The following is a 72,089-nucleotide window of genomic DNA, read 5'->3' as shown; positions in this document are numbered from 1 at the left end:
GTGATATCAAGAAAATTTACTTTTTAAAACAAAGTAAACATAACAATTCATGAACTTAAGACTTAGTCAACTCAAATCATCTCTAAAACAACCTTAACCACATGCATAAACCCTTCAACATACTCAAACATACATAAAAACATCATCTCAATTCACAATTTATCACAAATCTACTAACTCAACACTTGACACGCCCAAATTACCTCACACTATCATAAACTACTTCTCACATAGCAATTAACCATCTCCCAAACAAAAACCCCAATTTACCAACACTAATTTCGGATTTTATCTCAATTCAAACCCTAGCATCAATGATATGAACTAATCATATTTACAAATCACATAAAGATAGCATATTAGGCATTATTAACACTAAGCATGTGAAAATTAAGTAATGGAACGTATTAGGGTAAACCCCACACTTAAACTTCATGTAATCATTAAATTAAACATCACTATCAAAAATTAAGATGAATTAAAGTGAAAGGGAACAAGAAATGGACCTTAGTTGTCATGTTTCAAGAGTAATTACAAGGAAAATCACAAGAATTGGAAGATGATAAACCCTAGATTTTGGATCTTGAAAATGTGTTGGTGTAAAAGAGATGTAATTGTGGTGTAAAATAGTGGGTATGACCCTAAAAGGGTTTTAAATTCGTCTGTACCCGGTTTTAATTCGAGTTATAACAATCGGGTCAAGTACAAATAGCAACTGATTGGTCTGGTCCGCCGGAATGCGTGGTGCACATATAATTGAGCGGCGCGCATTAGTATACAAAACAGGTCCAGCGAAAGTGTAAAAATCTGCAGCAATTTTTCTTAGTAACTGTGTGGCACGGTTTATAAAACAAAACAGATCCAGCACTTTGGTTAAACCTACAACATTTTTTCTTGTATCCGCGCGGCGCGCGCCTATCTGCGCGGTGCGATTTCGCCCAGGTACTATTTGTAGCTTATTTTCACACAAAACACATTACAAAACCTCAAATTCACATCCCAATTATCTAAAGCATCAATCTTGATCACGTTGCACCTTTTCAAGCATAAATATATAAACAAATACAAGGAAAATACAATACTCTATAAAAACAATGCTAACTCCACATTTAGGCAATGTTGGAGTTAAAGACGAGTTTAACCTCATCTTCCACCTTCTTTAAACCATCAACATAGTGTCTGACCCATTGGCCATTCACCTTAAACTCCTCTCCTTTCGAGTTTACCAAATATATCGCACCATGAGGATAGACTTTTCTCACAACAAATGGTCCTGACCATTTCGATTTCAACTTCCCGGGAAACAACTTAAACCTCAAACTGAAAAGAATGACACAATATCCTTCCTTAAATTCTTTCGGATCTTTTAAATGACTATCGTGCCACTTCTTCGTTCTCTCCTTACACAACAACGAGTTGTCATAGGCTTCTAGCCTTAAGTCGTCCAAATTCAATTGGCTCAACCGGAGGCTACTCGCCTCTTTAAGATCAAGATTGCATGTTTTAAGAGCCCAAAATGCCTTGTGTTCTATCTCCACGGGGAGATGACACACTTTTCCATAGAGTAAACGAAATGGATTGGTTCCGGTTGGTGTCTTATACGTCGTTCTAAATGCCCATAAGGCATCATCAAGCTTAGACCACTACTTTAGATTAGATCCAACCGTCTTTTCAAGAATCCTTTTCAATGCCCTGTTGGTGTTTTCGACTTGCCCATTTGTTTGAGGATGGAAGGATGTAGAAACTTTATGGGTCACCCCATATCGTTTGAACACCTTTTCAAGTTGGGCATTGCAAAAGTGAGTTTCCCGATCACTAATTAAACCTTTTGGGGTACCAAACCGGGAAAAGTGCTGTTTTAGAAATGAAACTACAACTCGCGCATCATTAGTAGGTAAAGCTTGTGCTTCAATCCATTTTGATACATAATCGATTGCAACGAGAATGTAGAGCTTATTATTGGATTTTGGAAACGGGCTCATGAAGTCAATCCCCCATATATCAAAAACCTCACAAACTTGAATTACATTTTGAGGCATCTCATCTCTTTGGGTTATTTGACCTACCCGTTGGCATGAATCGCACGATTGACATATTCGGTGGGTATCCTTAAAGATAGTAGGCCAATAAAAACCAGCCTCAAAGACTTTTCGCCCCGTGACTTGGGGACGATAATGCCCACCCGTATGTCCATGATGACATTGGATAAGAATCTGCATGCATTCTTCTCCGGAAACACACCGACAGATCATCTCATCGGGACACCGTCTAAAAAGATAAGGGTCCTCCTAGAAATAGTATTTAAGGTCACTAAATAATTTCTTGCGCTTATGATGTGACCAACTTTTTTCTAGGAACCCTCCAACCAAATAATTCATGAAATCAACAAACCAAGGGTCCTCAAACTCTTCCACTTTCATGAGATGTTCATCTGGGAAATCATCATGAATGGTAGTCTCATCGAGAACCTCAAGGGATGGGTTCTCAAGACGTGAAAGGTGATCGGCCGCTAAATTCTCGGCATCCTTTGTGTCCCGGATCTCAATGTCGAATTCTTGCAAAAGCAAGACCTAACGTATCAACCTCAGTTTAGCTACGGGTTTATTGAGTAAATGTTAAGTGCCGAGTGGTCTTTATACACAACCGTCTTTGCTAGTATGAGATAAGCATGAAACTTGTCAAAAGAAAAGACAATTGCTAAGAGCTCCTTTTTGGTAGTGGTATAGTTGAGTTGCGCTCCTTGCAATGTTTTACTAGCATAATATATGGGCTGGAAATGTTTCCCAATACGTTGCCCCAATACGGATCTGATTGCAAAGTCACTTGCATTACACATAAGTTCGAATGGCATAGACCAATCTGGACCTATAAGGATAGGTGAATTAGTGAGCTTTGCTTTGAGAAGATTAAACGCTTTGTAACACTCCTTCGATTAAAAAAACGGAGCGTCCTTTTCGAGAAGTTTATTCAAGGGCGTGGCAATTTTGGAGAAATCCTTAATAAATCGCCGGTAGAACCCGGCGTGCCTAAGAAAACTTCGAACACCTTTAACATCAATAGGGGCTTTAAGCATGACAATAACATCAACTTTCGCCTTATCTACTTCAATTCCAACCTTAGAAATCTTGTGCCCGAGACCCATGCCTTCACGAACCATAAAGTGGCATTTTTTCCAGTTGAGCACAAGTTTGGCTTTTTCACAGTGAATCAACATACGCTCTAGAATTTGAAGACATGACTCGAAGGTGTCTCCGTAGACTAAAAATTCATCCATAAACACCTCCATGCAGTCTTCGATCATATCATGGAATATCGCCACTATACACCTTTGGAAGGTGGCAGGGGCATTGTATAAGCCAAAGGGCATACGTCGATAAGAAAATGTGTCATACGGGCACGTGAACGTGATTTTCTCTTGGTCTTCGGGTGCAATAGGGATTTAGAAATATCCCGGAAAATCATCAAGAAAACAATAGAAGCTCTTTCCCCCAACCTCTCCAACATTTGATAGATGAAGGGTAGGGGAAAATGGTCCTTACAGGTGGCATCATTTAATTTTCGATAATCAATGCACACCCGCCACCCCATGACAGCCTGGTAGAAATTAATTCATTCTTTTCGTTTGTGATAACGGTCATGACACCCTTTTTAGGCATGCATTGAACCAGACTCATCCAAGGACTGTCGGAGATAGGGTAAATAAGACTTGTATCAAGGAGTTTAACAATCTCCTACTTAACCACTTCCTGCATGTGTGGGTTTAGTCACCTTTGTCGTTGCACACACGGTTTAAAGTTATCTTCCATGAGAATTTTGTGTTTACAATAAGAGGGAATTATACCCTTGATGTCCTGAATTTTCCATGCGATAGCCAGTTTATGGGCTTGCAACATGGAAATGAGTTTAGATTTTTGACTTAAAGAAAGATCAACAACAATGATCACCGAGAGTTTAGATTCCTCCTAGAGAAAAGCATACTCAATATGTTTCGGGAGTAGTTTCAACTCTAACTCAGGAGGTTCTTCAATAGAAGTTTTACTCATGTATTCATTTGCTTTTTCCAACTCCTTATGCTCTTCCTCTGTTGGCTCATAACCCTCAGTCATCAAGGTGGTCATCAAATCCACGTCATCCAACATATCCTCTTCACCATTTGCTATCTTACATTCCCCTGTTTCCTGCAATTCTGGAAACTCCTGCAAAAACTCAACATGGGTGTCCACGGTTTGCAAATAATAACAAGTATCATCTAAGGACACGGGGTACTTTAAAGCCTTGTCAATAGCAAAGGTCGCCTTTTGGTCACCTATTCTAAGGGTCAATTGTTGGCCATAAACATCAATAAGACATCTAGCAGTATTTAAAAATGGCGGACCCAAAATAAGTGGAATCCTTTCATCCACTTCCATGTCTAAAACCACAAAATCAGCAGGAAAAACCAATGTCTCGGTCTTAACTAGCATGTTCTCTATAATTTCATGAGGGAATTTGATAGAGCTGTCAACTAGTTGTATGGCCATGCGCGTGGGTCTAAGTTCCCCTAGGGCTAGTTTATGATAAATAGAGTAGGGCATTAATTTAATACTAGCCCCCAAATCCGCCAATGCCCGCATACAATCAAGGTCCCCCAATAAACAAGGAATAGTAAAACAACCCAGATCCTCCAACTTCTCGGGAAGCTGGTTTGTCACCACCGCTGTACATGTTGCATTCAAAGTCACAGATGAAACGCTTTCCATCTTTTTTCGGTTGGTGAGCAAGCATACTTGGGCATCCCCATAATAACATCAATAACATCAATAAAAGGCAAGTTGACATTCACTTTCTTGATCAACTCCATAAACTTTGACTTTTCTACTTCTAACTTATCAAACCTCTGTTTTTTTTTTTTTTTGATAGGGGAGTGGTGGTTGATAATCTTTGACAACTGGCTTAGCAGTAACAGTTTCCGGTACCTTAACAACTTTTTCAATCACCTATTTTGGCTCCTTAACCCTTTTTGGTTCACTAACAATAACCGACTCACTCTCTTCAACTAATGGAACCTGTAAGTAACTGTGGGGGTGAATAGTTACTTAATGATTTCTTAAAACTTTTTCGTAAACTTTAATAATCAAAACGTAAGTTTTAAGTGTGGAAGCGTTTGTGTTTGTTAATGCAAGTGTGTAAAGAATGTAAGTGCACAAACACAAGGATTTATAGTGGTTCGGGAGGATGTTAACTAATCTACCTTAATCCACTCCTCGATACACCTTATCGAGAGTTTTCTTTACTAAGTTTCTCCAAACCCGGTGGAGATCCGTTTACATCAATTGATCTGTAATAAGCCGCAACTTATGAATTCTTACATCCGTTTAAAGAATTCACAATCAATAAATGTTCTTACCACAAGAACAATAACTACCTTCTAGATCCGTTTAAGAAGATAGAGCGCAAGTGAACTTACAATTAAGTTTACACAATGATTCTTCTAACTCAAATTCTCGTAGTTCTTCAATAGGTCACACCAACCTTACTTAGATCAAACTTGTCTTTACCTTGGACAAGTATTAATTCCTAATGGAATTAATCAACTTCCTATATCCCTTTAAGGAAGTTGCATCACTAAATAATATGGTGTTTCCTATCACAAAAACTATTTAACTTCCTTGACTCCTGATATTGCTCATCCACGCTATGTTTCTAACACAATATCTACCTTATTTTACTCGATTTTCATTTCTAAAGTGCCCGAAAAGCTATTATCTTGGGTTTTATCGCGTTCTGAGTGCTATTGCAGTTCTAAGTGTAAATTTGGTGTAAAATTGACCAAAGTGTGCAAATGTATCAAGAAAACTGCAAAAGTACTCAACCTGACAACAAGAACGACAATCCATAATCAAAGAGCATCGTTCCATCATCAAGAACGACGTTCCAAAGCCAAGAAGGACGTTCTACCTGGGAAATTTACAAAGGAAATGGAAATAGAACTAGATGCCATTTAGAGCACGATTCAAGAACAACGTTCCTAATTAAGAACGATGTTCCACATAGAGCCCAAGAACGACATCCCAACATCCAGAACGGCGTTCCACGTCTAGAGTCAAGGAACGACGTTCCTTAGAGAGGAACGACGTTCCTCTATAAATTCTGGACAGATTTTTGGAAGTATAAATAGAATGAGAAAAGGGGTTTTTCATATCAACATTCAATAGAATAGTGGGTAGTTCATGGTGGCTGATCAATTTAGGGTTTGATAGTTATTTTATTGAGTTTTTCATCAAGTTTTCATCCATTCTTCCATTCTACATCAAGGATTTGAAGATTGAATCAAGATCTAGGGTTTGTTCTTCATCATCTTCATCATCTTCATCTAGTCACTTTTGTAATTTCTTAAGTTTGGTACAAACTACTCTTGTTTATTGCTTAATTATGTTTAGATTTACTATTATAGCTTGTATTGATCTTGTTCTAGCCATGATTGGCTAGATTTTATTATGTGCACTTGTTTATTAAGCTTGATAGCTAAGGATTGTTCATATCTATGTTATTGATTATGTTTGGATGAATTTATAAGTTGATAATTGTGGTTTATCATTAGAATTAGTCACAAGATCCTTTGTTATGCTTGTTTTGGACTTGACTTTGATTATATGAGTTGTGTAGCCTTCAAATGGATTTGATTAGTGAAGCAACTTGTACTATAACACTCAGGTGATCTAGATAATCAAATTGGGGTGTTCAAGGGATTGGGTTCTTAGTTTAGATTGGTTTTCAATTGGCCCTTAGTCAACATAGTGAAGTTGGTGTTCTTAAGGGATTTAGATCACCAAAGAGTTTTAGGGGACTTTAACATAGGCTAAGTACTAATGACAATTGCATGATTTAACTAGATTCAATTAATGCAAGCTTATGGGAATTTGTAAGTGTTGATTGATCATAATAACATCTAATAGGAATACTAGTCCAAAGTTTGAAACAATTAGATCTTAAGTGAACAATAGAACAATCCGAATGCTTCAAGTGGATTAAATAAGTGTACATGCCTTTAATATTGATATTTACTTAATCACTCTTAGTTCTAGTTTTAATTTGCAATAGTTTTCTTAATATCTAAAATTCAAAACCCCCCAATCAAACACAACCCTTAGGATAATTATGAGTTTTCATCGATTCAACTAGCAATCACCGCTCTCTTGGGATGAACTTTAAAAGAAACACTTGCTAATTACAACTACCGAGTCATAGTTTCTCGTGAGTTTATTTCATAGTCGAGTCAAAGTTTAATTCATTCATAAATTTAAAAGAGAGTAAGAAGCATGTTTGTGAAACGAGCATCAACCCCCTAAGGAAGTATCTCACAAAGTAAACTTAAAGATACAAATGATAAGCATGAAGTTTACAATGTAATTCTACTTAGTGTAAGTAGAATCTCTCTTTCTCTCTTATAATCTCTCCATTGATATGTGCTTGAGGCTTGGGAGATTAGTTGATATTACTTTGAAAGAATGTTAGAAATAGGCTAGTCTTCAAGTTCGGCAAAGTGGTGTATTTATAGTCCAATAAAAACTTCACAGATAAAACTGCAGTCGATCCACGGTCGACCGTGGAGTCAACCGCGGAGCCTTCCGTCAGCTTTTCAATATATCCATTGGAGCTCCTTTTTCTTTGAATTTTGGGATTCTTTACCATATATAGAGCCTTCAAAAGACGCTTAATACACCTGGAAGTCCTTGACCTTCATCTTATACTTTGGATGCATTCATTGAAGTGGATATGAGCTTGTAAAAGAGGAAAGTCACATAGTCTTCTTTTGTGTCATTGATTTCTCAAAAAAGGTAAGTGCATATTTTTGTCCCTTTATAAACCACTAGCATCTAAACTTCATTACCCAAATCTTTAAACCCTTGTCTTCATCTTTGATGAAAGTAACTTGCTTCATTGGTTACTTGCAACAAGTCAAATTAGACTAATTTGAATCTTGTAAAGACTCGTTGGGAGTTGCATTTATCCTTTGACAAACCACAACAAGCCAAACACCATATCCCATGTCTTCAAACTATTTGTCAACATTTAATTGCAAGTATGTGCATTCATTGGTTACTTGCAACCCTCCAAATAAGGCCCATTTGTGTTATATGAAGACTTCTAGGAAGTTACACTAATCACAAAGAGATAAGCATACTTAAACATGTAAGTAATGCTTAATGATTAATCAAGTGGAGAGCATCTCTTTAGTTGGGACTTAATGACCATCCTAATCATGTCTATATTTATTTTAGATTTAAAAGGATGGTTTTGCAAAAGGACATTTAGCAACACTTATGTGTTTAACATTGATCACAAGCTAAAGTATCATTAAGACGTCATTAGGTGTGATTAACCAAGATTAGCGCTCTAGTGACCAAAACTCATTTGGATATGAAGGAGGCAACTATTCTAAGCATATTTAAAAGAGTTTTGTAAATTATAGATGCCCCGAAGTAGTCAAACATTTTTCGATCAAAAATCCAGACAGTGAAAACTGCGGTCGACCCACGGCTGGCTGTGGAGTCGACCGTGTACCTTGTTTCGAAGAACCAAGGTACAGGGCATCCCACGATCTGATCTGCAGTTGACTGTGGACCCAGTCGTGCTCCTTCAGTATTTTTCAAATGACGCTTTTGACATAACAGTTTTGTGTATTGGTCGTTTGCTAGAGATTGTGTAGGCTTGTGAACTTGTGTTGTTCTATACGTTGTTTTAAGCACACAAGACTTAGTGTCATCATCAAAACAAAGTGGTTAACATTTGAATATTATCATTGGATCACTAACCAACAGAACCCGCACATCATACTCATCGGGCTTCTTTGGTGGATCATAAGCTAACCCACTCCGAGTAGTAATAACATTGACGTGCCCATTTTTTGGGTTAGTATCCGTGTTGCTAGGTAATTCCCCTAGCTTTCTCTCATTCCTTTGATTAGCAATCTGACCAATCTGCTTCTCTAAGTTCTGAATAGCGGCATGTTGGTTTCTAAACAACTTATCATTCTTCTCATTGGTTTGAGTAATGGTAGTAACAAGCTGAGTTTGAGATAACATAAGCTTCTCCAGCATAGCTTCGAGATTTGATTTCTTCTCCTCAACTTGGGGTTTTCGAAAATACCCCGAAGCTTGTAGTTAAAAACCTACACTAGAACCAGGTTGAAACCTCGAACCTTGTTGCCCTTGAGGATTATAAGGACTGTTGAAATTTCTGTTAAACTGAGCTTTACCTTAAAACTAATTGTTGTTTTGTTGACTGATATATGCAATTTCCTCCTTTTGATCCATAGTCAACTCTGCGTCACAATCCTTAGCCAACTGAAGCCCACCACAGAATTCAAACCCAACCTTCATACCATGGATGTCTTTATCCATTTTCTCTAAGTGACTACCAAACTTATCCAACTTTGCATTAATCAAAGCAAAAACATCGTAAGCACCGGCGCTTGCGACTGAAGAAGAAGAATGAGATAAATCGTTATCCTCATGCCATTCATAAGAGTACTCAGATTGCTTCTCAATTATCTCATAAGCCTCTTGTTCGATTTTGTCCACAAGACTACCCCCTGCAGCTTGATCAATAGTAACACGGGTGTTGATATTACACCCCTTATAGAAAGTCAGTACCTTGTGAAAGGTATCCAAACCGTGTTGAGGGAAAGATCGCAACAAACAGCTGAAGCACTTCCAAGTAACATAAAGAGTCTCATTAGGCTTTTGACGAAACTGAGAAATCTCTTGTTGAACGAGCGTGTATTTGGCATAAACTACCTGTAACTGCAAGAACACAACTAACAAACTAACTAAACGCATCGACTCAACAAGAATAAAGTAAGAACAAAAATGATCTAACAAAATATGACTCAACTAAAAACAATTAGATGACAATCTTAATTTTCGACACAACTGTCCCCGGCAGCGGCGCCAAAAACTTGATGTGTAAAATCGCGTATATAAAATATGTTGGGAAATACTGGTTCAAAAGATTACTACACACTTAGGAGCAATGTACCCGATCGTGCAATAGTATAAATGTTGGTAAATCCAAGATCGTTCTAAGAACAGTTTACACGTGTGAATTAAGATTGTAACTAATGGAAATAAGCGACAAATAGTACCTGGAGAAACCGCGCCGCTCAGATAGGCGCGCGGCGCGCGGATACAAGAAAAAAATGTTGTGGGTTTAACCAAAGTGATGGATCTGTTTTGTTTTATAAACCGCGCCGCGCAGGGAGGCGCTTTCCGCGAAGTTATTAAGAAAAATCGCTGCATATTTTTACACTTTCGCTGGACCGGTTTTGTATACTAATGCGCGCCCCTCGATTATATGCGCACCGTGCATTCCGGTGGACCAGACCAATCAGTTGCTGTTTGTACTTGACCCGATTGTTATAACCTTAATTAAAATCGAGTACAGACGAATTTAAAACCCTTTTTAGGGTCATATATACTATTTTACACCCACAATTACATCTCTTTTGCACCAACACACTTTCAAGATCCAAAATCTAGGGTTTATCATCTTCCCATTTTTTTTTGATTTTTCTTGCAATTACTCTTGAAACATGAAAACTAGGGTTCGTTTCTTCTTCCCTTTCACTTAATTTTATCTTGAATTTTGATAGTGATGTTTAATTTGATGCTTACATGAAGTTTAAGTGTGGGGTTAACCCTAATTCGTTGTAGTATAGTGGTAAGTATTCCCGCCTATCACGCGGGTGACCCAGGTTCGATCCCCGGTAGCGGCGCCAAAAACTTAATGTGTAAAATCGCGTAAATAAAATATGTTGGGAATTACCGGTTCAAAAGATTATTATACACTAACGGGCAGTGTACCCGATCGTGCAATAGTATAAAGTTGGTAAATCTAAGATCGTTCCAGGGACAGTTTACACGTGTGAATTAAGATTGTAACTAATGGAAATAAACTAAAGTTAATCTAAGAAATTTGAAAGCACAAAATAGTTTGGTTTGTGGCTATTTAACGATTAGCCGAATCAAGGGTAACTTTAACTAATTAACAAAGAAGAACAATATTTTTGGTATTTTTATGTTTAAAGCTTTAAAGCAGATAGACAAAATAAGTTGTGAATCAAATAAGAGAACGAATATTCGTCTAGACCTTTTACACCTAGTGCAGAATGTAATTGGATTAAGCTCAAATTGTGGATTAAAGCATTTGAATTACCTAATCGGTCCACCTGGAATTCCCTAGTGCAGACGCAACAACTAAGATTACACAGTACGGAATTCTCCGTCACTTAAGACCTCCTAAATGTGATTAAGTTGACTCAACTGATAATCAGGTTCAAATTATGACTCTACTCTCGTAGTAATCAATAATCACACCAACTCTCGTTGTGAGTGATTTACCCCTAAATCGTCTAGCCTTTTGAATTCAATCTACTATCGTCTCCGATTAAGCAAACAATCAATTAAGACATACTGATTGAAAATATATATATATATATATATATATATATATATATATATATATATATATATATATATATATATATATATATATATATATTAAATTGATGAACTCTCGTCCTATCAAACAAACATATAATCAATTGAATTGAAAAGAACAAGTTTCATTAGATGTATACATGTATTCAAACTTCAAATCAAAATACTTATAATCTAACAATTAATGAAAATCACATCCAACACATAGGTTTATTAGTCTAGACAGACATTAAAAGACTAGCCAAAAATCATGGGAACAATTTAAATCAAAGATGAAATCATAAAAGAATTCACCGTTTTGTAACAAGAAATCAACCTAATAAGATGAATCTTGATTTGTTGATCGGATTGAATCTCGTTACCATGATTGGAGTGTTTTAATGTCCTTAAAATTCCCCAAAAGTCACCAAAATTCGTCCTAGCTGCTCTCCAATTCGGCTGAAAGAATGATATCTTATTGGGGTAAAAAAACTGCTATTTATATAGCGTGAATCTGATATGGTCGACCCAGGTGCGCGACGCGCACCAAAACGCGCGGCGCGCATTTGTAAAGAGTGAAAACTGCATCAAACTTGGCTGCTGGCGGTCCTCTTTTGTGCTTTACCGCGCGGTGCGCATCCATTTTCGCGGTGCGCACTTCTGCAGCTCAGAATCCGAACTTGCTTTTGCTTAAATCTTGACTTGGTCGCGCCCCAAATCACCTATAAACTCATATTCTGCTGTAAACTCGTCATAAACTCATAAAAGACTACAAAATAACACTTCTCGGCTCTAGAATCATAATCTTCATAATAACCGCAATTAATAACCAAAACCGTATTCAAATGGACTAATATATGACCGATATTGCCATGATAAATATATGTGAAATGTGCAATACCAATGATTCAACAATCCACCAACACAGTGTCTTTTAGGGCTATAGATTTTTTTTTTTTTTTGCAAAAAACTTTAACTTTATAAAACACAAGGAGACTTCATCCAAAGGATGAAGACTCAAATAGAAGCAAAAGAATACAAACCCGGCAACAAGGCCCGACAAACAGCACCTCAACCGAGATCAAACAAACTACAACACCTTTAACAATACGCATAAACAATACAAAAACCAACTATAACGCAATAACACACTAAACAAACAAAAGAAAAGCAAGACTTAACCATCGAACTTAGACCGTCGAACTACCGCCCCTTAACCTTTTAGGGCTATAAGTGAAGTGACCATGATGATGTACATTGATGGTAAAATGTTCTTTGTAGGTAACTAATATAAAAAGCATAAAAAAACACATTATAATCAATGAAACAGTAACAACTTAAAACCTAAATATTAATCGAAAAATAAAATCGTAAACCTACTAACCATAAGCAAACTGGTGATCATAATCGCATAAGTGAGGTCTCTCAAACCCACTACGATGCTCAGCCATTGATTAATCTTTTTTGTTTTAGATCTAACAGAGTAATAAAAGGAAGATGAATGTGTTACGTATAGGTTTAATATGAAGAATGGAGAATACACTATAGAATAGAATATGAAGCGGTTTAAAATCGCGTGACATGCACCAGCCTTAAACTAACGACCAATTTAACCTAAAGTTAACGCATGGAACAAATTGGGACACATTTACGTGATTAAGGATGAAAAATGCAGAATTTAAAAACCATGGATGAAAAAGTCAAAAATAACACATGGATTATTTTAACAATATTGTCAAAAAAACTATGAAGAAAAAAATTTCTAAAAAACTCCTCACCAAACATACCAATACCAATTTCCACCACCAATTTGCAGGTAGTTTTAGGTGGATATGAATTAACAAGTTCAGAAAACTTTATTCATTTTAATTGGTCTATTAATATTAATTTAAATTATCCAAAAAAAACATTACTTTCTAATCCAGTATGACATTTCACATCAATAGATAATTGAGATTGAGATAATGATAATGACAAATGAACCTTTTTCAAATGTATAGCCAATAACTGGAGGGAAAATTTAGCGCCTAAATTTTATTCATTCATAATTTTCAGTGATTACTTTCCATTTATTTGATTGGGGGAAAGGGTTATCACTTTCCATTTATTTATACTTTATTTACTTATTACTTATTTATTTTGTTTTTCTGTCCAAATAACAACTTTATAAACCGAAGTCAATCGAGATAAACAAATAGAGGATTGACAAGGCTCGAAACTACAAACTAGTAAAACGAAAACTAAGAACGGGTCTCGGCAGGACGTAACAAAAAAGACCACAACGAACAAAGATAACCACGACAACATACAAGCACAACACAATAAACCAATTTAAACGAACACGTGCGATCCAATCACATAGTTACCCAATCGATTTTTCACGACCCGTCCAAATATAATTAACTGCTTATAGTGTGTTACACATGCGGATTATGTAGCGATATTCACTTACGTGTAAAGATCATTCAAATATTAATTTCTCAATAACACAAATCATGTTATCTTTTTTTTTAAAAAAAATTTTGATTCTATGAAGTTGAGGCATTTTGGGGATTTTTTTTTTGGGTCCTTTGATGTGATGAGTGAATTTTTTTTATGGAATATTTTGAACGTGCATTATCTTTTGCAGTGAAGTGTACATGTTTTTTTATATGTTAACGACAATGTGTTAAGAATACACGTTAAGAATTCTAGTTAGAATATATAGAGTACATGGTTACAGCTATTTGCATTTTAGATATCAGGTGATGACTTTAGTGTTACCGGTATTATGACTTTCATGTGTTATAACTTTAACTTTGTTTTTTTTCCCTATTTACTTAGTATTTCATATCGGTGAGCTCAGTTGTTTAAGATAATGTTAGCTAGGGATCGTTTGTTGATAACTAGTATCGATTGTACGGGTTGATTATGCCACATGTTACAAGTTTTTTTTTTTTTTTTTTTGCCAAAGAATAAAAAAGTAAAAAAAAACTACAGTGTTACCGTTTTACGGATCTCAAACCTAAATTCAAATGAATTTAAATTAAATGTACAATTAAATAGACACGCTTTTTTCATATTCCCGCCCAAACCAAAAGTTCTACCCGCCCACACCACTCGCCCACTATTTATCCCCAATTAAAAACCCTAGCTCCTCCACCTTTATCCCTCCTCCGTCTTCACCTTTTTTTTTCACCGGAAACATTTAACATGCCGGCCAAAAAACGATCCAGCAAAAAGTCATCTGCTTCATCATCAAACAAGAAGCAGAAACTTAAAATAGAAGATTTGACCAATGAGGCTGCTGCTATCGCTGTTGATGTTGAAGCTCCTGTGAAATCGGAAGAACAGAAGGTTGAATCTTCGGTTAAATCGGAAGACAAGACGGTTGAATCTCCGGTGAAATCGGAAGAAGAGAAGGTTGAGGTTGATGATGGTGAGGAGAGCCGATTCACCGGTGATCCAGTTTCCGATGACGAAGCTCGCCGTCGTTGGCCACATCGTTATCTTTCAAAAGAAGTCAGTTTACTCTCTCTCTCTCTCTCTCTCTCTATACAGTATCTATAAATGTAGATTTGTGATTTGTTATTTAATTTCAGAAATAATTAGTTAATGTTTAGCTTTGTTTGTGGTACATAGTATCCTATGTTTGAATTGCTAAAGTATATGATTTTTATGATTTTAGTGTTATGTAATATACAATGTACAATTGTTTACATGTAATTTTATCTACATTATTGTTTTTGTTGTTAAAGTAAAGAACTTTATGGCTTTTAATTTTATCTTTTGATTTAATGTCAATTTTTTTATTGAAGTTTCTAGATTTTAGGTTTTGTATATCTGCTGCACAGTTATTTATTTGTTTGTATTTTAATCTTGTAGGAGATAAACAAGATGGATCCTTCAAAAGTGTTAATTCAAGCTAAAAGACACTATACTGAAGCATTAGTTGATGGCCGTGTGCATTTCAGACTAGGAGATGATGGATATGTCTTTGTAAGTTAATTCAGTATTTTTGTTAATCATGTATATTTTATATTTTTTGTGTGTGGTTACATTATGTATAAAACTTAAGAGAATAAACCTAACATAGATGGGCATATATTAAATTGTGATTATTTATGTTTTTTTAGGCTGGTGCGGGTAACAATGTGGAGCATTACATTTGTAGAGTTGTTGAAATGTTTGAAGGGGTGGATTCTCAACTTTATTTTTATGCACAATGGTTTTATAGAGCCAAAGATACGGTAATATGCAGTTTCAATAATAAAGCTCATTCCTTTTTTTGGTATTTTAATCCAAATCAAATCTAATTGTGGCTCTTATATTATAATTTCAGGTCATCAAGAATTTATTTCATCTTGTTGATGATAGGCGTATTTTTCTATCTGAAGTAAAGGATGATAATCCTCTTGATTGCCTTTTAGAGAAGCTTAAATTAGTGCGGGTTCCTATAGAAGTAAGTTATGATTTTACTACAATTAATATTTCATAATTAGTATGCTATTGTTTAATCTCACATTGCTTATAATACTCTGATTTTTTCAGGCTGATGTGGCTACTAAAAGGGCTTTGCTTGGTAATGGAGACTATTACTATGACATGTTGTATTTGGTTCCATTTTCATCTTACCAAGTCCTACCACCTGGTAATTGTTGTTAAGTTACAATAATAGATAAACTGGTAGTTATATGTGTAAAGAAAACGAATTTTTTGTTTGGTTCTTATCAACTATGGTTTTATGCAGATGATGTGGCAGATGGGAATGAGTCTGATTCAACTATTTCTTCTGATACTGAGACTAATGCATTGGTTGCTGACGTGTCTAAATTTGAAAAGGGAGAAAAATCCGAGATGAGGATGCTAGACCTTTATTCTGGATGTGGTGCTATGTCTACAGGAATATGCTTAGGTGTTAACATGGCGGGACTTAATCTTGTCACGGTAGAATCTTTATTCAATCTGTTTTTTATACTTTTTTTTTACTTTAAATGCGGTGTTTGTTTTAATTCTTATGTTTATACCATTTTAGAAATGGGCAGTGGATTTTAACAAGTATGCTTGTGAGAGTTTGAAACACAATCACCCAGAAACTGAGGTTAGTGCCACTTTTTTGTATTTGTTGTAGATGCTTTTTTTCTTTCTATTAATAGAATTTAAACGTGATATACACAGGTGAGGAATGAAACAGCTGAAGATTTCTTGCAATTGCTTAAAGAATGGCAAAGGTTATGCCAATTATTCTCAATAATTGAGGGTGGGGATCCATCAATTGCTGAAACAAATGATACAGAAGTTGGAATTGATGATGAAGAAGACGATGAAGAAGATGATAATCTTGACGAAGAAGTTTTCGAAGTTGATCAAATTTTGGCAATATGTTATGGAGATCCAAAGGGGATTCATCAAGCTGGGCTTTATTTTAAGGTATGTATACTTATTGTGGAAGTTTTCATCATATTTTACTTGATTTTTACATTAGAGAAATATGTTTTTTCAGGCTGTTTATTTGCATTAGTTTCATCATTTATGTCTGATATTGCTTATATATTTGACAAAATAATACCAACATTGAGTATTATGCAAAAGCTGTTTTGATTATGTTGGAAAATTGTATTTTCAAACCATGTCTACTTGCTGCACATATATTTATTTAGCTGTATCTGTTATTGTATTGCATGTTTTTGAGAAGAACACAATTGCAATTCTTGCTCACTTTAGTGGTTTAGTGTGATATTTTTTATTTGCATTTAATTCTAACAAGGTTTATAAACTTGTATTATTAGATTCGGTGGAAAAATTATGGCCCTGAAGAAGACACCTGGGAGCCTAGTGATAGTCTAGGGTAAGAAGCTACACTTATCATCTTTTATTGTTTCATGTCACCTAATTATAATTATTTCTAACATTATGTTAATTTTATCAGCGATTGTAAGGAAAAGATAAAGCAATTTGTTATGGATGGTTACAATTCAAAGATGTTGCCTTTACCTGTAAGAACTACTACACATTTTAGCAGGTACATAATCACAAAATATAAAAAGGTTTTAACCTTTTTTTCTATTTGTTATTTAGGGAGATGTGGATGTTATATGTGGTGGCCCACCTTGCCAAGGCATTAGTGGGTTTAATAGATTTAGAAACACAGAGAAACCACTTGACGATGAGAAGAACAAACAGCTTTTAGTGTACATGGACATCGTAGATCATTTGAAACCAAGATTTGCGTTGATGGAAAATGTGGTAGATATTGTTAAGTTCTCTAATGGGTATCTTGGGAGATATGCTTTAGGCAGACTTATTAGCATGAATTATCAAGTGCGCATGGGATTGATGACAGCTGGCGGTTACGGACTACCACAGTTTCGTACGCGTATGTTTATGTGGGCTGCAAGACCCAATGAGGTTCTGCCTTATGTCTTTTGTCTCTTGTTTGTTCTTTAATATGGTAGACTATTATTTCTAATATTATTTTTTGGTTTGCAGAAACTACCACAATATCCGTTACCCACACACAAAGTTGTAACGAGAGGAGTATTTCCTAAGGAGTTTGAGGTACAATAAAGTATATTTGTAACGGTTATTGAATTGGTTTTAACTGCTTATACGATAGCTCGGTTTGGTTTACTTGGGTAACTTGAATAGAGAAAACTCATCTTTTTTACTTGTTTACAATTTTGTTAAAAGTCTAGTAGGTAACTATAAAAAAGCTCTAAAATTGCATTCTGTTTCTTCTTTTCCACATAGTTTATGGCAAAAGTAACAATGTTTTCCCTGAAAAGTTCTCTTTTTTGTGACTTTTGTCCATTTAGCTTTTCACATTCTAGTTTTTTTATTTGTTATTTAATTAAAAGTGAAAAACTAATGAAAAAAGTAACTATACATAAGTTGTAACTTGCTAGTAGGGCATGTTTTAACTTGCTTGTCATTCTTGTTATTTTATGCAAAGAGCTCTTCTCTTATATCAAGAAGTGAGAATTAGAATCATGATATTCATTTTTTGCTTTAATGAAGATATAAAGTATAATTTTTTTAATGTTGTATCATAGTATTTAAACATACTTTGTGATTGGCAGTCAAATGTCGTTGTTGATGACGATCTCAAAGGAGGCGAGTTAAAAGATGAACTCTTCCTCGGTCATGCAATTTCTGATCTTCCACCTGTAAGCATTTTAATTTATGTCTATTAAGTTTCCCATTTGTTTAATAAGTGATTTAAGTATATATGATTAAGATGGCTGTGAATGCATTATTAAACGTATCTATAAAAAATGTTATCTTACTTTCAGGTGACAAATTATGAGGAGAAAGATGAAATGCCCTACGTAGACCCTCCCCAGACTGAATTTCAGAAGTTCATTAGACTCAAGAAGAAAGGTTAAATGATTATATATGTTTTTTTTTTCCTTTTTATATTCACAAGAATATCTGCTTTAAAACTTTGGCTGTTATTTTAATCTTGCAGATATGCCTGGATCTTCAAATGTGTGTGATGACTTTGAGCATCCTTTGTATGATCATCGTCCATATAAATGTAATATTGACGATTACCAGCGTATCTGTCAAATTCCCAAGAGAAAGGTTTGTTACAATCTAACTTCTTTATATCAATCACATCCTATTTATCATCATTATAATAATTATCATTATAATTATTTATTTTTTGTGATTTTTTAGGATGCAAATTTTCGAGATTTAAAGGGAGTCAGGGTTCGTGCTGACAATACTGTTGAATTTGATCCTGATATTCCAAGGCAATTATTAGAGTCTGGAAAACCATTGGTGAGTGCTAAACTTTACGTTTCTTGTGTTCATCTTTTGTACACATATTTTAAAATCATGCGTTTTTTATTGATTGCAGGTCCCAGATTATTGTATGACGTATGTTGATGGGAAATCAACAAAGTAAGTATCTTTTTATGTTTTTTTATGCACAAGCATAAATTCATTCACCATTTTGCTTATTTTGTTTAATTACTATTCAGACCGTTTGGGCGAATGTGGTGGGATGAGATTGTTCCTACAGTGGTTACTCGAGCTGAACCACATAACCAGGTAGACTACATTTGTTAATAACTGTCATTTCAATTCATAGTACAAGTATATGGAGTATATTATATAATAATAACAATTATGAATATAATATAATATAATATAATACGGAGTATAATTAATAATTATAATAAAACAGCTTTGGCACTTAAGTAAAACATTAACTTATTTGAATGGTGTTGTAGGCAATTCTTCACCCTGTTCAAGATCGAGTTCTGTCGGTTCGTGAAAACGCACGACTACAAGGGTTTCCTGACTACTACAAGCTTATCGGCCCAATTAAAGAAAGGTAAATATATCATTTACATTTACTTTTTTTAACTTTTACTTATAAAGATATCATGCAAGAAGCTATAAGAAATAATGAGCCAGATAGATAGATGTGTATATGTTGTTGATTTGTATCTTATATAATTTGTGCAGATACATGCAAGTAGGAAATGCAGTGGCGGTTCCGGTGGCTCGAGCTTTAGGGTACTCATTGGCCATGTCATGCAAAGGTACTACTACTGAGGGACCCATTTTCAGTTTGCCAAAGAACTTTCCAAATTTGGAAGTTGTTACACCTGCATCACCTCCTCTTGTTGAGGAAGATCAGTAACTTTGATGCTGATTCAGTTTTAAGTGTGTCCCATAAATGGTTATCATTTAGGCTCGGATATTATTATTTGAATTGAGATATCATTTCATGTACTGGTACGAGATTACTTTTGATGTTATGGTAATTGTGGTTTTTAAGTTATGACATTAATCAAGTAAAGCAGATGCTTTTGAAATACACTTGTCTGCAATGGGTCTTTGTAACTGTTAAAATTGGTTGGTTTTTTTTTGTATTGGTGTAGTCGTTTATGGCCTTTGTTGTGTTTTCTTAGTAAGTTTTACTTGAGGTTGGTTGAGGCTTATCTGCCTTTTTAGTTTTTAGGTTTTTCCCCCCAGTTTTTTCTCTTTGGTTACGAGTCTTTTTTTTCTTTTTATGAAAAAGCTCTCTTTAAATTTATAATAGTTCCATTTCTTAGGTAAATCATATGCAAGTCTTGAAAAAACACAATCTAACTTTTGCCCCGAGAAAATCAATTGTCGAACACTTGAACCTAACTTATATTTTTGATGGGTCAAACTTGAGTATACGAAAGTAAAATTTTCACCTAACTGTTCGAAATTCGAGGTGATTGTTCAACGTGAACACGAACCAAAAAGCTTGTCAAATGAAATCAGTTATGTTTTGTGTAGTTGTTGGTCAAAAACTGCTAATGAGTAACTAACATGTTAAAGGTCATCACATTTTAAAGGTCATCGTATTTAAGTTCATCATATTTAAGTAGTCAAACTAGTTGGTACCTTTAATCTTTTAGCTGATAGCTTTAGCTATCAGTACTAGTTGTTAACTTTTTAAATTATTTTTTAGTGTTTGTCGAGTAGCTGAATTTATTAAATAAAGAATAAAATGATAAGAAGTTAGAAGCTAAACGTTAATTCTAGTAGTTTAACTTTTAGTTTTTTCTCCTCTTTCAAAACTTTAAACTCTTTCAACCAAACATAGTTTTTTTTTTCTTTTTTTTTTTCTTTTTTTTAAGAGTTAAGGCTACTCAAGGGTCATATATTTTTTTTTGTCCCGATGTAGGCCATATACCAAAAAAAATATATATACTATTCTAGGCCATAAAATTTGAAAAGATGTGTTAATGTAAACACACTTAACTTGTTAACCTGTTAAACTACGCTAATTTCCTGGAATTATCGAATTCATCTCAGAATCTAAGTTGTCAAGTTTCACAACCTTAGGTCAATGCTTTATTCTCAATATGCTGTGAATTTTCATTTAATTTCACCATACGTAACTCTTAATAATGTAACCTAATGGAACATACTGGATGTGTAGATATTAACGAGCATCAATCATAACATAGTAGCAATCGAATTTGGGGAAATTATTATTGGTTGAATTGAATATATGTGTATATTAATTCAGCTATTTGATTTGATGACGAAGTTAATTTCATGCTATTCTGTCACTAGTTCTTCGTTTTCTTTGAATCAAGTAAACAGAAATGAAATCAAGTTCTGAAATTTGTTTAAGTCGTGTTTGTATTGATTGTTAATCATGGTGGGCTCTACGGATATGGTTGTCTTTCTAGCTGCTCTCCTTTGCCCGCAACTTATGAACATTGCCTTTAGGAAAATGTTGTCATAACTTTAATGGGTTGTTAATACATATAGTTGTTTATATTTTAATGAGTCATGATGTTGGTAAAGATGTAGACGGCTAAATGGGATGAGATATTGTCCCTTTCGCCGGAAACCACCATGCTCCGCCGTCAAGTCGCCGGAAAATTGGAAAAAGTATGAAGAACATCAAGAACAATGAAATCAAAGATGAAGATGACCGGTTTAGCAGGTAACCGGTCAACTTTTGTTTACATTAGCACAATTTTCCAAAGTATATAATCTATAATAGTTTTTTTTTTTTTTTTTTTTTTTTTTTTTGAGTATATGGCCTACATCGGGACAAAAGAAAAAGTATATGACCCTTGAGTAGCCTTAACCCTTTTTTTTAAACTATGAGATGAGCTAAAAGCTTCTAAAAAGCTCCACATCAAAACATTCATCCCATCTTTTCGTCTTCATTGTTTGTTCCATCGCATATAATCAAGCTACTTTATCATCAATTCTACTATATAGAGCACAAAGAGGAAGACAATAATGAAATATGATCATAGAAGATAAACGGCACACATATGTACTAATTATCAGGCTTGCATATGTTCGTTATCCTCAGGTAATTGCCAATGATCAGACTTGTATATGATTTACCTAAGAAATGGAGTATCGTTAATTTTTTGAGAGAGTTGTAACTTAAAAGTAACGATGCTTTTTTTTTTTGTTAACATGTGATAAAACAATTTTTTAAACGTTAGAATAAACATTATTTATCTAAAATAAAAAATTGAGATAAAAAGATTACCTTTTAGTGGAATTTGCCCTCATCAATATTCAATATTTGATTTGTAAGTACCATGGAGACGTCCAAGCTAGCCATTAAAACCACGTGGTCAATAATATTTGTCTTTTGTGGTCAATTTAAAGGAGGAGAATGAAATTCTGTAACTTTATAGAAAACTATGGATCAAATGATGTTAGTTTCAATAGGAAGAAAGTTTGGTAATAAGATTGAAATATAAGTCAAGGAAAGAAAGGCTAACATGCTTAGGGCTCTCCGGTTGTCACATTGCATGATTCTAGGTAATTATCATTTAGTTGTATAAGATGCTTTTATTTTTCCGACGAAATAATGAAAACTCATATATACGAAGTCGTTTTTCAAAGAAAACGCCCTCAACATGGATTACAAAAGATGGGGGAAACGAGAAAGCTCGCACCTCACAAACTATCTATAAACGTGCCTCTCTAACAACAAGAAACCTAAAAACAAACTAACTAATCAAAACTGAAAACTACACGAAAATAAAAGGACAAAATCAAATGAAGTACACAAGACAAATCACAACAAATAACATCTAAGACCCGCCCTTTTCAATCTACCATTGACCGTCTCTGTGATGCCCAGTACAAAACCATCGTGTACGAATCATCAACAACAAGATCATTACAAGGTCAAATACTATATGCTGTTTCAAAATAAGTTTGCATTCATAAAATGAAGTGACGTTTTAACCAACGTCAAATGTTTAACAACCAAAAGTATGCTTCTACGAATAGCAAGAAATAATAGTACGTGACCCATAGGTCGTTACAAATACATTGTTTCAAAATTAACATTGTTTGAATGCAAATTAAACGTTTCATGCGGTGACATCTCTAATAAGCGCAGCGGGTGTCTACAAAGCATGACTAGTACAGCGGAAGCAAGCAAACCTTAAGCACCTGAGAAAAACATGCTTAAAAACGTCAACAAAAAGGTTGGTGAGCTATAGTTTAAGTATAACAGTAATGTAAGGTAGGCCACGAGATTTCAGTGCTTCAACAGCGTTTCAAAACAGTATGAAAAGTATATGTATAACCGTGGGCACTTGGTAACTAACTTAACGTTTATAACCCCCTAAAAGTACATTTGGCGAGTGCGTATGTTTACGAAGTATTAAACACCCGTTAAATGCTAGCGTTACTAGCCCGAGTGGGGATGTCAAATCCTATGGATCCATATCTAAGATTCGCGTTCACCGGTTCAAAGACCAATGACTAAACGTTACCGAGCTAAGGGGAAAGTTTATGTCGTTGTATAACCCACACATATATAAAGTTTAAGTACTCGTGCCTAGTATGTAAAATGTAAAATGCGCATGTATTCTCAGTTCCCAAAATAGTTAAAGTAAAAAGGGATGCTATAACTCACACTGAAAAGTAGTAAAAGTCGATACGCGGGAAACAGTAAGCAAGTGGTTGGTCCGGAAGGTCCTCAACCTAAGTCAAAAGTTACTAAGTCAGTAAATTGTTCCCAAAGGTTTAAAAGTATGTAAATTAGGTCTTAAGTACCATCATCATTCATCATTAAACAAAAAGTGTAAAGTAAGTTTTAAGTCAAGACTAGGGTTTGAAATAAAGGCTGACTTCGTTCAGTTGCCATGACCTCTATACAAACTGAAATGAGGTGAGACCAGTGGCCATGAATCCGTATATGAGTCCCCTAGAGGCTGACCAATTTCCAGAACCAAACTCGTCTTCGTTTGACCGTGGCGACGGTTTAAGTGCGAGTAGGTCAGAAATTTTAGCACAACGTTAAAAGGGTGTAGTGACTTTCGGATGGCCATAAATCCTAAACCGTAACTCGGATTAAGACGAGGTCTAAACGGAAAATCATCTACTCGAACCGAACTAACTGAAAATCAACTTTCCAGCAGCCCAGGTTGTAGTGATCCAAACTTTTCCATGTTCTTATATATTAAATGAAATTGATATTTACATGATTAAATGTTTCCAACATGTTAAGCAATCAAACTTGTTAAGACTTGATTAATTGAAATAGGTTTCATATAGACAATTGACCACCCAAGTTTACCGGCGATTCACGAACGTTAAAACTTGTAAAAACTATATATATATATATATATATATATATATATATATATATATATATATATATATATATATATATATATATATATATATATAGTTAACATGATATTATGATAAGTAAACATATCATTAAGTATATTAACAATGAACTACATATGTAAAAACAAGACTACTAACTTAATGATTTTGAAACGAGACATATATGTAACAATTATCGTTGTAACGACATTTAATGTATATATATCATATTAAGATATATTAATACATCATGATATCATGATAATGTAATAATTTAACATCTCATTTGATTTAATAAACAATGGGTTAACAACATTTAACAAGATCGTTAACCTAAAGGTTTCAAAACAACACTTACATGTAACGACTAACGATGACTTAACGACTCAGTTAAAATGTATATACATGTAGTGTTTTAATATGTATTCATACACTTTTGAAAGACTTCAAGACACTTATCAAAATACTTTTACTTAACAAAAATGCTTACAATTACATCCTCGTTCAGTTTCATCAACAATTCTACTCGTATGCACCCGTATTCGTACTCGTACAATACACAGCTTTTAGATGTATGTACTATTGGTATATACACTCCAATGATCAGCTCTTAGCAGCCCATGTGAGTCACCTAACACATGTGGGAACCATCATTTGGCAACTAGCATGAAATATCTCATAAAATTACAAAAATATGAGTAATCATTCATGACTTATTTACACGTAAACAAAATTACACATCCTTTATATCTAATCCATATACCAACGACCAAAAACACCTACAAACACTTTCATTCTTCAATTTTCTTCATCTAATTAATCTCTCTCAAGTTCTATCTTCAAGTTCTAAGTGTTCTTCATAAATTCTACAAGTTCTAGTTTCATAAAATCAAGAATACTTCCAAGTTTGCTAGCTTACTTCCAATCTTGTAGAGTGATCATCCAACCTCAAGAAATCTTTATTATTTACAGTAAGATATCTTTCTAATACAAGGTAATACTCATATTCAAACTTTGATTCAATTTCTATAACTATAACAATCTTATTTCGAGTGGAAATCTTACTTGAACTTGTTTTCGTGTCATGATTCTGCTTCAAGAACTTTCAAGCCATCCAAGGATCCTTTGAAGCTAGATCTATTTTTCTCATTTCCAGTAGCTTTATCCAGAAAACTTGAGGTAGTAATGATGTTCATAACATCATTCGATTCATACATATAAATCTATCTTATTCGAAGGTTTAAACTTGTAATCACTAGAACATAGTTTAGTTAATTCTAAACTTGTTCGCAAACAAAAGTTAATCCTTCTAACTTGACTTTTAAAATCAACTAAACACAAGTTCTATATCTAAAAGATATACTAACTTAATGATTTAAAACCTGAAAACACGAAGAACACTGTAAAACCGGACATACGCCGTCGTAGTAACACCGCGGGCTGTTTTGGGTTAGTTAATTAAAAGCTATGATAAAATTTGATTTAAAAGTTGTTCTTCTGAGAAAATGATTTTTCTTATGAACATGAAACTATATCCAAAAATCATGGTTAAACTCAAAGTGGAAGTATGTTTTCTAAAATGGTCATTTAGACGTCGTTCTTTTGACTGAAATGACTACCTTTACAAAAATGACTTGTAACTTATATTTCCGACTATAAACCTATACTTTTTCTGTTTATATTCATAAAATAGAGTTCAATATGAAACCATAGCAATTTGATTCACTCAAAACGGATTTAAAATGAAGAAGTTATGGGTAAAACAAGATTGGATAATTTTTCTTGTTGTAACAACGTAAAAATTGGTAACAAATCTATATTAATCATATCCTAGCTAACTTATATTGTATTATACATGTATTCTAATATATTATGTAATCTTGGAATACCATAGACACGTATGCAAATGTTTTGACATATCATATCGACCCATGTGTATATATTATTTGGAACAACCATAGACACTCTATATGCAGTAAAGTGGGAGTTAGCTATACAGGGTTGAGGTTGATTCCAAAAATATATATACTTTGAGTTGTGATCTATCCTGAGATGTGTATACACTGGGTCGTGGATTGATTCAAGATAATATATATCAATTTTTTTCTGTACATCTAACGTTGGACAACTAGTTGTAGGTTACTAACGAGGACAACTGACTTAATAAACTTAAAAAATCAAAATGTATTAAAAGTGTTGTAAATATATTTTGCATATACTTTGATATATATGTACATATTTGTTATAGGTTCGTGAATCGACCAGTGGCCAAGTCTTACTTCCCGACGAAGTAAAAATCTGTGAAAGTGAGTTATAGTCCCACTTTTAAAATCTAATATTTTTGGGATGAGAATACATGCAGGTTTTATAAATGATTTACAAAATAGACACAAGTACGTGAAACTACATTCTATGGTTGAATTATCGAAATCGAATATGCCCCTTTTTATTAAGTCTGGTAATCTAAGAATTAGGGAACAGACACCCTAATTGACGCGAATCCTAAAGATAGATCTATTGGGCCTAACAAACCCCATCCAAAGTACCGGATGCTTTAGTACTTCGAAATTTATATCATATCCGAAGAGTGTCCCGAAATGATGGGGATATTCTTATATATGCATCTTGTTAATGTCGGTTACCAGGTGTTCACCATATGAATAATTTTTATCTCTATGTATGGGATGTATATTGAAATATGAAATCTTGTGGTCTATTGTTACGATTTGATATATATAGGTTAAACCTATAACTCACCAACATTTTTGTTGACGTTTAAAGCATGTTTATTCTCAGGTGAATATTAAGAGCTTCTGCTGTTGCATACTAAAATAAGGACAAGATTTGGAGTTCATGTTTGTATGATATTATGTAAAAACTGCATTCAAGAAACATATGTCGATGTAATATATTTCTATTGTGAACCATTATGTAATGGTCGTGTGTAAACAGTATATTTTAGATTATCATTATTTGATAATCTACGTAATGCTTTTGAAACCTTTATTGATAAAATAAAGGTTATGGTTGTTTTAAAAATGAATGCAGTCTTTAAAAAACGTCTCATATAGAGGTCAAAACCTCGCAACGAAATCAATTAATATGGAACGTTTATAATCAATATGAACGGGACATTTCAGTTGGTATCCGAGCGTTGGTCTTAGAGAACCAGAAAATTTGCATTAGTGAGTCTGGACTTCGACCGTGTTTTCTTTAAAAATGATTGCTTAACATTTTTGTTGGAAACTATATATTTTTAACATGTGAATATTATGTGATATATTAATCTCTTAACGTGTTTGATATTATGTGATAGAAGTCTACCTCTAGAACAAGTCCCATTAACTCACCTAATAATAATGAAGAATCAAATGTAAATTGGAATGATTCGTGGACTGATTCACAAGTTCTCGAAGAGGAACCGAAAGAAGAGTCGGAACCGGAAGAAGAATCGGAACTGGAAGAAGAAATAGAACCAGTGGGGGAAATAATAAAACGGTTAAGTAGAAGAAAATCCTCAACCAACCGACCAAAGTTAATTATGGTCAATGGTGTTTCCGCCAAGGAAGCAAAGTATTGGGAGGATTACCAATTCTCCGATGAATAGGATCCCGACAAGGATTCCGATGATGTTATAGAAATTACCCCAACACAATTTAATAAGGCAAAAGAGAAAAATAAGGGAAAGGGCATAAAAATAGAGAAATTTGATTCCAAATACGATGAACTTTATATGTATCGTCAACACCCGTATTCTTAAGTTGTGACAATAACCCGGGAACCTCTAAACCACCAGGTTTTTCTAAACCAATGTGGAAAACGACGGCTCGTATTAGGGGAACATCATATATCCCTAGAAACTTGGCAAAACGAACCAAAACCGAAGAAGAAGAAACGAGCGAGTCGGAATAAGATAGTTGTATTCGTGTGGTGTAATATATGTAATATAATGTGCTTATGCTTTATGATATATGTAAAAATTGCTTGTATTAATAAGTATTTTTTTATGAATCTAACTCTTGTCTATTTTACAGTATAAAAACACAAAATGGATAGACAACCCAATATTTTAAGAGACCTACCCGGAGACATGATTGATGAAATCTTGTCTAGAGTCGGTCAGAATTCCTCGGCACAACTATTTAAGGCGAGATCAGTTTGTAAGACATTCGAAGAACGTTCCAAGAATGCCTTGATTTATAAAAGGCTTTCGTTCGAAAGATGGGGGATATCACATTGGAAAATACATAAGTTACGATGTGTTTACTTTGACGCATATATTGCGGGGAACCCAAATGCTATTTTACGCAACGGGTTAAGAAATTATTTTAACTCAATATATCCGAATATAGGACTTCGTGATTTAGAAAAAGAAACTAACATGCAACATAAAGAAGCATGTTATGCTTACGGGTTAGTAATGTTCGCTTCTCACCAAAGTGAGAACAAGAACATCGGGCTACAACTATTAAACAAAACGTTCCCACAAGTGACAGAGTAAGTAATTGGGGTAAGAAATGAGGTTTTTAGGTTATTACGAGACTGTTGGTCATTACGTAACCTTCATCCTTTTGACGACGTTACAACACATTGTCTTACTATCGGTCACAACGGTTATGTTCCACAAAACCAAGGATGGGAGGTGGTATTAGTAAAACCAGAATGCATGACTTGTTTCTGGACGTATGAATTACGTGTCTTTATTGCCTTTGCTGAACGCCTTATTTATTAACTAGAATTATCTTCGCAACTACTTTGTATCAAAGTTTTATGTGCTATATATCATGCTATATGTAAAAAAAGCGGTATTGTAAGTTTGCAAGTTATTGTATAAAGGTTTGAATATGATATTTTTTTTTTTGTGATTAGTTTTTCATATAGAATTGTAGTAGTTGAAATGGTATGTTAGCTACTAAGTATGAACTTAACGGGTAGGTACTACCCGAATTAAAGAGTATAAAACGCTAATATGAAGAAAGAGCTTTTATAAATAAGTTCATATTACGCTACGAAATACTATTGACTACTCTTGATATTCTATATGATTAACTCGTTTCATTTGACTATTTTGAAGGAAATGGCACCGACTACTCGACACACCTTGAATATGAGTGAAGAGGAATTTCGTGCCTTTCTTGCTTCAAACATAGCCGCAGTACAGGCTGCGCTACATACCAACAATAACTCCGAATCTAGCAATGCAGCTAACGGCGCAAGAAATCGTGTAGGATGCACCTACAAAGAATTCACTGCCTGCAAACCTTTGGAATTTGATGGAACCGAAGGACCGATCGGATTGAAACGGTGGACCGAGAAGGTCGAATCGGTGTTTGCCATAAGTAAGTGTACTGAAGAGGACAAAGTGAAGTACGCTACGCATACCTTCACAGGTACTGCGTTAACATGGTGGAATACCTATCTAGAGCAAGTGGGACAAGATGATGCTTACGCACTACCGTGGTCAGCATTCAAGCACTTGATGAACGAGAAGTACCGTCCCAGAACCAAGGTCAATAAGCTCAAGACAGAACTTAGAGGGTTACGAACCCAAGGATTTGATATTACCACGTACGAAAGACGATTCACAGAATTGTGCCTATTGTGTCCGAGAGCGTTCGAAGATGAGGAAGAGAAGATCGACGCGTTTGTGAAAGGATTACCGGAAAGAATCCAAGAAGATATAAGTTCACACGAGCCCGCCTCCATACAACAGGCATGTAGAATGGCTCACAAACTAGTGAACCAGATTGAGGAAAAAATTAAAGAACAGGGGGCCGAAGAGACCAATGTGAAGCAAGTCAAAAGAAAGTGGGAGGAAAACGGTGATAAGAATCACCAATACAACAACAACAGCAATTACAACAATAATCACAACAACTATCCCAACAATCGCAACATCAATCGCAACTACAACAAACGGCTCAACAACAACAACAACAACAACAATAGCAACTACAACAATCATCCCAACAACAATAATAACCGCAACAACATCAACAATCAGAAGCAGCTATGCCAAAGGTGTGAAAAGTATCACTCGGGGTTCTGCACCAAATTTTGCAACAAGTGTAAAAGAAATGGTCATAGCGCGGCGAAGTGTGAGGTCTACGGACCAGGGGTTAACAGAACGAAAGGAACAAATGGTGTCGGAACGAGTAATGGCGGAGCAAGTAGTGTCGGAGAAAGTTATGCCAATGTAGTTCGTTATAAATGTGGAAAACCGAGCCACATTATTAGAAATTGCCCGAACCAGGAGAACACGAATGGACAAGGCCGTGGAAGAGTTTTCAATATTAATGCGGCAGAGGCACAGGAAGACCCGGAGCTTGTTACGGGTACGTTTCTTATTGACAATAAATCTGCTTACGTTTTATTTGATTCTGGTGCGGATAGAAGCTATATGAGTAGAGATTTTTGTGCTAAATTAAGTTGTCCATTGACGCCGTTGGATAGTAAATTTTTACTCGAATTAGCAAAAGGTAAATTAATTTCAGCAGATTATATATGCCGGAATCGAGAAATTAAACTGGGTAGCGAAATATTTAAGATTGATTTGATACCCGTAGAGTTAGGGAGTTTTGATGTAATAGTTGGCATGGACTGGCTGAAGAAGGTGAAAGCAGAGATCGTATGTTATAAAAATGTAATTCGCATTGTTCAAGAAGAAGGAGAACCCTTAATGGTGTACGGAGAAAAGGGCAACACGAAGCTACATCTTATTAGTAATTTGAAGGCACAAAAACTAATAAGAAAAGGTTGCTATGCTGTTCTAGCACACGTCGAGAAAGTATAAACTGAAGAAAAGAGCATCAATGATGTTCCCGTCGCAAAAGAATTTCCCGATGTATTTTCGAAAGAATTACCGGGACTACCTCCACATCGATCTGTTGAATTTCAAATAGATCTTGTACCAGGAGCTGCACCAATAGCTCGTGCTCCTTATAGACTCGCACCCAGCGAGATGAAAGAACTGCAAATCCAACTGCAAGAACTATTAGAACGTGGTTTCATTCGACCAAGCACATCACCATGGGGAGCTCCTGTTTTATTTGTCAAGAAGAAGGATGGTACATTTAGGTTGTGTATTGACTACAGAGAGTTGAACAAAGTTACCATCAAAAACCGTTATCTACTGCCAAGAATTAACGACTTATTTGATCAACTACAAGGCTCTCGGTTTATTCGAAGATCGATTTACGTTCTGGATATCATCAAATGCGAGTAAAGGAGGATGATATTCCAAAAACTGCTTTTAGGACGCGTTATGATCATTACGAGTTTATGGTTATGCCGTTTGGATTGACTAACGCACCAGCTGTGTTCATGGACCTTATGAACCGAGTGTGTGGGCCATATCTTGACAAGTTTGTCATTGTTTTCATCGATGACATACTTATTTACTCAAAGAATGATCAAGAGCACGAAGAACATTTGAGAAAAGTGCTAGAAGTATTGAGGAAAGAAAAACTGTACGCTAAGTTTTTAAAGTGTGCATTTTGGTTGGAAGAAGTTCAATTCTTCGGTCACATAGTGAACAAAGAAGGTATCCAGGTGGACCCGGCAAAGATCGAAACTGTTGAAAAGTGGGAAACCCCAAAAAACTCTGAAGCATATACGTCAATTTTTAGGATTGGCTAGTTACTACAGAAGATTCATTCAAGATTTCTCCAAAATAGCAAAACCCTTGACTCCATTAACGCATAAAGGGAAGAAATTTGAATGGAACGATGAACAAGAGAAGGCGTTTCAATTATTGAAGAAAAAGCTAACTACGACACCTATATTGTCATTGCCCGAAGGGAATGATGATTTTATGAGTTATTGTGATGCATCAAAGCAAGGTCTCGGTTGTGTATTAATGCAACGGACGAAGGTGATTGCTTATGCGTCTAGACAATTGAAGATTCACGAGCAAAATTATATGATGCATGATTTGGAATTAGGCGCGGTTGTTTTTGAATTAAAGACTTGGAGGCACTACTTATATGGGGTCAAAAGTATTATATATACCGACCACAAAAGTCTTCAACACATATTTAATCAGAAACAACTGAATATGAGGCAGCGTAGGTGGATTGAATTGTTGAATGATTACGACTTTGAGATTCGTTACCACCCGGGGAAGGCAAATGTGGTAGCCGACACCTTGAGCAGAAAGGACAGAGAACCCATTCGAGTAAAATCTATGAATATAATGATTCACACTAACCTTACTACTCAAATAAAGGAGGCGCAACAAGGAGTTTTAAAAGAGGGAAATTTAAAGGATGAAATACCCAAAGGATCGGAGAAGCATCTTAATATTCGGGAAGACGGAACCCGGTATAGGGCTGAAAGAATTTGGGTACCAAAATTTGGAGATATGAGAGAAATGGTACTTAGAGAAGCTCATAAAACCAGATACTCAATACATCCTGGAACGGGGAAGATGTACAAGGATCTTAAGAAACATTTTTGGTGGCCAGTTATGAAAGCCGATATTGCTAAATATGTAGGAGAATGTTTGACGTGTTCTAAGGTCAAAGCTGAACATCAGAAACTATCAGGTCTACTACAACAACCTGAAATCCTGGAATGGAAATGGGAAAACATTACCATGGATTTCATTACTAAATTGCCAAGGATTGCAAGTGGTTATGATACTATTTGGGTAATAGTTGATCGTCTCACCAAGTCAGCACACTTTCTGCCAATAAGAGAAGATGACAAGATGGAGAAGTTAGCACGACTGTATTTGAAGGAAGTCATCTCCAGACATGGAATACTAATCTCTATTATCTCTGATAAGGATGGCAGATTTATTTCAAGATTCTGGCAGACATTACAGCAAGCATTAGGAACTCGTCTAGACATGAGTACTGCCTATCATCCACAAACTGATGGGCAGAGCGAAAGGACAATACAAACGCTTGAAGACATGCTACGAGCATGTGTTATTGATTTCGGAAACAGTTGGGATCGACATCTACCGTTAGCAGAATTTTCCTACAACAACAGCTATCATTCAAGCATTGAGATGGCGCCGTTTGAAGCACTTTATGGTAGAAAGTGCAGGTCTCCGATTTGTTGGAGTGAAGTGGGGGATAGACAGATTACGGGTCCGGAGATAATACAAGAAACTACCGAGAAGATCATTTAAATTCAACAACGGTTGAAAACCGCCCAAAGTCGACAAAAGAGCTACGCCGACATTAAAAGAAAAGACATAGAATTTGAAATTAGAGAAATGGTCATGCTTAAGGTTACACCTTGGAAAGGTGTTGTTCGATTTGGTAAATGGGGGAAATTAAATCCAAGGTATATTGGACCATTCAAGATTATTGATCGTGTCGGACCAGTAGCTTACCGACTTGAGTTACCTCAACAACTTGCGAATGTACATAACACTTTCCACGTCTCGAATTTGAAGAAATGTTTTGCTAAAGAAGATCTCACTATTCCGTTGGACGAAATCCAAATCAATGAAAAACTTCAATTCATTGAAGAACCCGTCGAAATAATGGATCGTGAGGTTAAGAGACTTAAACAAAACAAGATACCGATTGTTAAGGTTCGATGGAATGCTTGTAGAGGACCCGAGTTCACCTGGGAGCGTGAAGATCAGATGAAAAAGAAATACCCGCATCTATTTCCAGAAGATTCGTCAACACTTTCAACAGCTTAAAATTTCGGGACGAAATTTATTTAACGGGTAAGTACTGTAGTAACCCGAACTTTTCCATGTTCTTATATATTAAATGAAATTGATATTTACATGATTAAATGTTTCCAACATGTTAAGCAATCAAACTCATTAAGACTTGATTAATTGAAATAGGTTTCATATAGACAATTGACCACCCAAGTTGACCGGCGATTCACGAACGTTAAAACTTGTAAAAACTATATGATATATATATATATATATATATATATATATATATATATATATATATATATATATATATATATATATATATATATAGTTAACATGATATTATGATAAGTAAACATATCATTAAGTATATTAACAATGAACTACATATGTAAAAACAAGACTACTAACTTAATGATTTTGAAACGAGACATATATGTAACGATTATCGTTGTAACGACATTTAATGTATATATATCATATTAAGATATATTAATACTTCATGATATCATGATAATGTAATAATTTAACATCTCATTTGATTTAATAAACAATGGGTTAACAACATTTAACAAGATCGTTAACCTAAAGGTTTCAAAACAACACTTACATGTAACGACTAACGATGACTTAACGACTCAGTTAAAATGTATATACATGTAGTGTTTTAATATGTATTCATAAACTTTTGAAAGACTTCAAGACACTTATCAAAATACTTCTACTTAACAAAAATGCTTACAATTACATCCTCGTTCAGTTTCAACAACAATTCTACTCGTATGCACCCGTATTCATACTCGTATAATACACAGCTTTTAGATGTATGTAATATTGGTATATACACTCTAATTATCATCTCTTAGCAGCCCATGTGAGTCACCTAACACATGTGGGAACCATCATTTGACAACTAGCATGAAATATCTCATAAAATTACAAAAATATGAGTAATCATTCATGACTTATTTACATGTAAACAAAATTACACATCCTTTATATCTAATCCATATACCAACGACCAAAAACACCTACAAACACTTTCATTCTTCAATTTTCTTCATCTAATTAATCTCTCTCAAGTTCTATCTTCAAGTTCTAAGTGTTCTTCATAAATTCTACAAGTTCTAGTTTCATAAAATCAAGAATACTTCCAAGTTTGCTAGCTTACTTCCAATCTTGTAGAGTGATCATCCAACCTCAAGAAATCTTTATTATTTATAGTAATATATCTTTCTAATACAAGGTAATACTCATATTCAAACTTTGATTCAATTTCTATAACTATAACAATCTTATTTCGAGTGGAAATCTTACTTGAATTTGTTTTCGTGTCATGATTCTGCTTCAAGAACTTTCAAGCCATCCAAGGATCCTTTGAAGCTAGATACATTTTTCTCATTTCCAGTAGCTTTATCCAGAAAACTTGAGGTAGTAACGATGTTCATAACATCATTCGATTCATACATATAAAGCTATCTTATTCGAAGGTTTAAACTTGTAATCACTAGAACATAGTTTAGTTAATTCTAAACTTGTTCGCAAACAAAAGTTAATCCTTCTAACTTGACTTTTAAAATTAACTAAACACATGTTCTATATCTATATGATATACTAACTTAATGATTTAAAACCTGGAAACACGAAGAACACTGTAAAACCGGACATACGCCGTCGTAGTAACACCGCGGGCTGTTTTGGGTTAGTTAATTAAAAACTATGATAAACTTTGATTTAAAAGTTGTTCTTCTGGGAAAATAATTTTTCTTATGAACATGAAACTATATCCAAAAATCATGGTTAAACTCAAAGTGGAAGTATGTTTTCTAAAATGGTCATCTAGACGTCGCTCTTTCGACTGAAATGACTACCTTTACAAAAATGACTTGTAACTTATATTTCCGACTATAAACCTATACTTTTTCTGTTTAAATTCATAAAATAGAGTTCAATATAAAACCGTAGCAATTTGATTCACTCAAAACGGATTTAAAATGAAGAAGTTATGGGTAAAACAAGATTGGATAATTTTTCTTGTTGTAGCAACGTAAAAATTGGTAACAAATCTATATTAATCATATCCTAGTTAACTTATATTGTATTATACATGTATTCTAATATATTATGTAATCTTGGGATACCATAGACACGTATGCAAATGTTTTGACATATCATATCGACCCATGTGTATATATTATTTGGAACAACCATAGACACTCTATATGCAGTAATGTGGGAGTTAGCTATATAGGGTTGAGGTTGATTCCAAAAATATATATACTTTGAGTTGTGATCTAGCCTGAGACGTGTATACACTGGGTCGTGGATTGATTCTAGATAATATATTTCAATTTTTTTCTGTACATCTAACGTTGGACAACTAGTTGTAGGTTACTAACGAGGACAGCTGACTTAATAAACTTAAAACATCAAAATGTATTAAAAGTGTTGTAAATATATTTTGAATATACTTTGATATATATGTACATATTTGTTATAGGTTCGTGAATCGACCAGTGGCCAAGTCTTATTTCCCGACGAAGTAAAAATCTGTGAAAGTGAGTTATAGTCCCACTTTTAAAATCTAATATTTTTGGGATGAGAATACATGCAGGTTTTATAAATGATTTACAAAATAGACACAAGTACATGAAACTACATTCTATGGTTGAATTATCGAAATCGAGTATGCCCCTTTTTATTAAGTCTGGTAATCTAAGAATTAGGGAACAGACACCCTAATTGACGCGAATTCTAAAGATAGATCTATTGGGCCTAACAAACCCCATCCAAAGTACCGGATGCTTTAGTACTTTGAAATTTATATCATATCCGAAGGGTGTCCCAGAATGATGGGGATATTCTTATATATGCATCTTGTTAATGTCGGTTACCAGGTGTTCATCATATGAATGATTTTTATCTCTATGTATGGGATGTATATTGAAATATGAAATCTTGTGGTCTATTGTTACGATTTGATATATATAGGTTAAACCTATAACTCACCAACATTTTTGTTGACGTTTAAAGCATGTTTATTTTCAGGTGAATATTAAGAGCTTCCGCTGTTGCATACTAAAATAAGGATAAGATTTGGAGTCCATGTTTGTATGATATTATGTAAATACTGCATTCAAGAAACATATGTCGATGTAATATATTTCTATTGTAAACTATTAAGTAATGGTCGTGTGTAAATAGTATATTTTGGATTATCATTATTTGATAATCTACGTAATGCTTTTGAAACCTTTATTGATAAAATAAAGGTTATGGTTGTTTTAAAAATGAATGCAGTCTTTGATAAACGTCTCATATAGAGGTCAAAACCTCGCAATGAAATCAATTAATATGGAACGTTTATAATCAATATGAATGGGACATTTCACAGGTGGTCTGATCAGTTCCAGAAAACAGTAAGAAAGGTGTTCCGGTGGGTTCTCGGTGCTTGATGCTCATCGCGGTTCTCATCCTTGATGCGTATAGCTTCAAGTGTACAACTCATTGATGGGTTTGCATCATATTTACCAAGTTTTGACCATCATAACACTTGTGTATGTCTAAGATAAGTAGCACAACTCATTTAAGTGTTGTAAGTAGTTTGATGAACCAAAGTTACATCAAGATCTTAGATCCGACACATACATGAGTCATAAAAGTAATATTAAGCTACAAACTTGAAAGTAAACTAAATGAACAAGATCTTAAGTTGTAGAACTTAGATCTTAGCTAGATCTTAAAGATCCTAGACTTGAAAGTCTAGATCTAGTGTTCTTAAGTTAGATCCTAAGTTACAAAACTTGGATCTACACTTTAATGAAACCATAAGTTATGAAACTTAGATTTTTAACTTGAAAAATGTATGTAAGCTTGTAAGCTCTTATTTACAACAAAATTAGAAGACCATAAGTTATATAAACTTAGATCCAACATAAGTATATGAAGTTATAACTAGAAAGTTATACTTCCATGTTCTTGAACTTACAAAGTTAACTTTTAGTTTCAAGAAATATGAGATCAACATTAACTAGTAATACTTGACCAAATTAACAACATCACAACTTTAAAGTACATAAAGTGAAGAGATAAACTAAATCTACAAGTAATAAGTTCATGGTTTTTCATACTTAGAAAGATTCAAGCCAAGGCTTTGATCTTTAAGAAAGTAAACCTCAAGTTTACCAACATGAACACAAGTATGATTTTAAAACTCATGAACTTTTCTTTAACAAGTTTTATGGAGGAATCAAACTATAAACTTGATTCTCCTTGGTTCTTGTATGTTCTTGTATAAACAAGATGATATGAAGAATAAACTAGAAAGTTTGATTCTTAACAACAACAACAAACAACAAGTAAGTAATCACAAATAAAGAACAAGTAATTGATGAATGATGGTGGCGGTTTTGTTAAGGAGAAAGAAGAAGAAAAAGTAGTTCATGTTACTTACAAAATTGAGAGAAAAGATGAGAGAAAAAGTTGAGAGAAAATGTAAGTATGTGTGTGTGAAGAAATGAGATGAGATGCTAGTAAATAAGTCACCAAAAATTGAAAACAACACTCCCTCCCACACCATTGTTGGCCGATGGTCAAGGGGTGTCCCAAAGAGGCAAGTCACATGCTAACTTTCAAATGTGGGAGAATGGTGAGAGCTTGGAATGGTATTAAAGCAAATTGGTATGGGAAAGTGGTGTAAGTATGCATGTAACTAGATTCCATTCACTAATTAATCTAAGTTAAGGCTTAATAAGTTACTAGTAACAAATGGGCTCCTAATTAATCCATTAAGAGGAGTAGGGTGGGCTTCCAAGTCCATTAACATGAGTCCACTAATGAAAGCCCAAGTCTAAGCAAGTAATCGACAAATAAATAAATAAAGCCCAAGTAATTAACTAGTAACATTAGTTAATTAATAATGATTAATAAAAATAAATCATGAATGTAAATAATATTCGAAAATATTATTCGTGAAACGTACGTGTGTCACAAAGACGAAATCGGGACATTTAAAGTCATGTATGGTAACAAGTAAATGGAATAAAATACATTCATTAAAGCTCAAGCATTAATAATAAAATATTATTAATAAAAGATGGAAAAACCAGGGTCGTTACATTACCCACCTGTTAAAGAAAATTTCATCCCGAAATTTTAAGCTGAGGTAGATGGAGGAGTTGGGAAAAGGTGAGGATACTTTTGTATCATTTGATCCTCTCATTCCCAGGTAAACTCAGGTCCTCGTTTGGCATTCCATCGTACTCGGACGATCGGAATCTTGTTGTGTTTCAAAGTTTTGACCTCATGGTTCATAATTTTGACAGGCTCTTCCACGAAGTGGAGTTTGTCATCAATTGTAAGTTCCTCCAATGGTATGACATGTTCCGGTTCAGCAAGGCACTTCTTCAAATTCTATACATGAAAAGTAGGATGAACTGAGCTCAATTGAGTTGGAAGATCCAAACGGTAAGCAACGGGTCCAACACGCTCCAAGATTTCAAAAGGACCAATGTATCGCGGGTTGAGCTTCCCACGTTTTCCAAAACGGATGACACCTTTCCAAGGTGTGACCTTCAACATTACACGGTCATCCACGTTGAATTCGAAGTCTTTACATTTAAGGTCGGCATAACTCTTTTGACGATCACGAGCCGTCTTGAGCCTCGCTTGAATCTAGACAATCTTCTCAGTTGTTTCATGGACTATCTCGAGTCCGGTGATTTGTGTTTCGCCTACTTCGACCTAACAAATAGGAGATCGACATTTTCCGCCATACAATGCTTCAAAAGGTGCGGCATTAATACTCGAATGATAACTGTTGTTGTAAGAGAATTCAGCTAGCGGCAAATGCCTTTCCCAAGCCTTTCTGAAATCAATGACACATGCACGCAACATGTATTCCAAAGTCTGAATGGTGCGTTCTCTTTGTCCGTCGGTCTGTGGGTGATACGCAGTACTCATGTCGAGACGGGCTCCCAAGGCTTCTTGCAAAGAGCGCCAAAATCTAGAAGCAAAACGGGGATCGCGATCTGAAATGATCGATAAGGGCACACCATGACGAGATACAACCTCTTTTATGTATAGTTGAGCGAGTCTCTCCATCGTATCCGTTTCCTTCATGGCTAAGAAGTGTGCAGATTTAGTGAGACGATCAACAATAACCCAGATGGTATCGTATCCGCCCACCATCTTTGGTAACTTCGTAATGAAATCCATTGTTATCCTTTCCCACTTCCATTGCGGGATTTCCAATTGTTGAAGTAACCCAGAAGGCCTCTGATGTTCGGCCTTAACTTTCGAGCAAGTCAAACACTTCCCAACATATGTTGCAACGTCCTTCTTAAGATTAGGCCACCAGTACTATTCCTTAAGATCGTGGTACATTTTACCGGCTCCTGGATGAATCGAATATCTTGACTTGTGGGCTTCATCTAGTATAAGGTTCCGTAGATCTCCATAATGAGGTACCCAAATTCTTCTGGCATAGCATCGGAGTCCAGTCTCCTTAACTTCGAATCGAGAAACGAGAATGTTCAAGTATTCATGAGATATATTCTCCTTCTTGAGAGCCTCATCTTGGGCTGCTCAGATATGGCTATTGAGGTTCGAATGAATGGTGATGTTCAGTGCCCGAACACGAAGAGGTGCCATCCTCTCCTTTCGGCTCAAAGCGTCAGCTATAACATTGGCCTTTCTAGGATGGTAACGAAGTTCACAATCATAGTCGTTCAGCGTCTTGATCCATCGACGATGTCTCATATTCAGTTGCTTCTGATCAAAGATGTGTTGGAGGCTTTTATGATCTGTGAAAATAGTGCTCTTAGTTCCATAAAGATAGTGTCTCCACAGTTTTAATGCAAAGACAACGGCTCCAAGCTCGAGATCGTGTGTTATGTAATTTCGCTCGTGAATCTTCAGTTGTCGAGAGGCGTAAGCGATAACCTTTGTACGTTGCATCAGTACACAACCAAAACCACTTTTTGAAGCATCGCAATAAACGACGAAATCGTCACTGCCTTCAGGAAGTGATAAGATAGGTGCGGTGGTTAACTTCTTTTTCAAGGTTTGAAATGCTGATTCCTGTTCGGGTTCCCAAATGAACTTTTTCCCTTTGTAAGTCAGTGCGGTCAAAGGATGCACAATCAGAGAGAAACCTTCAATAAATCTTCGGTAGTAACCGACGAGGCCTAAAAATTGGCGGATATGAGTCGGAGTAGTGGGGGTTTCCCACTTGCTGATAGCTTTAATCTTTGCGGGATCAACTTTGATACCCTGGTCGCTCACAACATGACCCAGAAATTGGACTTCCTTCAACCAAAATTCGCACTTGGAGAATTTGGCGTAAAGTTGCGTTTGTCTCAAGAGTTCCAACACTAGACGAAGATGTTGCTCATGTTCTTCTTCACTTTTGGAGTAGATGAGGATATCATCTATGAAGACGATAACGAACTTATCCAGGTAAGGCTTGCATACACGATTCATGAGGTCAATGAATACGGCAGGTGCGTTGGTTAAACCGAATGGCATCACGAGAAACTCATAATGACCATAATGAGTTCTGAATGCAGTCTTCATCACATCGCTCTCTTTCACCCTCAACTGGTGATAACCGAATCGCAAATCGATCTTAGAGTAAACGCTCGATCCTTGTAGTTGATCAAAAAGATCACCAATTCGGGGAAGAGGATACCGATTCTTGATCGTCAATTTGTTGAGTTCACGGTAGTCGATACACATGCGGAATGATCCGTCCTTCTTCTTCACAAATAAAACAGGTGCGCCCCAAGGCGAGAAACTTGGTTGGATAAATCCACGGTCTAGCAGTTCTTGTAATTGGCTCTGCAACTCTTGCATCTCGGAAGGTGCGAGTCGATAAGGTGCGCGAGCTACAGGTGCAGCTACTGGCACTAAATAGATCTGAAACTCTACTGCTTTCGGTGGTGGTAATCCAGGCAATTCTTCCGGAAAGACATCGGAAAATTCATTCACAATTCGTACGTCATCCATTCTCTTCACCTCAGTTTCTAATGTTTTCACATGTGCCAAAACAGCAAGACGTCCTTTCTTCATGATCTTTTGCGCTTTCATGCAACTAATGAGATTCAGTTTCGAGCTACATCTCTCTCCGTAAATAATCAGTGGTTCACCATTTCCGTGCAGTATACGAAGAGCTTTATCTTCACAGATAATGTCGGCCCTTATCTTGGTCAACTAGTATATACCGACAATAACATCAAAGCTTCCCAACTTAATGGGTATCAAGTCAATCTCGAAATCCACACCAGCTATGTTGATAATAGCTCCTCGGCTAATTTGGTCAACTTTCTCAAGTTTTTCATTGGCTACCTCTACAAGCATACTCTCCTTTAAAGGAACTAACGACCAATTTATCTTAGAGCAAAAATGTCTACATACATAACTTCTATCGGCACCAGTATCAAATAGGACAGAAGCTAATAGATTGTTGCTAGTGAATATACATGTGACCAAGTCGGGGTTCTCACGGGCATCCCTTGCGTTTACATTGAATGTTCTTCCACGCGGTGGTCCGCCGTCCTTTCGCTTGTTGGGACACTCATTTCTGAAGTGGCCCGTCTGTCCACATTCATAGCACTTTCTCGGTCCAGTAGGGTTTGTCTTCACATTCAGGGTGGTGATCTTGCAGTCTTTGCCAATATGCTCAGTTCTTTTACACTTTTCATAGACAACATTACAGTACCCGGTATGGTGCTTGTAGCACCCTTGCACTGTGGCAGACTACCCTTGTAGTTGGGGTTCGAGTTAGTGTTCAGATTAGGGTTCCTCCCATCGTTATGCCTCTTAGCGGGGGTTTGATCATAGGCTCTCCACTTGTTGTTGTCCCACTTATGCTTCTCACTGCTAACCCCTGATTCGGATTTTGCCCTTTCCTGTTCATCGCTGATAATTTGGTTCATTAAGGTGTGCGCCATGCGCATTGCTTCCGGGACATCAGCTGGCTTAGAAGAGGTGACATTTCCCTTAATGGTCTTAGGAAGTCCCCACAAGTACCTTTCCATACGCTTAAACTCCGGGGTAACCATGGTAGGATACATCAGGGCTAATTCCAGATACCTACGGTTGTAACCATCGAGATCGTTTCCTACCACTTTCAGTCCCCAAAACTCAGTTTCCATCTTCTGTATCTCAGTTCTCGGACAATACTCTATAATCATGGCCCCCTTGAATTCCTCCCACGGAGTGGCATACGCCTCATCAATACCCTTGGCTTGAGCCATTGTGTTCCACCAAGTAAGAGCGCCGTCCGCCAGCGTACAAGAGGCATACTTGGTTTTGTTCATCTCTGAGCAGTCGCTAACACGGAACACAGATTCTAATTTCTAAAATCGCCTAGTGAGACCAACCGGCCCCTCAGTACCACTAAAGTTGTGGGGCTTGCAGCTTCGGAATTCCTTATAAGTACACCCATTACGAATTGGCTGGTTAACTGGTGGGGCTTGGAGGTTCATTTCCGCTAAAGCTGCGGCTACTCGTTCAGTGATCATTTCTTCGATCTGTGCTGCTGTGGGCGTTGATCTTCCGTTGGCCATTGATCTTCTAAACAAAAATTTTGACTCAAGTCAAAATCCAGTATTCAAATAATAATGATACAGTATATGGTAACCAACATGGAATCAGCACAACACATGCTAATTAAGTAACGCAAATAGATTCAGATACCACAAAATCATCATACGGTAACGTAAATAGAACACCGTACAAAAGTTAAATAACCCAAAGTTCCATTCATTAATAAAAGTTGCATACATCCGCATAGGTTCGTACAGTACATAAGTAATACATGAAACTACAAACGAGATTACATAAGGAAATCTAATACAAATGCCCTATGGTGACAATGGGTGAAGGATGTCCATTATGTGGGACATCTGGTCCTCGAGCTCAGTTACCCGAGCACGGAGGATCTCCACTTCCCTTGTCAGTTCCTCGACAGAGGGAGATGGTGGGGCAGGCGGTGCAGTCGGTACAGGTGGTGCCGGTGGTACAGATGGTCCGGCTCCAGAAGTAGATGGTGCATAGCGGTAAGGCTTACGGATGAAGGGATCAGCAGGATACGGCACAAGCCGCTTACGGGCAGTGACCCTAGTCCTCAGTCCACGTGCGTTAATGAACGACCTACCTCCGTTAACCCCTGGAATAACGGTACCGTAGAAGCTATACCGCTTCTTCGGCGGGGTGGAGGGTGGCTGCACGGGTGCCTCATCAGGGTCCTCATCGGAATCCTCGTTGCTGGAGTCGTCATAGGATGCTTCGTCGGATGATGAGTCGTCGGAATCATCTGGGGGTGGCTGCACGGGTGGCTCTGCTCGGCCGGCTATCATCAGTCGGTATCTGAAAGGCGGGATCAGCACGAGACGTCCATCAGGAAGGCGTCGGCACCAATGTTATGCTCATTACGGAACGGACCTTCCCCAAGTTCTGCGGGAATCACAGCACCACCGTGATGGTGCTGTGGCTCCGAGGGTCCTGGGACAAGTGGAGCTGGAATCTCCTGTAGGTCCTCAGCTCCGTCAGAGGTGACCACTGGGTCGGGTGCATGGCTACTGGCTCCAGAGGATGAAGCGCCAGGGTCACTGGAGGGTGTCGACGACGGGATCTGAGAATCGACAACAATGGCAGGCGAGGTGGCGGATGAGTCTGATTCGCTCTCCAAAATGGTAACAGGCAGGACATCCGACATCTGAACAAGAAAAAATAACTTTTTCCATGTCAGTAAGTCATAAAGCAAGCACGTATTAGGCAAAGTAACTACAACAGTCTAGATCATCTATAGCAGTAAGTAGCATGGCAATAACGACAAGTATCATGCAATCGAAAGCAGGTAATAGCATGCAGAAGTGAAAGCAAGTAACAGTATACGGCTTATAGCAGTAAAAGTAAACAGCAGCATGCAGCAAGTTTCGCAGAAACAAGTAAACTAGAAAGTTGTAGATTAGTCCTATTAGTGAATCCTACTCGGGTCGGCACAGACTCACTAATGCAACCTAATTCCCTACAACCAATGCTCTGATACCAAATGTGTTGCCCAGTACAAAACCATCGTGTACGAATCATCAACAACAGGATCATTACAAGGTCAAATACTATATGCTGTTTCAAAATAAGTTTGCATTCATAAAATGAAGTGACGTTTTAACCAACGTCAAATGTTTAACAACCAAAAGTATGCTTCTACGAATAGCAAGAAATAATAGTACGTGACCCATAGGTCGTTACAAATACATTGTTTCAAAATTAACATTGTTTGAATGCAAATTAAACGTTTCATGCGGTGACATCTCTAATAAGCGCAGCGGGTGTCTACAAAGCATGACTAGTACAGCGGAAGCAAGCAAACCTTAAGCACCTGAGAAAAACATGCTTAAAAACGTCAACACAAAGGTTGGTGAGCTATAGTTTAAGTATAACAGTAATGTAAGGTAGGCCACGAGATTTCAGTGCTTCAACAGCATTTCAAAACAGTATGAAAAGTATATGTATAACCGTGGGCACTTGGTAACTAACTTAACGTTTATAACCCCATAAAAGTACACTTGGCGAGTGCGTATGTTTACGAAGTATTAAACACCCGTTAAATGCTAGCGCTACTAGCCCGAGTGGGGATGTCAAACCCTATGGATCCATATCTAAGATTCGCGTCCACCGGTTCAAAGACCAATGACTAAACGTTACCGAGCTAAGGGGAAAGTTTATGCCGTTGTATAACCCACACATATATAAAGTTTAAGTACTCGTGCCTAGTATGTAAAATGTAAAATGCGCATGTATTCTCAGTTCCCAAAATAGTTAAAGTAAAAAGGGATGCTATAACTCACAGTGAAAAGTAGTAAAAGTCGATACGCTGGAAACAGTAAGCAAGTGGTTGGTCCGGAAGGTCCTCAACCTAAGTCAAAAGTTACTAAATCAGTAAATCGTTCCCAAAGGTTTAAAAGTATGTAAATTAGGTCTTAAGTACCATCATCATTCATCATTAAACAAAAAGTGTAAAGTAAGTTTTAAGTCAAGACTAGGGTCTGAAATAAAGGCTGACTTCGTTCAGTGGCCATGACCTCTATACAAACTGAAATGAGGTGAGACCAGTGGCCATGGCTCCGTATATGAGTCCCCTAGAGGCTGACCAATTTACAGAATCAAACTCGTCTTCGTTTGACCGTGGCGACGGTTTAAGTGCGAGTAGGTCAGAAATTTCAGCACAACGTTAAAAGGGTGTAGTGACTTTCGGATGGCCATAAATCCTAAACCGTAACTCAGATTAAGACGAGGTCTAAACGGAAAATCATCTACTCGAACCGAACTAACTGAAAATCAACTTTCCAGTAGCCCAGGTGGTCTGATCAGTTCCAAAAAACAGTAAGAAAGGTGTTCCGGTGGGTTCTCGGTGCATGATGCTCATCGCGGTTCTCATCCTTGATGCGTATAGCTTCAAGTGTACAACTCGTTGATGGGTTTGCATCATCTTTACCAAGTTTTGACCATCATAACACTTGTGTATGTCTAAGATAAGTAGCACAACTCATTTAAGTGTTGTAAGTAGTTTGATGAACCAAAGTTACATCAAGATCTTAGATCCGACACATACATGAGTCATAAAAGTAATATTAAGCTACAAACTTGAAAGTAAACTAAATGAACATGATCTTAAGTTGTAGAACTTAGATCTTATCTAGATCTTAAAGATCCTAGACTAGAAAGTCTAGATCTAGTGTTCTTAAGTTAGATCCTAAGTTACAAAACTTGGATCTACACTTTAATGAAACCATAAGTTATGAAACTTAGATTTTTAACTTGAAAAATGTATGTAAGCTTGTAAGCTCTTATTTACAACAAAATTAGAAGACAATAAGTTATATAAACTTAGATCCAACATAAGTATATGAAGTTATAACTAGAAAGTTATACTTCCATGTTCTTGAACTTACAAAGTTAACTTTTAGTTTCAAGAAATATGAGATCAAGATTAACTAGTAATACTTGACCAAATTAACAACATCACAACTTTAAAGTACATAAAATGAAGAGATAAACTAAATCTACAAGTAATAAGTTCATGGTTTTTCATACTTAGAAAGATTCAAGTCAAGGCTTTGATCTTTAAGAAAGTAAATCTCAAGTTTACTAACATGAACACAAGTATGATTTTAAAACTCATGAACTTTTCTTTAACAAGTTTTATGGAGGAATCAAACTATAAACTTGATTCTCCTTGGTTCTTGTATGAACAAGATGATATGAAGAATAAACTAGAAAGTTTGATTTTTAACAACAACAACAAACAACAAGTAAGTAATCACAAACAAAGAACAAGTAATTGATGAATGATGGTGGCGGTTTTGTTAAGGAGAAAGAAGAAGAAAAAGTAGTTCATGTTATTTACAAAACTGAGAGAAAAGATGAGAGAAAAAGTTGAGAGAAAATGTAAGTATGTGTGTGTGAAGAAATGAGATGAGATGCTAGTAAATAAGTCACCAAAAATTGAAAACGACACTCCCTCCCACATCATTGTTGCCCGACGGTCAAGGGGTGTCCCAAAGAGGCAAGTCACATGCCAACTTTCAAATGTGGGAGAATGGTGAGAGCTTGGAATGGTATTAAAGCAAATTGGTATGAGAAAGTGGTGTAAGTATGCATGTAACTAGATTCCATTCACTAATTAATCTAAGTTAAGGCTTAATAAGTTACTAGTAACAAATGGGCTCCTAATTAATCCATTAAGAGGAGTAGGGTGGGCTTCCAAGTCCATTAACATGAGTCCACTAATGAAAGCCCAAGTCTAAGCAAGTAATCGACAATTAAATAAATAAAGCCCAAGTAATTAACTAGTAACATTAGTTAATTAAAAATGATTAATAAAAATAAATCATGAATGTAAATAATATTCGAAAATATTATTCGTGAAACGTACGTGTGTCACAGAGACGAAATCGGGACATGTAAAGTCATGTATGGTAACAAGTAAATGGAATAAAATATACATTCATTAAAGCGCAAGCATTAATAATAAAATATTATTAATAAAAGATGGAAAAACCAGGGTCGTTACAGTCTCTTTCAAAGTATTCTTCCGGACCGATTCTCTATCTTGTACGGTAACACATTGGTGGATCCATTGTCCGACGCGCTCTCATCGGCCAAACGTGTCATTATATCATCGAATGCTGCGAAAGCCTCCACGGACAGATCTCCTCTCCCGATAACATGCTATATATCTATGTTATCTTTCTAGTGTTTAATATCGGATTCTCACAAAGCTTTGAGATCAGCTAACTTTCTCCGAAACTTTAAAAACAATATTCCACCTATCAAATAAAATTGTGCTAGTACAAGTTTTTTTGCATGCATACACAAAGGTGAGTGCAACACACTGTTCGACTAGCTTAATGAATTTTGATCTTCAATAACACAATGCAACTACATATTGCAGCGGCAACAAAAGTTGCTCAACTTGAATCCATGAGTTTTATGTTGTAGACTTTGTAACAGCCCACATCGTACAATGCAACAAAAGAGTTCGGGGCAAAATCAAGTAAAGGAAATGTTCAGATATTATAATCCATAAGATATCCAACAAAAATACATACATCAAAAATAAAAGCACAAGCACATATTCCAAGTTTTTCATACAATACATATATATTATTATTCAATAGACCACCAAATTCTAGTTTCTGTCTCTTTAAGGTAAGTACATTCTTAATAGCACTGATGCCCTTTTTATCAATCAGTAATAGGCCTTCCGAGGATTACCCTGCAAATCAGCACATTAAGTTAGGAAACACGAGTTGAGCTTCTAAAACCGATTTTCTTAGAAAAGAACTCATTCGTTAAGTTACATTTCTCCAAATTGTTCAGTTAATATTAGTATTAATATTTAATATTAATATTTATATTAACAACTATAACTACAACTTCATAATTGAAGAGAGCAAGAGAAAAAATTTCTTACCAGGGGATTTGGTCTGTGTTTGTAACCGAGCATCATACGTTTTTTATACTGCTCATATATATCATCATCAGGTGTTACTTCACCTGGTTTTGAAGCCCCAACACCCAAGTTATCTTTCTTCACGCTACCAGCCATTATTGGATCAGCTATGCCGCTACTCGAACTTCCAAGTCCTTCCCCTGTAAGTCGTTCATGAATTTTGTAAATAACCAATGTATGTACTAAATATGATATCAAAACACTTTGTTTTTTCTAAATAATTTCATCTGCAGTCTTTATACTATCAATACTGATCTGTCTAAGGTCTTTTCTCAAAAGAACTGAACTTTTTTCAGCAAAACCTTAAAAGAAAAGATATCATGACCTATTTTTTTAACTAATTTTACAAAACCAAACTTCGGATGCTCAGTTTATCGGAAGTTACGATTTGATTTTAAAAGTGTTCAAACGTGTAAAACATGTTTTGTGCTCACAACTTAAACACAAGCCTGTATATATAGATACATAAAATCTATATTTTGATATAAGCTAGATGGTTGTAAGCACTTAAATCATTTAAGGCCACGTTTCGTTCCATTTAACCCGATATGGCCAGTTCTATTTAAAGTAAGTTGAGTATATATTTTTAGCTTTATCCATCAATCCAATAACAAAAAATTAAAATCTCAAATGAATGGGGCTAAAATTGCCACATCTATGCTAAATAGTTTTTTTTTCTTAAAAAAATCAACTCGGAATGAGTAAGACTCGGGTATTGATATAGATGGAGACATAAAAATTCATTTGCATCCAAATTAAAACCAGTACCCAATTCCCTTAAATCTAGAATGCATGTAAAATAGCATATCATACATATAGTTAACGACATAGCCTAAATAGAACATATAACTAGCCAATTTCATGAAAACTGGAAAAACTGATTATACGGGAAAAATGAAAGTTAAAAAGACAAAAAATAATACCTTCTTTCCAACCCATCTTGGACAAAAGCCTATGGCCAACGTTGTCAGCCTGGATTCTTGCTTTCTCTGCAGCTTCCTTAGCTGCTTTCTGTGCAGCAACATCATTACAGCTCGCCATGAACTTATCAAGCTCTTCAAGAGGTATATAGTCACCCATATGATGACCCCTTTTACCAGAACCTATAGAGATAGAAAAAAAAAGTGAATTATAAGAAACACAATTATGTAAAAGACTGATAAGAAACTTAGAAAAAAATAAAAAAGCAAAGACAGGTTATCCACAATATAAACCTTGTTGAAGAGAAGCAGGAGGGGGCATTTCGTCTTTCGAGTATTTAGGCTGTCTTCTCTTTTCTTCTCGTGCAGCCTTTTTCATATAATATTCCATCATAGCTATCGGGTCTGAAGCAGATGGAGCATTGGTTTCACCTACAACAAGAATTGTCATTTTACAGCCATCAGCTAATTTTTAAATTTGTAAAAGAGTTACCTTGTAGATTTGCATAAAGATTTTCACATTACAAGCACTACAATATACTAAACGTGTTTGATCTATAACACACACCAATAGTTACAGCATACGTGCAACGTATCCTGTAAAAGAACATGAAAAGAAAGAAACATGAGAAATAATAATAAGTTACCATGATCAGATTGCGCACTGTCTGTAGCATCGTATAAAGCAGAAGCAGGGGTCTGATAATTTGGATGTGGTTGATGTGACCTTTGAGAACTACTGTTTAAAGTAGGCTTGGTAGTACCTGTTGCAAAAAAAGGTTGTACAACTCAAGATGTGCAATAAGTAATAATTGCTCTTGTACAACTCAATAAACAAATACTATAAGAATTACAATGTATATGACCACTAACATTTCAATCATAGGCACAATGTCCAATTGTATACAGAATTTATTAAAAAAAAAAAAAAAGTCAAAACTCTTCAAAAAGTGGACTCTTAAAAGTTTTATTGTCTAATACATGACTGTCAAACTAAGAGTATTACAGTGAGACCATTTCAACCGGGAGTCTTATCCAAATATAGATAGTATGTCCTATACCCGGCATACATTTCGGTTTAGCAAAAAATTACATGTATAAATAGCATTTAGGGCTATCGCACAAACCTGTATGTGTTATTTGAGAGCCCATAGTTTGTGCCAGAGCCTTTTCCTCTTCATTAAGTAGGTACTCATAATATTTGTAATCAGCACAGCTTTCATCAAACAAGAATCTGCAAACAAATCAGAACATCATCTTTTAGATATTTTCTGTTCTCAGCACATCAATGTCTGTTTCTATGTACATACATATAGATCCAACTTTATTTAACCACCCTAAAAGTATATGTATATGTGTGTGATACTATACATGTATGTATAAACAAGCTTACAAGCATCTAGTTATAGTTGTTGTAACTGTAACAAACTTACTTGAATGGGGTATCTCCAGGGTTCTTTTGACGTGTGACATGCTCAATCTGCTTTCCATTTTTGGCAACAAAACTTGCTAATCTTTCTGCAGCCTTCTTTACTGCGGGATCACTTGGACATTGAGGTGCTGCATTTCACTTAAGAACCGATTAAATCAAAACAATGGAATCGGAATCTAAATTATTCTTGTAGCAGGCTGCCACAGATTCCAAATCTGTCATTCAACATCTCCTTCCATCAATGTAGACACATGTAATATGTATTAGCTGCATTCATCACACAAAAGTAATTCAAAAATGTTTTGTCCTCTTAACACCATTTTTTAGATAATCTCTTACAAATACTTTTCACTTTACAAAACTGAGGACTTTCACCAACTACTAACACATGAATAAGCTGCACAATCATATATTAGTTAAAATAAACATAATGAGACATAGGTTGAAGAATATAAGAAGTAATTACCAACAACTTGTGTTAATGTCTGATCATAAGAATCAAATTGATCCAACTTTTGCCTTTTTATTGATCCCCCAGCTGATGTTTTACCAGCATCCTTCTCATCTTCTTCTTCCTCATCTTCACTTAGCTTGATAGCAGGTGCTACAAGCTTTGATTTTTGTTTCAGGCTAAATGCAAGTTTGCCAGATGAAGGAGTCTTATTGTTTTTGCTATAATTACTAGCTTTAGAGCCACTAGTACTTATAACGGGCTTGGGTTTAGGAGACTCAGATACAGTTAGATCATGTCCGAGATCCTTAGCTTGCTGAAGTTGTTTGAACCTCTCCATGAATGAACCATCATTAACAAATAGCCTTTCTTTCTCCATTAGATTGAGCCTAGAATTACTTTCTGTTTATAGAAACCACTGATTCACAAGTAAGCTTACAATATACAGAGTAATCAGAAAATGAAGTGCAAGTGAACTTGCACATCCCATAGTTTAAATAACATGCAGATACATGCTTACACAAATGTAAATAGTAACACATACAAAGCATACATATTTGTAGACCTTTGAACAATTAACACACAAAACAGTTTTATTCTATCAAATGACAGGTCTAAGTTTCACTTTTAGGGACCAAACGAAGTTCATAAGAACCGAGATCCAATTAGTCCAAGTACCAAAGGGTCAACCGAAAACCCCTATGTAGTTATAAATTTACATATTATTAAAGATCATTGACTCAAGTTTCTTGAAGATCACATATATAAGTTATTACCTGACAAACATAAACATGTAAAAATGCACCAAACCGTTGGTTTATGAAAGAAACATCCTGTAACGGGCCGTTTGGCTCACGGAATCCAATGGGATTATTCCGGCGGAATTCGAATTGTATTTAGACAGGACGCGTGTCTAAATACAATTCCAATTCCAATTCCGCCGGAATACAATTGGATTCCGTGAGCCAAGCAGGGCCTAAGAGTACATACCTAACCCTAATTTCTCACCTAATTACCTTAGCAAACTGATCTCATGGCAATTGCTTATACTGGTCTGTTATTTACACACTTCTTAATACGATGCATGAACCTAATTTCAATGATTTAATTACTTGACTTACAGCCACATCAATAAACTATGAATAATTTTTGGAGAAATTAAGGTTGCGAAAACTTCAATAAATTGAAAATATGATAAAAATTCAACCGTAAAAACATAATCGTAGGAAATCATACGTCCAATCATATGCAATAAACGATCAAATTTCAACTCGATTACTCAAATTGCATTAGTTACACGCAACTAAAAAAAAAAAAAACCCTAATAATTGAAACTGACGGATTAAACAGTGCAGAGATAATGAATCAGACAAAGATAGATTCTGAATTCAATGATAATTGATATTCTAATTGAAATAAATACAGATTATGAATTGAAAAACATACCTATTGATTTGACAAATTTGCGGGCGGATCAGGAACGTGTGACAATGAACGGATGATTTGTGCGCTGTTTGTATCAATTTTAGTTTATATGTATTCCTTCATCTTCTTTTAATTTACATTCACCGTCCCTGTACTTTTATAGAATAGTTAGAACGATTGTAGCATTACATGTGCAATGCTACGAACGGAATGTTATGATCGTACGAAATTATACTTTCTCCGTCCCACGTTAATCGTCCACTATTCTATTTCAGAATGTCTCAGATTAATAGTTACTACTAAATATGAAAAGTAAATTTAGTCAAGTTTATCATATTATCCCTCATCAATTAGTTAAACTAGTTTTTTGCCCGCGCATTCGCTGCGGGTTGGTTTCGAAAAAAAAGAGGTATTGTAGCTACAGTAGCGGGTATTCAGGTCGGGTTGGTGGAGCGGGTCAGGGGATCTGGATGGTATTAGGTTAGTGGTTTGGGAGGTGTTGGGCAAATCATGTTTTAAAAAAAAAAAATTACTATTAACGCATGGTGTCAACCAATCATAGGTTGACACCATTTACCACAATTAAATATATGTATAAATTACAAAAGTAAAAGAGTTTTCTAATTAATTGATGGAAGGTAAAAATGTAAAGTAAAGAAAAAGTAAAGAAAAAGGTACTTGTGACAGTCATTTTTTCTTTTTTGAGTAAAAGGTACTCACCTGGTAAATATATTAATAATAAACAAAAAATGTTACAATGAAGCAAAAAAAAAAAAAAACATTCACTTTTTCTTAAACTATGTGATTTTTGTGTGGGAACAATTAATCTGGGACGGATGAAGTATATCTTTTTAAATCTTTTTATCTGTTCTGTATCGTACTTAAAAAAATTGTAAAAAACTCCGTGAAATCCACTAAATCGACATCTATAGTTTCTATTAAATTTCTATAATGATGATTTCATTATAAGGCTAATTCTTTTGTTAAAAAAATCAAAAAAACAAAAGAAAAAAAATCTAAACATGGTGGGTGATGTCGTTAATCTAAATAATATTGAATTAAAATTAAATCTTATTAATTAATTATTATTATTAAATCTTATTAATAATTATTTTAATTATTAAAATTAAATAATTTGGAATTATTTTAATTAATTATTTTGAATTGAGTATGAGAAAGTATAAAAGCTAGGCAGAATGACCAATTCTAAAATTATATTTTAATTTACACTTTTAAAATAAAATGACAACCAATATTATCTCTTATGATTGAATATGTATTGTTTAATTTAATATGCATTTTAAGTGTTTGATGAAATGTTCAGCTGATGAGTTTTTTAGTCGGACTCTGTGGTTCTACGGGTCATTAAACTAAATGACTTTAGCATTTACGTTCACTTAATACCTAAAACATATCATTAAACTGTTTCGTTTAAACAAATCTGTGATTCCACCGCTCATTTCACTAGTAATTTAAGATTCCATAATTTTTCCCTAATAATAATTAAATTAAAGTATTAATGTTTTAATCTTTCAAATTAAATTTTAAAAAATAACTTATATACAGTAAAATGCTCGAAACAAGATATGAACTATATTAGCCTTTCATTAATCTTTTAGAATTAAATTAAAAGAAATATTAATAGTGGTATGTTATGAGCTTATGACATGCTATGAGCTGATAAATAAAACTAAAAATAGTACTTCGTAGTATGTTAGAGCACTTGGTGACTGCAGTCCATCTTCGTCGTCGCCCTTCACCGACACCGGGATAAACCGTCGGTCGACACCGAGCCGACGTCGATCTCGTCGTCGGTCTTCGAAGTCGAGCCACAGACGGTGGTATTTTTGACCGTTGGAGGGTTTGTGTTTGAATTTTATTTAATTCTTTTTTTTCCTTCATGTTTAATTTTGGTATATTCAATCCGTACGGTTGCGTGAACCTGTCCGTGCGGATGCAAAATCCATCTGTACAGATACAACCTGCATCCGTATGGATGCAGGTCGTCGGTAACAGCAACAGTAAACTACAAATATCGAGCCATAATCACCAAATCTCGTTCTAGGACCTGTTTTTGACCTCAAAACCGAACATAAATCATACACACAACATTTTGAGACTCAAACCCTCAAGTTTTACACAAAAACATCATTAAATTGTAAAATTTTGACACTAAATTGAACTTTTATAAAATCAAACCAAAATCCCACTTATACTTAGATTAGACACGAATTTGGACAAATCATACCTTGTTTAAATCACAGACAACACTATCAACTGATTTCCAAAACAAACAAGTGCTTAAAAACGAGATTAGAGATTAGGGTTTAGAGATGATGAAGGTTAGGTATGGTGAGAAGAGTTTTCTAGAGTAGGAAAGTGAAAAATGAAGCAAATACATATTATAAAAGGGGTTAAAACCCATACGCCACAACACACGGATATTTAACAGTTATCTGAACTCTTACGTACTTCGTTAGGCGGACCTAACGGAGTCCAAATTAAATTAGCAAACATGTTCTATGACCTTTGTCACAAACTCTTCTTAACCAAACAATCAAATAATTATACATAGATAATTAAAATTAAAACATACAAATCACACTTGATCAAATCTTAAGGGCAAAATAGTAATCTTACAGCTAGGCCTGGTTCGAAGGTGTTACATGTAACGACCCGACTTTTTCAACTTTTATTTATATTTATTACTTTTACGAAACTGCGTATTTGTGCGTACTGTGATAGATTATATTCTGGGGTCATTAATTATGTTAATTACTTTCGTTAATGCCTTACAACGTGATATTAAGTGCTTAACATGATCCTTGAATGCATTTACGACCGTTAGTGTCACTTACCGTTTAAAACGAGCTACGTACTTGGTACACGTTAAACTTTGGTCATAATTGGAATATTATGATTACGTAAACATAATTGTTATTTATTTATGACAATTACCTAGCTTTATGGTTTCTTAATTATGCTTAGTGGTTACTAATGCTTACTAGTTAGTTTTAATGGACCTAACACCTTAATGGACCTAGTTAATTAAAGGCCCAACCTACTTAACTTAATGGACTCACTTAATGGACTAGTTAGCCCATTACTACATGAGACAAGTCCATTAGATATTAAGACAAGTATTAAGCATGCTAGTGTACCATTACTTACATGTTTTAACATCTTTTGCCATGTCACCCAACATGTACAACCACCACCATGTACCACCATCCAATAGCAAGCAAATGATCCCCCCCACACCCCCACTACAACCGTCGGCCTACAGGGTCACCACCAACACCACCATTTCATTTCAAACACTCTCATTTCATTTCAAAAACACACACTTCTTTTCTCTCAAATTCTCTCTAACTTTTCTTGAAGAACTTGAAGATTTTAATTCTTTTTCTCTTCTTTTTCTTCCTTCAAAACCGTAAATCATCATCATCATTATTTATTTTTGGATTTTGTTTATAATTTCAATCCTCATGTTATCTTGCAACCTTTGATCACTTTTATGATAAAGAAGCAAGAACAAGGATCAAAGCTTTGTAGCTTTTGGTTCTACATGAACTTGTAACAAATTTAAGGATCAAACACTTTAAGATCCTTTTTATGTTCAAGTGTGGGAACTTTAAAGTTCATTTCATGGAGATTCAAGCTTGTGACTTGATATCTCTTTATGTATGAATCCAAACTTTAACTTGTTTATTTTTAACTTTAAATTTGTCATTTATGTTTGTGGATTTCGATTTGTATAAGTTACTTGGTCAAAGATGTAGTGACCCGAACTTTTCCATGTTTATATATATTAATTGAGATTGATATTTACATGATTAAATGTTTCCAACATGTTAAGCAATCAAACTTGTTAAGACTTGATTAATTGAAATATGTTTCATATAGACAATTGACCACCCAAGTTGACCGGTGATTCACGAACGTTAAAACTTGTAAAAACTATATGATGACATATATATGGATATATATATAGTTAACATGATACTATGATAAGTAAACATATCATTAAGTATATTAACAATGAACTACATATGTAAAAACAAGACTACTAACTTAATGATTTTTAAACGAGACATATATGTAACGATTATCGTTGTAAAGACATTTAATGTATATATATATCATATTAAGAGATATTCATACATGATAATATCATGATAATATAATAATTTAAAATCTCATTTGATATTATAAACATTGGGTTAACAACATTTAACAAGATCGTTAACCTAAAGGTTTCAAAACAACACTTACATGTAACGACTAACGATGACTTAACGACTCAGTTAAAATGTATATACATGTAGTGTTTTAATATGTATTTATACACTTTTGAAAGACTTCAATACACTTATCAAAATACTTCTACTTAACAAAAATGCTTACAATTACATCCTCGTTCAGTTTCATCAACAATTCTACTCGTATGCACCCGTATTCGTACTCGTACAATACATAGCTTTTAGATGTATGTACTATTGGTATATACACTCCAATGATCAGCTCTTAGCAGCCCATGTGAGTCACCTAACACATGTAGGAACCATCATTTGGCAACTAGTATGAAATATCTCATAAAATTACAAAAATATGAGTAATCATTCATGACTTATTTACATGAAAACAAAATTACATATCCTTTATATCTAATCCATACACCAACGACCAAAAACACCTACAAACACTTTCATTCTTCAATTTTCTTCATCTAATTGATCTCTCTCAAGTTCTATCTTCAAGTTCTAAGTGTTCTTCATAAATTCTACAAGTTCTAGTTACATAAAATCAAGAATACTTTCTAGTTTGCTAGCTCACTTCCAATCTTGTAAGGTGATCATCCAACCTCAAGAAATCTTTGTTTCTTATAGTAGATTATCATTCTAATACAAGGTAATAATCATATTCAAACTTTGGTTCAATTTCTATAACTATAACAATCTTATTTCAAGTGATGATCTTACTTGAACTTGTTTTCGTGTCATGATTCTGCTTCAAGAACTTCGAGCCATCCAAGGATCCGTTGAAGCTAGATCCATTTTTCTCTTTTCCAGTAGGTTTATCCAAGGAACTTAAGGTAGTAATGATGTTCATAACATCATTCGATTCATACATATAAAGCTATCTTATTCGAAGGTTTAAACTTGTAATCACTAGAACATAGTTTAGTTAATTCTAAACTTGTTCGCAAACAAAAGTTAATCCTTCTAACTTGACTTTTAAAATCAACTAAACACATGTTCTATATCTATATGATATGCTAACTTAATGATTTAAAACCTGGAAACACGAAAAACACCGTAAAACCGGATTTACGCCGTCGTAGTAACACCGCAGGCTGTTTTGGGTTAGTTAATTAAAAACTATGATAAACTTTGATTTAAAAGTTTTTATTCTGAGAAAATGATTTTTATTATGAACATGAAACTATATCCAAAAATTATGGTTAAACTCAAAGTGGAAGTATGTTTTCTAAAATGGTCATCTAGACGTCGTTCTTTCGACTGAAATGACTACCTTTACAAAAACGACTTGTAACTTATTTTTTCGACTATAAACCTATACTTTTTCTGTTTAGATTCATAAAGTAGAGTTCAATATGAAACCATAGCAATTTGATTCACTCAAAACGGATTTAAAATGAAGAATTTATGGGTAAAACAAGATTGGATAATTTTTCTCATTTTAGCTACGTGAAAATTGGTAACAAATCTATTCCAACCATAACTTAATCAACTTGTATTGTATATTATGTAATCTTGAGATACCATAGACACGTATACAATGTTTTGACCTATCATGTCGACACATCTATATATATTTCGGAACAACCATAGACACTCTATATGTGAATGTTGGAGTTAGCTATACAGGGTTGAGGTTGATTCCAAAATATATATAGTTTGAGTTGTGATCAATACTGAGATACGTATACACTGGGTCGTGGATTGATTCAAGATAATATTTATCGATTTATTTCTGTACATCTAACTGTGGACAACTAGTTGTAGGTTACTAACGAGGACAGCTGACTTAATAAACTTAAAACATCAAAATATATTAAAAGTGTTGTAAATATATTTTGAACATACTTTGATATATATGTATATATTGTTATAGGTTCGTGAATCAACCAGTGGCCAAGTCTTACTTCCCGACGAAGTAAAAATCTGTGAAAGTGAGTTATAGTCCACTTTTAAAATCTAATATTTTTGGGATGAGAATACATGCAGGTTTTATAAATGATTTACAAAATAGACACAAGTACGTGAAACTACATTCTATGGTTGAATTATCGAAATCGAATATGCCCCTTTTTATTAAGTCTGGTAATCTAAGAATTAGGGAACAGACACCCTAATTGACGCGAATCCTAAAGATAGATCTATTGGGCCTAACAAACCCCATCCAAAGTACCGGATGCTTTAGTACTTCGAAATTTATATCATATCCGAAGGGTGTCCCGGAATGATGGGGATATTCTTATATATGCATCTTGTTAATGTCGGTTACCAGGTGTTCACCATATGAATGATTTTTATCTCTATGTATGGGATGTGTATTGAAATATGAAATCTTGTGGTCTATTATTATGATTTGATATATATAGGTTAAACCTATAACTCACCAACATTTTTGTTGACGTTTTAAGCATGTTTATTCTCAGGTGATTATTAAGAGCTTCCGCTGTCGCATACTTAAATAAGGACGAGATTTGGAGTCCATGCTTGTATGATATTGTGTAAAAACTGCATTCAAGAAACTTATTTTGTTGTAACATATTTGTATTGAAAACCATTATGTAATGGTCGTGTGTAAACAGGATATTTCAGATTATCATTATTTGATAATCTACGTAAAGCTTTTTAAAACCTTTATCTATGAAATAAAGGTTATGGTTTGTTTTAAAAATGAATGCAGTCTTTGAAAAACGTCTCATATAGAGGTCAAAACCTCGCAACGAAATCAATTAATATGGAACGTTTTTAATCAATAAGAACGGGACATTTCAAAAGATTACTTGTTAACTTTGATATCATAAATCTTGTAACCAAAGTCTAACTTTGAAAGTTCAAGAACAAGAAAGTTTAAGCTTACTAGTTTATAACTTTCACTCATCTAAGATTGATCTAAGTTCCATAACTTATGGTCATCTAACTTGTTAAAACAATAGTTCATTAATTTGTGCTCACCTTACTTTACAAAATTTAAGTTTCATAACTTATGGTTGTGTAAAGTTGAAAGTCTAAGTGTTTTGACTTAGGGTTTCACCAAGAACATGAGATCTAGACTTTTTAGTCTAAGATCTTTAATATCTAGTTAAGATCTAAGCTCTTTAGCTTAAGGTCTTGATTATTTAGTTTGATTCAAAGTTTATAGCTTAATAGAACTTGTGATTGTGTTGAAACTAGGAAATTGATGTAACTTTGGTTCATCATCTTGCTCAAACTCTTAGATAAGTTGTATTTTGTTTCCTAGTCTTAACCTTGTGTTTTGATGGTTAAACCTTTTTCAAATTGATGCAAACATATCAATGAGTTGTACACTTGAAGCTACAAGCATCAAGGATGAGAACCGTGATGAGCATCAAGCACCAAGAATCCCACCGGAGCACTTACTTTATGTTTTTATGGTCTGATAAAACTCTCTGGGCTACTGGAAAGTTGATTTTCAGTTAGTTCGGTTCGAGTAGATGACTTTTCGTTTAGGCCTCACCTAAATCCGATATACGGTTTAGGATTTATAGCCTTCAGAAAGTTACTACGCCCTTGTAATGTTATGCTGAAATTTCTGACCTACTCCCACTTAAACCGTCGCCACGGACAAATGAATAAGATTTTGGTTCTGAAAATTGGTCAGCTATTATAGGACTCATATACGGAGCCATGGCCACTGGCCTCACGTCATTTCAGTTTGTATAGAGGTCGTAGCAGCTGAACGAAGTCAGCCTTTGTTTCGGTCTCTATTTTTGATTGAAAACTTACTTTACTTTTTACATATGATGTTGATGATGATGACACTTAAGACTTAAATTACGTATTTTTAAACCCGTTGGGACGATTTACTGACTTAGTAACTTTTAACTTAGGTTGACGACCTTTCGGACCGACTTACTTGCTTACTTACCTCGTATCGACTTTTACCGCGCATTCACTATGAATTATAGCTCCCTTTTTACTTCAACTATTTTTGGGACTGAGAATACATGCTCTTTTTATGTTTTACTTACTAGGCACGAGTACTTAAACTTTATATATGTGTGGATTATATAATGGCATAAACTTTCCCCTTAGCTCGGTAACGTTTAGCCATCGGTTTTTGAACCGGTGAACGCGAATCTTAGATATGGATCCATAGGGTTTGACATCCCCACTCGAGCTAGTCGCGCTAGCATTTAACGGGTGTTTAATTTTTCGTAAACTTACGCACTCGTCAAGTGTACTTTTAGGGGGTGATATTTACGTTAAGTTAGTTATCAAGTGCCCACGGTTAAGCATATACTTTTCATACTGTTTTGAATACGAAATCTCGTGGCCTACATTACATTACTGTTACAATTAAAATATAGCTCACCAACATTCTTGTTGACTTTTAAGCATGTTATTTCTCAGGTGCTTAGACGTTTGATGCTTCCGCTGTATTAGTCTCGCTGTTAGACTTGCTGTGTAGACTCCCGCTGCTTTTGTTTAGAGATGTCTCTGCATGAAACATTTACTTTGCATTTGATGTGCGTAGAGGTGTATACAAAATAGTTATATTTTTACAATAAAATACTATTAAATACGATACAATTTTACACAAGTTATTTATTTATTTATAGAGTGAATATACCTAAACCTTGCTACAACACTTATAGGCAGTGCACCTAATCGTACAGTAGTGTAGTTTTTAGTAAGTCCGGTTCGTCCACAGGGAATTCGCCAAGTTTAACGCTATATTTTTTTTACTTATAATTGTAAAAATACAAAAATATATATAAGTAGTATTATTATTATAAAAGGGGGTTTTTACCGTTTAATGACCGGTTTGTCGATTTTAAAACTTTAGTCGCAGTTAAAACCTAATGTAAAATATTAAAAAAAATATATATAACTTAAATTAAAGCGTAAAGTAAATAACGAAAATATAATTGCGATAATTAAAAAGTACGATAAATTAAAAGTGCAATTAAATAAAATGACAGTAAATAAAAGTGCAATTAAATATGAAATAAAGGAAATTAAATATGAAATAAAGGAAATTAAATATGAAATAAAGGAATTATGCTTATTTAAACTTCCGTAATCATGATGTTTGACGTGTTAATTTTAGTTTATTACCATGGGTTAATTGTTCTTTGTCCTGGATTATTCGATATGTCCATACGGATTTGTCCATAATAGTCCATCAGTCATAATCATAAAGTGCGGAAGTCTTCGTCAAATTATTCTTATTCCCGAAGTCAAAATTCCAACTAATTGGGGATTCGAATTGTAACAAGGTCTTAATACTTTGTTTAATGAATACACCAGGTTATCGACTGTGTGTAGTCCAAGGTTTTACTACTTTGTTAACAATTACACCAATTACCCTTGAATGTAATCCACCCCTGTTTTAACTAGTCCATTAACTATTAATCCAATCCCGTGTCCGGTAAAATGAACAATTATTGGTATTTATAGATATCCCGCCCACCGTACCCAGTCAAGCGTATGTGGCTATATATAAATACGTCAAATTATAAGTCTATATATTAAATTAACGAGGTATCATTTAGTTAATATAAAGCCCATTAATAGCCCATAGTCTAATTTCCACAAGTGTCGTTCTTTTGTCCAAACCCCAATTATGGTACAAAGCTCAATTACCCAATTTTAATATTTAGCCCAACATCACGATTACTTCAGCTTAAATAAGCATAATAATAACTTAGCTACGAGACATTAATTTAAAAAGGTTGAACATAACTTACAATGATTAAAAATAGCGTAGCGTTACACGGACAAAATTTCGTCTTACACCCTTACAACATTCGCTAACATACCCTTATTATTAGAATTTAAAATTAAAATTAAAATTATAATATATATATATATATATATATATATATATATATATATATATATATCGATGAGTGAATGAAGAAGAAAAAGAGATATAAAACTGGCCAAAACACGCGAAATTTATAGATGTGGCCTGATACTTGGGGCCATGCGATCGCATGGTTTTTACTCTTCCAGGCCATGCGATCGCATGGCCAGCTGGGGGAGTTCACATGTCTTTGTTTTCTTTCTTGCTGACGGTATTTAATATAATATATAATATATAAATAATTTATAGAATTATTTAAATATTATATTATATTTGTGTGCATAGTTGACTTGTAATTTTTAGTCCGTTGCGTCGAGCGTTAAGAGTTGACTTTGGTCCCGGTTCCGGATTTTTGAACGTCCTTGCGTACAATTTAATATCTTGTATTTTGCGTTTTGCGGCTTGTACTCTTGTAATTTTGAGACGTTTCTCACCAATAATTTGAACCTCTTGGATTGTACTTTGTACTTTTGAGCTTTTTGGTCGTTTGCGTCTTCAATTCGTCGAATCTGTCTTTTGTCTTCACCTTTTATTATTTAGACGAATATCACTTGTAAATAGAACAATTGCAACTAAAAGCTTGTCTTTCTTGAGGGATAATGCTATGAAATATATGTTCGTTTTTAGCATTATCAAATATTCCCACCTCTATTCCATTTTAAATGAATTCTAATATTTTGGGTTGTTTCTCAATTTATGTCCTTTCCGAGGTGACAATAATTTCGGTGTTAACACCTAGTTTTATCGTTCATAAATATGTATAAACATGATTTTGAATTCATTTATTTGAAAATTTTGAAAATTTTTACTAGAATTGGGTAGTCAGTATATAAGACTAGGGCTGTTCTTTATTATCAGAGAGGACTAGATTCTAATACAACTACTGCGTTACTAGTATTTTTTAATGGTAACCAAGTGTTTAAATTAAAAATTTTAAAAATCCGAAAGAATTTAACCCCTTCCCACACTTAAGATCTTGCAATGCCCTCATTTGCAAGAAATCAGTAACAATTTAAATTATTGAGGGTGATTAGCGTAGAAAAATGATTAAATTTTACCAAAGTTTCCAAACATATTGGCGTTTGTTTGCTGAATGATAAATGGTGCACATCATTTGTTCATTCCGTCTTGTTGTTACATAACATTTGTTTTTCGCTTTGTCATCAAAATCAGTAGCTTTTGCTGAACTTAATGCCAGTCTTTGAAAATGCGCTGTTTTACCCTGTTGTGTACATGAAATAAAATACATACAATATAAATATAAACATGCATGGTAATTTGAAATGGGACTTAAAATCCCACTTTCAAATCAAATATGAAATATTAGTACAACAAATAAAAATATTAAACATTACAATAAAAGTATCAAAATATAATGTGTTTAAACATAAATAAATAGAAATAATAAAAAGATAAAAATCATAGAAATCACCAACAGGAACTATATCAATCTGGATAGGGGTTCCAATTCATGTCGTCATCCGGGTTCCATGGTTGGTGATAGGTGTACTGATAGGCCTGGTTAGGGTCGTAGAGAGTATATGGTGGTCTTATCTCGGGCTGGTGTGGAGGATAGTAAGCGGGTCGGGTTGGGACGTAGTGATCCTGAGGTGACAGCCGGTTCATGATCTGACGCTGGTGATGGTCCCATCTATCATGCTGTCATTGCCTGGAATGCTCGTAATCATTCCAGGCTTGCCACTGCTCCATCTGACTAAATCTCTCCTCGTTTGTCATTTCCACCTCATCTACACGCTGGTAGACGTTAGTCATAGCCTCCCTAATGACATCCCTAATGTCATTCGCTTCCTCCATTTCCTCATCTGAACCTCTCTCTACCTGAGGATGATTACCAACATAGGGTATTGCCTGATTGCGTCTGCTTTTTAATACCTTAGCACCCTGACAGACCCTCAATCCTAAAGGCTCAACCTGTTCCCTACATTCCAAAAGTGGACCCCCTTGGTCCCTATCTACACCCAAATACTCTCCAATGAGAGTAACAAAAATACCTCCTCCTATTATTCTCCCTTCCTGTATTCCTTCCACCATCTTAGCCAAATAAAAACCAACACAGTAAGGGATATTAACAAAGCCTCTTGGGTCTCGAATACACTTTAGGTAAAATAAATCATGTAAGGTCGTTTTCTCCTTATTGTGACCTCTCTGTGTAATCGAGTTAGCCAAAAATCTATGAATTATACGAAGCTCGGATTTGTTAATATGTAAGTAGGAGTGTTTTCTTCCCAGCGTAAAAACATTATAATCTGACATACGCCTCCAGACGGCGTTCGCGTCAAAATTCCTATCTACCCTTTCACCACGATAAATCAAATTCATACAATCGGGTAGTAGTAATTCACCAGGAGTATATATCTGCAAAGCCCTGGCCATATCCAGCATGGACATCCTGTACATCCTACAGCCAAGTATAAATCTAAGAAAACTTCTATCATCTAACCTATCTATATCCACATTTAACGCTATAGTACTCATAAGCTCAATACACCATTCCTTATATACAGGTCTACGAATGGTGAATAAACGTTCCCAATCGTGAAAAGAAGAGCTGCCATACCTTTGGATCAAATGTTGTCTAACTGAGTTTGCAAGTTGGACCCTTTCCAAAGGCTCCCAATCGATTACCCTTGGCACTTCTACATTTTTCGGTACCAGTTTGAATTTGTTACTTTGATATGTTGGATAATCTCTCCAGCTTCTATCGAATCTCAGATTAGGATGCAACTTGTGTTCAGGAATCGTTGGTTATTCTACAGGCGGATGCATCGGAAATACTATGAAGGCATCAACAAATTGTAGCAGATCATAATAAGGTACGTGTTGATCAGGTTGATGTTGTTATTCCTGTTGTGGTTCTTGTTCGGGTTCTGGTTCATATTGCATTTCTGGTTCAAGTTCTGGAGCAGGTTGTCTAGATGATGATGATGCACCATCAGTATTAGTAAATCTCTGCAAAACACATTAAACACAAAATTTGTGCATCCAAATATGCATTAGTGTTAGCAAAATAACAAATTAACACAATTACAATAACATGTTAAATCAAAATTAAACTTATACGCATTTTCACAATTTTAACAATTCTACACTTTTTCAAATAAGCATATATGAAAATGTTTACAAAGTTCATAAGCATTCAACTCAAATAACATGTTAAAATAACCATTACTAGCAATTAAACAAGTTTCAAATGGCATTTATATCAATTTAATCAAGTTCATGAATTTTATACCTAAAAAGTCCACTTTAATTCTCAAAAATCATGTTTAGGATCAAAGTTTAGATCATTTAGCTACCTAAACATGTTACACTACTTAATTTAGCAATAATTCATGACAAAAATCGGCCATAACCTGTTTATAACAAAAAGCCCCAAATTGCTCAAGAACACAAACCCTAGATTCCTAAAATTTTTGAAGTTTTTGGCTTCAAATCATGTTAAATAGCATCAATCTAGGTTATACATGCATAATATACTGACAATTTAACTCTAATTACAATAAAAATTAACAAAATCAAATTAGGTCAAATATAGCTCAAGAATACTAAAAATCAAATTTAAAGAGGTTTAGGGATGAAATTGTTACCCTTTTTGATAAACTTCTTATCAAATTCATGATTAGAGCGGATTATAGCGAGAAATTTGGTTGATTTTGGTGAAAAAAATGATGAATTTAGAGTGATTTGTGTGTGTGAGTTCGTGTGTTTATGTGTGTGTGAAGTGGAAGAGCAGCAGACTGCTCGTGGACTTTTGTTCCTGAGCTGAAATTAGGCCTCATGCGATCGCATGAGGTTGAAGGCCAAACCCCATGCGATCGCATGGGGGTCTGGTATTTTTTATTTATTTATAAAACCTTATATTTTTAAAACAAATAATTAAATATTAAAATTTTATTGTCCTTGTTATTTAAGACGAGGTTGTTTCGGATCGTTGTCCTAGTCTGTCCCTCGACAAAATTTTAAAATTTGTCATTTTTAAGCGCGGTTTTAAAAGCAAAGATTTTTGGGTTTTGTAATGTTTTTGGCATACTTTAATTCAATAAGATTAAAAATAATGATAATAAACGTTCTCGTCCTACCCTTGGGTAGAGCAATTTCGGTTCAACGACCTAGTTTTCAACTCACGGCGAATTTTAAAAATCAAAATTTTAACTTAGTGAAATAAAGTAAATTTTTGTTTTTTTAAAATTCACACAAAACTTAAATTTAAATTGCATAAAATTAAAAATTCATATAAATATCATTTTTATACATACAAACTTATATTAAAAATATTAATTTTTCAAATATTTACAAGCTTAATTATATTGATTTTAAAAAGTTTACAATATTAATTTAATATTTATATATTAATTTAAAAACATGGTAAAAATTAAAAATCTTTTTGGTCTTTTATCCCACGTTAATCAATCAAATATTATCAAAAATATACGCCCCTCTTTTCGGTAAAGTAATTTCGGTTCAACGACCTAGTTTTACTCCTGACGAATTTTTGAAATATTTTAGGTTGATTGATTAAAGATATTTATACCTTAAGAATAAACGGTAAATTTCGCAATGATGTAATAAATTTTTATATGATATCAATAATTTCGGTTACGCATACCTAATTTTATTGAATACCAATTTAATACTTTATAGCGAACAATTCAGCGTTTATTATCAAAAGGTTAAAAGTAATAAAAATAAAAACTGTACATACTTACCTATGAGAAAGAATTCTCAGAGACCTGCTTTAGCTGACTCATAGGAGAGTCGTGTGATTTGATTTTCCATAGCTACGTAAGCATAACCTCGAATCTTCAATATCTTTTCTTCTAAATATATAAACGGTCCTTCTCTGCATAGAGTAACAAATTCGGTGTTTGAATATATTTGATTATTTGAACATTTACCTTCGTGTGACCATTTTCCGCATTTATAACATCTTTCAAGGTGTCGTGCTCTTCTTTTTGTTGCAGATTTTGATTTTCCTTTTCCAAAATGTATCTTATGATGATCTTTTCTGAGTTCTTTTCTTACTCCGTCAAATTTTTCTCTTATGAATGATACCAGTTCACTCGGAAGTGTGTCATTATTACGTTTAGTAATCATAGCATGTAGCATTAGACCATGGTTCAGATCAAAGGAATTCTTCATCTCGTAAAACCTAAAAAAAATAAGAATTCAGAATGGGGGGAGAAGACTAGTTGACTTAATCGTAGATGTTCGGTTTCATGTAAATCAAGATTACATGTCTTCAAAGCCCAAAATGCTTTGTGTTCAATTTCTACTGGAAGATGACATGCTTTTCCATAAACGAGTTTAAAAGGTGTGGTTCATATTGGAGTTTTGTAGGCTGTTCTAAAAGCCCAGAGTGCATCCTCCAATTTCATGGACCATTTCTTCAGTTTTGATCCTACGGTTTTCTCTAGAATACGTTTTAAAGCTCGGTTGGTATTTTCAACTTGTCCACTTGTTTGTGGATGATAAGCGGTTGAGATTTTATAAGTTACTCCATATCTTTTGAGAACTTTCTCAAGTTGATTATTACAAAAATGAGTACCCCGATCACTTATTAAAGCTTTCGGTGTTCCGAACCTTGCAAAAAGACGTTTTAAAAAGTTGACTACAACTCGTGCATCGTTAGTTGGGAGAGCTTGTGCTTTCGCCCATTTAGATACATAATCAATGGCAACGAGAATGTAGAGATTATTATGAGATTTTGGAAATGGACCCATAAAGTCAATACCCCAAACGTCAAATACTTCACATACTTGAATGAAATTTTGTGGCATTTCATCACGTTGACTTATTTTTCCGGCCCTTTGACATGCATCACAGGATTTGCAAAGAAGGTGTGCGTCTTTGAAAATTGTAGGCCAATAGAATCCAGCATCGTAAACTTTTCTTGCTGTGAGCTGAGGCCCATAATGCCCTCCTGTTAGTCCTGTATGACAATGGTTTAAGATTTTACTAGCTTCATCTCCGAATACACATTGGTGTATTATTCCATCAGGACAACTTTTAAACAAATGTGGATCTTCCCAGAAATAGTGTTTTATATCACTAAAGAATTTCTTTCATTTTTGGTACGATAACCCCTTTTCAAGGAGTCTACATACTAAATAGTTTGCATAGTCTGTAAACCATGGAATTTCATTATAATCTATCTTCAATAGATATTCATCAGGGAAGTTATCTTGTATAGCCGATTCATTTAGAACTTCTAATTCGGGATTTTCAAGACGAGAAAGATGATCAGCGGTGAGATTTTCTGCTCCCTTTTTGTCTCAGATTTCAATATCGAACTCTTGTAAGAGTAAGATCCAACGGATTAATCGTGGCTTGGCATCTTGTTTTGAAAATAGGTATCTAAGAGCAGAATGGTCAGTATAGACCACCGTTTTTGCTAGAACGAGATATGAACGAAATTTGTCAAAAGCAAAGACAATAGCAAGGAGTTCTTTTTCAGTAGTTGTGTAATTCGTTTGTGCTCCTTTTAACGTCTTACTAGCATAATAAATAGGTTGAAATCGTTTTTCAATCCTTTGTCCTAAAACGGCTCCCATTGCAAAATCACTTGCATCACACATTAGTTCAAATGGAGATTCCAATTTGGAGTTATCATGATCGGTGCATTAGTGAGTTTTTCATTAAGAATATTAAAAGATTTGATGCATTCATCTGAAAAGATGAATGGAGCATCCTTTTCTAGGAGTTTATTCATAGGAGTGGCAATTTTAGAAAAATCTTTTATGAAACGTCGGTAAAAACCGGCATGCCCTAGAAAACTCCTAACTCCTCTAACATTGGTGGGATGTGGAAGTTTAGCAATTACATCTACTTTAGCTCTATCCACTTCAATTCCTTCCTTTGAGATTTTATGTCCAAGAACGATGCCTTCTTTAACCATGAAATGGCATTTCTCCCAATTAAGTACTAGATTTGATTGTTTGCATCTAATAAGCATTCGTTCAAGATTAACTAGACATGTTTCAAATGTATCACTGAAGACTGAAAAGTCATCCATGAAAACTTCCATGCATTCTTCTATCATGTCGTGAAAAATCGCCATCATGCACCTTTGAAAGGTCGCAGGGGCGTTGCAAAGTCCAAATGGCATGCGTTTATACGGAAAAACCATCAAGAAAACAATAGTAACTATTTCCGGCTAATCTTTCTAACATTTAATCAATAAAAGGTAAGGGAAAGTGATCTTTTCTGGTAGCATCATTTAATTTTCTATAATCAATACAAACACGCCATCCTGTTACAGTCCTATTAGGAATAAGCTCATTTTTCTAATTTGTGATGACAGTCATGCTACCCTTCTTAGGTACGCATTGAACTGGGCTTACCCATGGACTATCAGAAATTGGATAAATTAAACCTGCATCTAGCAGTTTAATAATTTCTTTCTTAACAACATCTTGCATATTAGGATTTAGTCTTCGTTGGCGTTGCACATACATTTTATGACCTTCTTCCATAAGGATTTTATGTGTGCAATACGAAGGACTTATGCCTTTAATATCATGAATTTTCCATGCAATAGCTGGTTTATGAGCTTTTAGCACAGAAATGAGTTGAGATTTTTCATTTTCAGTAAGAGAAGACGATATTATTACAGGTAATTCAGATTCACCATGTAAATAAGCATATTTCAAATGGTTTGGAAGTGGCTTTAATTCTAATGTCGGTGGTTCTTCTATGGATGATTTATATTGATATCTGTCTTCTTCTTTTAGCATTTGAATTTCTTCTGTTGTTGGTTCATATCCATTAGTCATAAGTGTAGCTAACATTTCAGTTTCATCAATTGGTTCAGTACCTTCTCCTAAAGAATATTCTCCTGTTCCTTGTAATTCTGGAAATTCTTCTAACAATTCTGCATGTGAATCTATAGTTTGAATATAATAACATGTATCATCTGTAGATTGCGGTTGTTGCATTGCTCTATCAACTGAAAAGGTAACACTCTCGTCCTCTATACTTAGGGTCAGTTTCTTACCAAACACGTCCATTATTGCTTTAGCCGTATTTAAGAATGGTCTTCCTAATATGAGAGGAACTTGAGAATCTTCTTCCATGTCCAGAATAACAAAATCTACTGGAAATACTAAAGTACCAACTTTAACTAGCATGTTCTCCATTATCCCTTTAGGATATTTTACTGATCGATCTGCTAGCTGTATGCTTATTCGTGTTGGTTTCAATTCTCCAAGGTCTAGTTTAGCGTATAGTGAATACGACATTAAATTTATACTAGCACCTAAATCTGCTAATGCTTCTATTGAACTAAGACTACCCAGAAAACATGGAATTGTAAAACTTCCTGGATCTGATAATTTTTCTGGTATCTTATTTAACAGCACTGCAGAACAATTGGCATTCATAGTAACAGCCGAGAGTTCTTCCATTTTCTTTCTATTTGTGATTAGATCTTTCAGAAATTTAGCATATCTATGCATTCCTGAAATTACATCAATGAAAGGAAGATTAATATTTATCTGTTTAAACATATTTAAGAATTTGGATTGCTCGGCTTCAAGTCTCTCTTTTCTCATTTTA

The 72,089-nt window shown here is 34.8% G+C and overlaps 2 protein-coding genes across 4 annotated transcripts; one reads left to right on the top strand and one right to left on the bottom strand.

Annotated features, from left to right (window-relative positions):
- Positions 1 to 14,632: 14,632 nt before the first annotated feature.
- Positions 14,633 to 20,282, top strand: LOC139847197 (DNA (cytosine-5)-methyltransferase CMT3). The gene is made up of 20 exons (XM_071836834.1): positions 14,633 to 14,960; positions 15,324 to 15,437; positions 15,575 to 15,688; positions 15,781 to 15,900; positions 15,990 to 16,089; positions 16,189 to 16,385; positions 16,474 to 16,539; positions 16,617 to 16,868; positions 17,228 to 17,286; positions 17,368 to 17,434; positions 17,517 to 17,846; positions 17,928 to 17,996; positions 18,518 to 18,604; positions 18,731 to 18,818; positions 18,907 to 19,022; positions 19,119 to 19,223; positions 19,303 to 19,346; positions 19,427 to 19,496; positions 19,679 to 19,782; positions 19,917 to 20,282. The coding sequence occupies exons 1-20, from the start codon at positions 14,652 to 14,654 to the stop codon at positions 20,092 to 20,094; spliced, it is 2,589 nt and encodes an 862-aa protein (XP_071692935.1). The 5' UTR covers positions 14,633 to 14,651; the 3' UTR covers positions 20,095 to 20,282.
- Positions 20,283 to 48,705: 28,423 nt separating this feature from the next.
- Positions 48,706 to 53,564, bottom strand: LOC139846673 (SURP and G-patch domain-containing protein 1-like protein). Of its 3 annotated transcripts, none has more exons than XM_071836158.1 (9): positions 53,448 to 53,564; positions 52,017 to 52,403; positions 51,552 to 51,678; positions 51,246 to 51,352; positions 50,766 to 50,882; positions 50,413 to 50,550; positions 50,122 to 50,301; positions 49,160 to 49,338; positions 48,706 to 48,961 (listed from the first exon to the last, which is right to left on the bottom strand). In XM_071836158.1, the coding sequence occupies exons 2-9, from the start codon at positions 52,378 to 52,380 to the stop codon at positions 48,935 to 48,937; spliced, it is 1,239 nt and encodes a 412-aa protein (XP_071692259.1). In that variant the 5' UTR covers positions 52,381 to 52,403; positions 53,448 to 53,564; the 3' UTR covers positions 48,706 to 48,934. The 3 variants fall into 3 exon arrangements, with proteins under 3 accessions (XP_071692259.1, XP_071692261.1, XP_071692260.1); XM_071836160.1 differs by having other exon boundaries at positions 52,017 to 52,419; positions 53,448 to 53,495; XM_071836159.1 differs by lacking the exon at positions 53,448 to 53,564 and having other exon boundaries at positions 52,017 to 53,307.
- Positions 53,565 to 72,089: the final 18,525 nt, after the last annotated feature.

The sequence above is a fragment of the Rutidosis leptorrhynchoides genome, chromosome 5, assembly GCF_046630445.1.
Source record: "Rutidosis leptorrhynchoides isolate AG116_Rl617_1_P2 chromosome 5, CSIRO_AGI_Rlap_v1, whole genome shotgun sequence".
In the NCBI taxonomy this organism is placed as follows: Eukaryota; Viridiplantae; Streptophyta; class Magnoliopsida; order Asterales; family Asteraceae; genus Rutidosis; species Rutidosis leptorrhynchoides.
Note: the sequence above shows the minus strand (reverse complement) of the source record. Positions and strands in the feature narration are given on the sequence as shown.

What these genes read in the sequence shown, in the direction of transcription:
- LOC139846673 (XM_071836158.1), bottom strand. Translation starts at nt 52,380, where the DNA reads ATGGAGAAAGAAAGGCTATTTGTTAATGATGGTTCATTCATGGAGAGG. An exon ending in TCCTGCTTCTCTTCAACAAG is followed by an intron (nt 50,302 to 50,412) that starts GTTTATATTGTG and finishes CTATCTCTATAG; the next exon opens with GTTCTGGTAAAAGGGGTCAT. An exon ending in AACACAGACCAAATCCCCTG is followed by an intron (nt 48,962 to 49,159) that starts GTAAGAAATTTT and finishes GCTGATTTGCAG; the next exon opens with GGTAATCCTCGGAAGGCCTA.
- LOC139847197 (XM_071836834.1), top strand. Translation starts at nt 14,652, where the DNA reads ATGCCGGCCAAAAAACGATCCAGCAAAAAGTCATCTGCTTCATCATCA. An exon ending in CGGGACTTAATCTTGTCACG is followed by an intron (nt 16,386 to 16,473) that starts GTAGAATCTTTA and finishes ATACCATTTTAG; the next exon opens with AAATGGGCAGTGGATTTTAA. An exon ending in GAGCTGAACCACATAACCAG is followed by an intron (nt 19,497 to 19,678) that starts GTAGACTACATT and finishes ATGGTGTTGTAG; the next exon opens with GCAATTCTTCACCCTGTTCA.